The sequence below is a fragment of the Xenopus tropicalis genome, chromosome 3, assembly GCF_000004195.4.
Source record: "Xenopus tropicalis strain Nigerian chromosome 3, UCB_Xtro_10.0, whole genome shotgun sequence".
NCBI lineage: Eukaryota > Metazoa > Chordata > Amphibia > Anura > Pipidae > Xenopus > Xenopus tropicalis.
The window spans coordinates 112,516,910-112,588,998 of NC_030679.2; the positions used below are offsets into that span (position 1 = coordinate 112,516,910).

Here is a 72,089-nt window from a genome sequence, read left to right on the forward strand (position 1 = left end):
TCAGGGATAAATTTGCCCCATGAGGTGCAAGCGTGTTCCTTGCTGGTGGCAGTAAATGGGTAGAGTAATAAGAGTATTAACATGAGCTACCAACTTGCTCTGATCTGTCAACAGAAGTATCTAGTGATCCCTTCCAAAAAAGACAAATCAGTGCGGAGACACAAAATGAGTAAAATATTAGATTTAAAATTTTTAAATGCTCACAATGGAGAGCTGAGTGGGTTAAACTGTGCGCTTGTTAACAGGTTGGCACAAGAGTTTCTGGCATGGAGCAGATGACGCTGAGGTTACATTTGGATTTGGCTTTTTTTTTTTGCCTGTCCTTTTTTTTTTTTTAAGTGTTGTGAGTAGAGCATCATTTCCGCATGTGATTGGATGTACAAGTCTGCCCCTGCCCAGGAACATGAATGTCTTCATACAATAACAAATACTACTACTGATTGATTTCATGGAGCGGAGCTTCTCCCTTTTTATAGAACCTGAATCAAGGGGTTACATTTCTGAATTATATTGGAAATGTTTTCATTATACTATGCAGTTAATTGACTGGAAATGCTGGGTCACAGGAGCGGGTCCTTGTTGGCAGACGATGAAGATCTGTTCGTATTATAGTGGGCAGCTTGGGGCAAGTTATGAAAGGAAAAACATACTGCATTTTGCTTCTGAACTTTGCAATAGACTCAATGTTGTTTTATTGGGGGAAGGAGTAATTGGCATGGGTATATTTTTGGATACACTCTTCAATGTGATTGTGAATTGCTTGATTTGAATTAGGATTGAATCAGCTGATACTACATTGCTTCATGATATATATATGGCCAAGTTCACCCTGCTGTCCAACATCTCAGTTGTTCCTCCTTTTGCTTATATAACAGCCACTACTCCTCTAGGAAAGGGAACATTGTTGGTGGGATTTGCTTCCACAAAAGCATGAGTAAGTCTGGAGAGTGATGTTGAGGATCCGGTCTGGATTGCACTCAGTGTTCCGCATGGGTGTTCACTTGGGTTGAGATCATTGTTCTTTGCAGGCCAGTCAGGTTCTTCCACTCCCAGCTCTACAAGCCCATTCTGTATGGACATCGCTTTGTGCATAAGCACTGGGGGAGAGACATGTCATTCCTGCAATAATCTACGCAATGAACAAATATCTCCAGACTACACCTTGTCTGTGTGGCCCCTATGGAATGTGCACAGGCACAACAGGGGATTCAGACCTGGGGTATAAAGCCCACAGGCATCCCTACAGAAGCGCTAGAGCTGCAGATATATGGGGCCAGTGGCACAGCCTGCTGGCGCACACATATTCTTGCCCTAACTAGGATGCTGGCTGCCCCCTGCCATTAGTATTACTGATACCCCTGAATGAGGCTATGGTGAAAGTGCTGGTGTCAGCAAGCTTACTGATGTGACAGACACTTGCACAGGCCATGTTGGCACTATTTCTGTTGATGAAAAGATTTAGGAATGTTGCCAGTCAATGTGCTGAAAACAGAATATTTTTCTGGAGTTTTTTTTTTTTTACAGTGCGGTGCAAGAGACAATGGAGATCACCAGAGTGCATTGGGGGGGGAATAAATGAAAGACGCAAGGCTCGTTGTTAAAAAATTTTTACTTGAATTTTTTCAATAAATAATTTACATTATCTACACAAGGCAATGTTTCTGTGACTTTAAGAACAGAATTGGTTTCCCTTTGTCCCTTGTACTATACGGATGGGTCTATCTTGGCATTATTTAACCAGGTCCTTTGTTAAATTCCACCAAAATAAAGTGCTTCACTTGACTTTTATAGACAGGGAAAATGCCGGCAATAATCCTTTCCTCGCTAAGCACAACCAATGTAATTCTTGCAAAGTGATGATCGCACATGTACGGAACATTTAGCAGTGATGTCCAATGGGCGACTGTCTGGGATGTGTGATGGGACCCACACTGTGCCCATCTGGTGGGGATGCCGACGCAGGTACAGAGGGGAATACACACCTGTATTCGCCATCGCAGGCACGCTGCTCTGTGCTGCATCTCTATCCACCCACTCAGTGTCATTAGGGATTTAGGAGAAAGATGGAAAAAGCAATGTTCACAGGGCTGAAGACTAGACTTAAATAGGACACAGAAAGAAATGGGTAGCGCTGGAAAATAATGTATAGGGAAATACTTTATATATGTATTTGGGAATGAAATGATTATGTCTCTTTAATGGTAGTAGGACACAATGCTTAATTACTTAATCACTTTGCAATGAAACAGGAGAGAGTGTTGTTCTTTCTCCCAGAATCCACCAGTCCTTTCCCACTCTATGACAGAAATATTACAGATCTTAATAACATTATGGAGTCACAGAAGCCATAGATGCCCAGGCCCAGGCCTACTGTTCCCTCATTCCTGGGAACCATGGCAGCTACATCACTGTACTTTTCTCCAATGTTCCTGCTTCCTATGTTTCTATAGGGATATCAGCAGTGCTTACACATATTTAACTTGGATGAATGCTTCTCTGTCTTGTTAGTGTAAACATTACATTCATTCCAATAAAGGACCGCTGCTCTATTTCTGATCCCGCATGTGGAATCCCCAGCTATAAAACAAGGCAGGGCTGATGTTTGTGGGGAATGTTTAGCAGTCGGATGATTACAAGGAAATAACCAGGAATAAACTGGAGTCAGAAGGATGGAATCGACTATGCAAAGGGGAAATGCTTCTGAAACCAATATGGGTATATGGTATGTGCCAGGTTAGGGCTAAGCAGCCCCCGGCATCCCACAACTACAACTCCCAGAAGTGTTAGGAGGTATTGTTCTGCCTAGGAACCTGGACATACATACAAGAATGGAGTGGGTAAGGTATATGAGCTGCGGTAGATGCCACGTACATGTCCTACAGTACCTTGTGCCTCTCCAGCTATTGTTGTACTACAACTCCCTGCATGGGATTCTGAAAGATGTAGTTTCACAAATACTACAGAGCCCCAGGCTAAGGTTTACAGCCCTGCAGCATTACCTCCGCAGCAACTTGGCTTCTAGGTTTTCATTTTCAGTCAAGGAGTTAAGAAAGAGTTAAAACAGAAGAAAAAAAAAGTAGTAAACACATCTATTTTTTTTACACTGGAACAAATTACACCTTTTCCTATGTACAGCGAGACTAAAAAGAACACGAGAGCTCCATATATTAGAGACAACATAAATTACATACAAATACACGTTGCATTTCTTTTGCTTTACATAGGGATTTCTCTTTTGTTGTATTTACACTATACAGTTGTTCCAGTAATTCACTTGTACCAAAATGCTGCCTGCACTGCTACAGCCACCCACTGGGGGGCGCCCGGTGATGGGACCCCCACACACCTGTCCGATGCTGGGAAGGCTCAATGCAATGCCAACATGACTTCTGGGTGGTTCTATTTTTTAAGGCTTCTGCAGTCCCTAACACTGTCTCGCCTGCAGACAGGGCCTCTTTCACTGGAGTGGGGGCTAACCATAATGAGGTGTAGTCAGTTATCCCCTGGAGGGGGGGGCTGGGAACAAAAGCTGCCATATAGCAGTTTGCCACCCCTTTTAAAGAACTGAATAAATACCAGCACTACACAAGAGAACCTTTACACAAACAACGTTCTGGCATTTCATATGAATATACTTGTCATTCCTTACAAGGCATCTCATTCTGGGCCAGAATCAATAACAGTTCATGCATTAAGAGCTTATTATGAAACACAAAGCCACATTCACAAATGTCACAGCCACCACAATGCCTGCAGTACCATAAGTGAGCTACAGAGGGCACCCACCCCCTCTGCTTTTGCGCTTGTTATCTCCAGTAGATGAGGTATGGTGCTTTTAATGAACTGCCCTAGGTAATGTCGATAGCCATAAAAATACCAGTGCACTAACAGCTATTTCCTTTTGGGCTAGAGAGCCGTGGGATTTGCTTGAGACTGCCTGACAGCTGGGTAACTGCCCTGCTCTACATCACTAAGAACACTCTTGTGGGAAGGGGTTAATACTTGATGCAGTTGCGCAGCAGCTAAACCGATGGCTGCTTTCTCCTGCCAGCAGTCCTTTTTTCATTAGGCACAGTTCCAAATGAGAATTGCACACTGCTGCTGCTTCTGCCTTTTCGGAGTCAATCGCTGGGTGTGTAAGTTAAGGGAAAATGTTTTGACATTTCTGAGTGCTTTTAAAATACCTAATACATCTCGGTAAGGGGAACTGCTCAACTACAGCTGTCTCTCTCTTTTTTTTTTTTCTTTTTTATTTAAATAGTCCTATTCAGTTGGGAATTTACACAGTAAACATAGAATTACAGCAACATTGCACAGCACTGAATCAAACACACCAAAGCCACTAGGAGTTGGGGAACATCCACTCCTGCTGAGGGGGCTGTATTGGAAGGCCCCAAGCCTGTGGTCCTTTCAAACAAATGGACTTTGTTCTTGTTGGAGTGTAATAGTTTCACATCCTCAAAGGCATAATAAGCAGCTAGTGTGAAATTCACATCCCCTGTTGTAAGGAGGTCAAAAACGCAAGACTGGAAGTAGAGGTCCTCCACCGGCAGCTTCTCCTTGCACTTGGCTTCTGCGGTCTGTGGAGTGAAGGAAGCAGCACTGGAGGCGGCACTGGTTAGCCTCTTGAGACCAGTCTCTGGGGCTTGCGAGTGAAAGGTTCGAAAGTCAATCTGCTGGTTTTGAGGGCAACCGTGGAGGCACAAGTAAAGTCCCTGGTTATCCTTGTCCTCCACAGCATTCACCACCTCCTCTGGCATCCGGACAGCGAAGGTCAGGTAGCGACCCACCTGCCGGACCACAATTGTGGTGCCTATGTACTTGGCCTGGATCTCAATGTGCTGCCCTGCCACTTTCTCAATGATTCTCAAGCTGTTGGCTCCGCTCTTGTCCCCACCATTTTTCGAACCATCAACAAAAGCTGCAGGAAGCTCATCCATCTCAGCTTGGTATACTTTCTGGTCCACACACTCCTGGAAATTCTTGAAAATTATTGTCAACTGAAAGACAAAATTAGAACAAATTCTATTAGTTGTGACTGAAGCCATATATATATTATATATATATGCCTGTTGTACAAACTGACAGCTCTTTAGCCTAAAAGCAAAACAGGGTAATGTAATAAAAGTTGAAATATTTTCAACTGGCCTAGTAACCCATAGCAACCAATCAGCTTGTAGCATTACTGGTCACCCATTTGGTTGCTATGAGTTACTAGCCCTAAAGCAATGTTTATGACTTTTACTAAATTTCATGATAAGACTTTTAAAAGCAGGACCCAACCAGGGTGCTGGAAAAGGCCTGAAAAAAGAGACCGTAAAGGCCATTTTGTTCCCATAAGGACGGGCCACACATTCTATCCAGATGTTTAACAATAAAATGCCTCTGGGTAAGTACGCTCTGATTCAGAAGATCTGCAGGGCCACAGGCTGCATTTTCCTGCCTCTTGAAAGGCCTCACTGGCTGGAGGGACAACATAAGGAAAGAGAAATTAGGGATATCTGCTGATGCCCGAGTAGAACAGCCAGGAAAGGCAGAGATAAGGATGCATTTTTGCAAGTTTGGATTTACCAATTCAGTGCCAAAATAGAGCATATACAACATATATATATATTTTTTTTTTTCAAGAGGGAAATTCTCTGCAGAATGCCATATCCAGTGAGACTGACCTCCGGAATAAGGGAAGCATGTCTTGCTGTGCCATTCCTTTCCTATAATATTCTGATTCCTTCATAGCGACACGGAAATGCAATTAAAAGCTGTTACCCCCGCACTGTCTGTTATTCGATCCACTGCTTTCAAACATAAGAGGCTTTTTAATCCCTGGCATTCTTTTATATTGAGGATAACATTCTATCACACACAACATCTCGCTCTGGTACAGTATTACCCTCTCCTATCTCTGCTTGAGGTCAATCCATCAGTCCTGTGTTACTGCTGACTCCCAGACCTCGTATTCTTTCGCTTCCTCCCCTGAAATACTATACTCCCTGCGCCTTCGCTGGCAGCACATTTTTTTCCAGCAATTGCATCACGGTCAGTTCTTTTTGCATAAAGAAACAGACCTCCATGACTATTTTTGCTTCTACTAAAGGCTTAAATATGGGTAATTTGTAATAAATGGGCTATTGCCATGTAGGTGGCATGTCTTGGCAATGTTACATACCTATACTATACTGCGGTCCAGTAGCGTTGATTAACATTATGCCAATTGGTTGAAACAATACGCTACAAACTCCTATGAAAATGAATAGTTATATCAGCACTTCCTCTAGAGGGTGCTGTAACAGAAGGGGAAGCGAAAGCCTGGCCCAACACCATAGGGTGAGGTTGTGTGGATGTGCTGATCTAGTAACACATCAGTATACAAACTCTGTAGCACTTCATTGCTGTGCAAAGCTGGACAAATTACCATTTCCCTTTAAAAACCCTGTTCCAAGTATATAGCTCAGCCTTCTACAATTAAACTCCCTCATATGACGGATAAGATTTTTTAAAAGTAGACACACGATGACTTCAAAACTTAAGGCTAATAAAAGGGCCTGTCCTGGTTGGTATCCAACTGATGGTCCAGAGGACCGAACAGATACCCCACAGCGAGCAATACATGCCATTATTGCCTTTCTGTTGTCCCAATCGTTCTGCCAGACAAGCAGAACACAAGGGAATGCATCACTTTCTCATCTGCTGCTATACCATATACTTGCAGACACCTTCTTCTAACATGCACCATATCTGAACCAACTGATAACCATAGTACAAGGATAACCATTGGGATCAGTGGGCCACCATACACTTTCTGAAAAATGCATGAAAATATTATCAGTAGGAGCACGGGACTCTTAATCTTTGCTTGTAAAGCTGGCACTTATTTCATCTAGGTCGTATCCTATATATAGGATAGTCTTTTTGTTATGGTTGCTGTGATTGCTAACAGTAACAAACCTTTTACTGGAGGATTAATATTATATATATATATATTTATCGTACAAGCAAACTATAAATACAATGCAAGATCAATGCACATTAGCGAAGTATTTTAGTAATATTGGGCTTGGTTAAAAAAAACAACATAACATCAACAACAAAACTGGCATCATTTTTGATGCCACAAATAAATGCCCGTGGGAGAGTCACTGATGCCAACCTATGCCAAGAAGGTGGCTATAATAAAATGGGCAAGTAATTGATAGGTAATGGTAATGCTGGATGTGACAGGAGAATAGGGATAGTTCACAGCACATATATATATGTTTAGCATTTCCTCAGGGCATGACTTACATGAATACAGGCTAGGCCTGTTATTACTAAATCACTGCTCAGCCCAAAGGTCATTAAAAGCTTATGTAAATGATTTGCATTTTCAGTGCTGCACCTTATCTGCCCCTTAGGTGAGTGCTGACAAGAAACCTACTCGCACAATCTGATCTTCCTTAGAAAGTTGCCATAAAGGCTTTGCAGGGACCTTTGTGGCTCAAGCTGCCCTTTCAAGGGGCCTTCCTGAAATCAGATACAGGCGAGGGGACACTGCATTATAATAGTTAATGTGCAGTCTGTTTGTGGAAGGCTGTTATACCATCAGGGAAATTGCTGCTGAAGTCTAAATAGTGAGCTGCTCCAAAGTGAATGACTTAAGGTAGGCCAAACTAATCCATCCCTGTGACAAAGGACAATGAGAGGCAAGTTACTAAAGCCTGGATGTGCCTTGTGGGCTACGGGGAGGCATTATTTCTGCTTCCTTGGTTTGTTGACCCAACAGGAAGCAGCTGGTTGCCTGGGACATGAGTTAAGCCAGACCCAGAAATCATAGATCTATATCTGAATAAAGATCGTAGAAATGGGCACAACTCTGCCCATAGGATATAAGTGTTCTATAAATATCCAGTGCCACTGTCTCTGCTACAGCACTGTACGGCTGTTAAAGAAAGTCAATATATATAACAAAATAGGTCTCAGCACTATAGCAGCTTTATGGGCAGCTGGGAAGACTATTGGTGTGTGAAAAGTACATATTGCAAATGTCACTCAGCGGCTTTACCTGGCAACCCAGGGGCAACCCTTGAAATGAGGTATAATCATGTGCAAATATGTTGTGTTTACCTTGCTGGTGGCTGTGGCAATTGATCCTGGAAGCACGGGAGTGTTGGTAACCTGCACATTCAAGTAATTATTGTCTATGAGGGGCCAAGCACCTTGTATTTTGCAGGTCTGGAAAGTGTCTGAAAACGTCCTAAGGTGTGGGTCTCCAAAGAGGCCACAGTGGGTATAGTTTGGAAGGGCAGAGGGTCTGTGGAAGCTTTTCTCATAATGGCATATTTCGGGGCTGTCGGAGCGCTCTTGGCTGTCCCCTGGAGGCAAGATGCGTATGCGTGGCTGAGAGGTGGGGCCATCCTTGGAGCAGTTATGGTGGCTCATGAGGTCATCAATGCCATGGACAGTTGAATGGTAAGCAAGGTCTCCTCTGCAAGTGCGTGCCGTGCGTCGGCTGCAGTGGGCGTAGGTGCGCAGTGCGGTGCAGATCTCCACTGTGTCCTCAGGTCCTGCGTGATGATGTGGGTTTGAAGTCGCTTGCAAGTAGTCGGCAGTGCACTTCAAAATCTTGCACGATGAGCTCACTATGCGGAGAGAAATACAGAGAGTCAACATCCAGCCGACACACAACATGCTATAGAGCAACTTCACGCCACCCTCATTTACAAACATCAGCACTTCCTGGTTGGTTTCCAGGAATCTTACTTGGTATTTAAAGGATATTATATTTACCATTTAGAGAAAATAAAACACCATTTCTTGCCAAACCCAAGTAAATAACCTATTGCTGAGCCGAGCCAAGCATGCCTGTTACCATTCTATAAGAGAAGTGAATTCATCTGGGTCTGTAAAGGCATTGTCACACATACGTGCTAGAGCAACCAGTGTGGCAGCTCTCACCAAACACATACAGATGTATGTATGATGCTTTATGTACATAGAACGGACACAGTTACCTAGGGTAGTATGACAATGGCACAGAGGGGAACTCCTAGCACTTTGCTCTATGGGATTGGAAGAGTTGCAAAACATTAAAAATTCCCCTTATTCAAAGTGAATGGGAAGACAGGAAAAGCCCAAACCCTGTCCAGAGCAGTATATTATACAGAATCCATACAGCGCTCCTAGCACCATCCTACCATAGTGAGTGACTGGAGGAAAGGGGCTGGCCATGCTATGGTGGAAGGGTCAGCAGTGCAGCGAGGGGCACATGAAACTCATTGCTGTTTTGTTGCACCGCAGACTGTTTCTCAACCACAAATACAATTATTGTGAAGCTGAGGGCTCAGGGAGAGTAAGCAGCTCCAGCACGGACAGCGCCTGTGTATTTAGCACAATCAGCAGCGAGTCAATAAGTCCTTCTTTATTGGGCCAGACCAAGTACAAATGTCAGCCAGTTGCACTCAGCCAGTATAATGCAGCCGGCAATAAAGAGCCATCCCGCCTGGCAGGGCCGTGCTAATCCTGACACCCACCCCCACACACCTTACTGGATGTTTGGAGATATGTTCTTGGGAGGGGGCGGCAGGGCAGCTTTTTGTAACTGAGAGACACTGCTGAACATGGGGGGACCCTCACTGCGGGGTTTCCCTATACAGCAAGGGGCTTGTGAATGCATGCATGCCTGCTTTCCCCCCACCCAATACAGGCCCCTATGGGCAGCCACTATATCTTATAAATGGGAGCAGAGCACCGCTTGAATCTAGGGTGCAGGAATAATACAGCACATTATGGGACTGCTTTCTGTATCCCATTCTAGCAGGGGCTGGCTGTCTGGGAGTTTCAGTTGAATTGCATTTGCAGAACAGCTCATTCTGTATTGCTTGTTTGTGCCTGAAGAAGCATAACCTGAGCAGGCGTTGGTGCCAAAACAAAGAAGCTGCCTCTGTAGTTTAAATATACTGTAAAAGAACTAAAGGGCAACTATAGAGGGAGGTGTAAACTGTTCCGCTGCCCAGCCCAGGGCTTCCTGTTGTGCACTTGGTGATATTGTAGCTTCCCTGTGGCCTCTGTCGCACGTACACACGTGGCCTGCTGAGCCACGGGCCAACCGCTGCCCCACTACAACCCTTGCTGTTCTCACTCAGCACCTTATGGGATCTCAGTAGATATACAACTACAGGGGTCCTATACTTTGGAGCCAGTCTGCCATGCAAGTATTCAAACCGGACATCATTCACAGCCTGTGCAGGCTCCTCTATACTCTTGGGCCCCCAGGAGCCGCTGGTTCTGCTCCCCTAAGAACCTGAAAGGTACATCCCCTTGCACTCTGCTAACATACGCTTTTTTTTTTTTTCACTTTACTCTCAAGAGCATCAATTTGTTCAGTAATTGAATGATTCACAGTAATTATAATAAATGGGTCTCTGTGCCTGGAAGCCATAGATAATGACGAGTGGAAGCAGCAAGCAGTAGGGGTGTAGTTCCCATTCAGTCATACTGACAAATCTTCCACACTTGCACTAACACTCTAGGAAGGTTTCAGAATTAACTAAAACACACCAAAAATTTCCCGAGTGTGGCACCGCAGCCACGGAATTATGCATCAGAGCGAGAATGAGAAGATCAGTGCTGGGGGTCCAGGATTCAATTCCAGCCAGGGCATCTACAAGGTGTCTGTATGTACTCCCTCAGGTGGCGTGGGGTTTATCCCCATATTCCAAAAACAGTCAGGTTAAGTGATTCCTGGTAACATTGCCAATATTATGTGTTAATGTAATAGGGACCTTAAATAGTAAGCTCTACTGGGCCAGAAGTTGATATGAATGACAATCTCTATAAAAGACAATAACCATAATAAAGCAAAAATCACAGTATCTAATAACCTATATGCAAAGGGTAAATATTCCAAAGCCTTTGTTAAACATTGAACATACAACAAGCTATTTTCTCATTAGGTCATATATCTAAATGAGTGGTTTCAGCTGTTGGCACAGGGGCTGCCATGAAGGGGCTCTTTTTACCTTGAGACAGGGATGGCTGCACAGTATACAATGTGTCAATGTATTTATGGAGACTGAGCTGAGAAATTTAACCCCGGGGCGCTGAGGACAGCTGCGTTCCCAGGTGAGGCATTTAAGGCAAAAAACACACCATTTCCTCCCACCTCCCTTTCCAAACATCCACACAATCTGAAAGTGCATACTGGCTGCAGGCGTCAAAAGCTAACACCTGAATGCAGCAAGGATGTGTCCGGATACCTGGCACATATATGGTTAATACATACACAGCTTTATGGCAGACAGGGATGTGCTCATCAAGCACAGATCCCTCATTACTGAGTAAATACATCTGACAGACCCATATACTTGGGAGCTTATACAGCAACAGGATGTAACTTATTCAGTCAGCAAGAACCAATAGCAACCAATCAGCTATTTGCTTTCACTATTCTAACTGCATAAGATCAATAGAAGCTTATCTCTGATTGGTTGCAATTGATTTTTCCTGGAAAGAGTAAAATCCACAAGGGTTAAACTATGGCAGCTCCTACTAAAATAATTATAAACCCTTTTATCTTAGGAGAAAGTTAAAAAAGAATATTTGTACTTTTTTTAGTAATATGAATAACTGAGTTAGACGGCTTCTGGCTCCTCATCTCATACAACAAACATACTGTTTTCCAGGCTGTGGGTGTGTTTACTGGAGGTGCTGCTTATATAACAACCAGGCAATACATGCCAAGCCCAACTCTCCACTCTTTCTATAGGATTGGATAAAACGGTGGAACGGCAACAGGCTCTGCAAAGAACCGACATCTGTGATATGACTGTAAAGATGCACATTATTTATACAGGAACTCTCATCCGACTAATAAGGATAGTGCTGAAGAGGATATGGAAAGGGGCTAAATGCCGAGCAGCAGTGGATGTCCATACAAGTCCCAAGGGAGCTCTCGTGGAACAGGCTGAAAGCCCATCTGAACGTTAGCACAGGTGGCTCATTTAATGGCTCGGGCTTTCTGACTGACCTACCTGTACTCTGGCTCGGCCTGCATGTGCGGCTCCTTGTTTTGCCAGCAGAGAAAAAAAAGAAAGGAGGTTTGTGTGGGAAGAGGTGTTCGCTAAATTAAGGTCAAGGAAAGCTCCATTAAAATCCATGAGTTCAAAAGTAGAGCTTATAGTGCGGCCTAGCATCTATAAGGCAGGGTTTCATGTCAGGCGCCTGCTCAATAGCGCAGTTGTTTGAAACCTGGATGGATCACAAAACCTTCTTGTGTGACTCATGCCTGGCAGTACCCATTGGTATTGTTGGCACCCACTGCTTTAGAACTTTGTTTACTTGGTTTTGACACAGAAAGAAAAAAAAAAAAAAACTACGTGCCAACATATCTTGGCTTGTGGCGGCCACATCTTTCAACAGGGAGACCAGAAGATTGAAAAATTAGCTGATTGAAATGAATGCTAGGAAACCCCCCTCCATTCAAGACTCATTTCCACCCTGAAAGGTGCGACCGTATTTAATAGGGCAGAAATCTTGTTTCTTTTCAATAGAACTAATTGGCTTCATGCATCATTTTTATGCCTGTGGGATTTTCCAACTTTTTTAATTTTTTATTTTATACAAATATCACAGAGTATTTCCAGGAAGATAGAGAAACAAGGGCCACACTATAACCGCCCAGGCAGCATATTAACTGCCAGAAAGTCACTATTAAAAGGGCTGAGGCTGCTGTTTACCCGGTTAACTTGGAACAACGCCTGACCTGTACTTTGTAAGTTCTAATCTCGCAAAAGGAACCGCCATACCTTTCATCTGCCGATACTGATAGCGAGTGTTCCCACTGTAACAACATTAATCACCGTTACTACGTTGTAAAAATGCTGCAGTGAAATTTGTCACACGAAGGACAAAACTTTATAACCTTTTTGTTCATTTAAATGGGGCCAACACATTCACTTGCTCATTTGTAACAGGGAGGGGGAAGGCATTGGGGTCCTTGTCCTGCCCCCCAAAATCTGAACATGTATAGTCATGTTTCTTAAATATACTATACTTTTATCTTCTGCCTACTGCCCTGAAAGTGGTATTATACTGGGTCACTATAAATGCCCAAAACAATCATGTGATCAGTTAAAGGCAAGGAACTTCCCCATTAGATTGCTAGGTAACATTAAGCATTGAGACAAGCATAGCAGCTAAGCTCCCCTCCTGCATTACTAAGCTTTGCTGTATATTCATAGAAAAATAAAGTGAATTAAATCTCTATAAAGTAAACTCTCTGCCTGCATAGGGGTGTGGATCCTGATACGCATAGCTTCCTAATTCCTTCAGCAGGCCTCTAGTTAGCGCTTTCTTTAAACAATGAGTCAGGCAATGAGTCAGGCAAGGTCAGTGATTTTGAAGGACCTAAGCAGGCCATTTGCGTCTAGGTCTACTCTTTGCCCACTTAGCCACCAAAGTGCAGGGCCAAATCAGCTTACACAGGGGACCGTGCAGTCCCAATATGAGAAAAGATAGATGCATTCACAGTCTAAGTGACCCTTGCCTTGCAGTGGGCATGTCGTGGGCTGTATGTAGCTCTCCTAGAGGGCATTTAGACTGCTCAACATCTCCACTGCCTCTTTGGATGGCCTCATTATTTAAGCCAGAACCTGGCCCCTATAATGTAGTATGGTAAATACAGTAACTGGTCCGTTATATGAAAACATTGTACGGCACTGCCTTACAGGATTTTCCAGTCATCCTGATCAATCTGGCTGAGCCCCGTGACATTATTTTAACCCCTATACACAAATCATAACCTGCCGGATCACACTGTCACTAGCAAGCAGGTGGGGAGATTGAGCCATAGTATAAATGGTAAATATGCCTGTAAGTAGCGTCTCCTCTATGTCTTTTATGCATGTCCCAAGTTCATAGGAGGGTCTGACCCCCTTACCCAGTGATCCCCAACCAGTGGTACAGGAGCACATGTTGCTCACTAGCCCTTTGGATGTTGCTCTCCATGCCCCCAAAGCAAGTGATTATTTTTGAATTCCTGACTTGGAGGCAAGTTTTGTTTGCATTAAAAGCCTGGTGTACTGCCAAATAGAGCCTTTTGTAGGCTGCCAACCATACAGGCCAAATATAGCCAATCACTTATTTGGAAGTCTTGGAACTTTCTTCATGTTTGTGTTGCTCCCCAACACTCTTTCAATTTGAATGTGGCTCACATAAATAAAAGGTTGGGGATCCCTGCACTTACCCAACTGCTATTGACAGAACAATGATGAGTGAGCTGAGAGTATGCAATCGGAATCTGTGCACTCCCTGAAAGCCTGTTGGTTAATGACCTTTATGATCATCACATTAATGTGAAAAGCAGATTCAACATGACTGATCGGTTAATAATGAGATTCCAGTGCCAGTTTAATAAAACCAAGGCTTTGCATACATGCGCTGCTAATCTGAAACCACTACAGCAAAGAAATGCCCAGCCTCCCTCATTTGCAACACATTGCCGCTTTAATGAGGATTAAATAAACGGCACATATAAAAGTGAAAGAACCAAAGAAAAGGCTTTCCAAGGTTTATTGTCTAAGGAATTATCTGTGGCCTAAAGTGAAACGTTCAAGGGAAAGGAAAGAAGAATCAGTAAAGCAGAAATAGTGAATATTTGTCTGTGGGCTTTGGGGTCCTTCCAGTGACCTCTTTTGAACTGTTAATGGAGCAATCTTGCGGAATAATGAGCTGATTATTGTTGCCTTGTTTGCATAACAAAGTGTTCCAATAAAACCTATTTGACTGTACTCAGAGGGGTGTGAAAGATCAGCTGAGAACAGAGCCTATGGAATGCACAGGCCTCACAAGAGCCCGGGCCCAGGAATAAAGACAATGCAATGTGCCATTAGGGGAGGCCCAATAGGCCAATAAATTACCCCATGTGCAAAGGGATTAGATCAGGTTTCAGTTACACTCAGGAGGGGGGTGGGGGAAGGAGTGGAAAAAAACAACCTCTCTTTTTCTTAAAGACACAGAGTTTCTTTCATTCAATGCCATCACCACAGGGATCTTGTGAGACATATGGTCTGATGCTTCATGTATTCAGTTGGTAAATAATGCGTTGCTGGGCCCAAGCATTCCTCTGCTACACACTGTATCCCACCATCTCCCACCATCGCTGGGCTGTACAACCCGCCTACAAGTTTAACGCTTATAAAAGCTGCCCACTCTGTACCTCCACATCAGCTCATTGGCTTGTACTTGGGGACCACCGAAGGGCCTGCCCTACTGAGATCTGGCTTAAAATTGGGCAGATATTAATCAGCAGGTGTGAAAATACTATGGGTTGAGGTCTGCATTGACACGTGGCGTAAAAAAATCAGGTAAGCCAGATTTGGCCTAGTGTGTGGGTGGCCAAATAAGGCCAAGATGGCGACAACTTTGCCAAACAAGCAAATCGGGCAGCATCAGGCTAGCTTTATATGGTAAGCTCTCGTGAGCAGGTCCTTCACCCAGTGTCGTTCAAACAATATGCAATTATAACGGAGCATTTATTGTAGTGATATGCACACTGTTATATCTTGTATTTGCAATTCTTACCCTGCAGGAGAAGACGGTGCTATATAAATAGCGTGTGTGTGTGTACAACCTGAACAACTTTAGCTCTTATGAACTACACCTCCCAGAATCCCCTTCCGAACTTGACAGCCAGAATCTGCATTTGGTTACAGCTAGCATTACATTTCTCCATATCCTGCCAGAGACATGAACACACCACCCAAACAATATTAGTGCCTGCCAGAGAAACCTGATCTGGTAACACTACAAGGCCTTTCAACATGGATACCCAACTGCATAGATGGACAACCGGCAACCCCCCCAGCCCCCCAAGAACAGGTTTGCCTGCCGTTTCCCTATTGCATCAGCTACCAAACACATGGAAACATTTTGCTAAGCAAACAAGGCCAGCCTGCCACGGAGTAACACCGACAGCATAAATTGTATAATGCCGCGAGAAAGTAGTTCATCTGGCCCTCAGTCTTTCATAGTCTAACATCACTTCCTACATTAATGAGAGGGAAGGCGGAAGAACAAAAAAAGCCATTGTATGCTAAAAACAAGAATGCACATATAGCAATAAAATCTGCAGTCCCACCTTAGTGGCCTGACTACAAAGAAACACCCAGGGCAGTGCAATAGGCTGCTCAGCTCACTCTATAACTGAACACAGACAGAAAGAAAGAAAAGAGGGGGAAATGCCTTCAGAAATCCCACATGGCGTGGTTTATCTATGAGATAAGAATACATCCCAGAGCTGTCACCAGGCTCTTATTATCTTACAATACTTGCTGTGAATACTTCAGAGCAGTCAGCACACATACTCCCAGCACTCACACACGGCACAAACCCTTTCCCAAGCACTGATAACAAACGATCATTACTTTGCTAACTTCCAAGCTCTCCAAGTTCTTACGGATATAAGTCTTTTAATTTGTTCAACTCTCCAGCGATTCCTAAGACAAGGAAAGTGCAACACATTCCCTGGTATATAAACCAGTGGGATGCTGAGCCTGTGGCCCTGTGAGCGATACAGCTTGGTTGAGAGTAAATGCTGGGAGCTACAGTGCCAATATAGCTAGAAAGCTGCACATTAGAAGCTGCTGGCAAGAGAGAATTCATAGTGCACAGCAATGATGAGCGAGTAATTGGATGAGCTTGGCCAGGTGCATACGCAGCCTTAAATCCGCACACAGGAAGTGAATCAGACACAGCACTGGGCTTACATCGCATATGGAGGGGATTAATAAGCAAAGGTCTTGACTTTACTAACCCCTAACTATTCCTGGGCCTGCTAAATCTAGGCCTCTATGTGCTTTTAAATGGAATAAATAAAGGTTTCTTTTAAATACCATGGCTGTTCCGAGTGCTGATGAAGCCGTTTTTGCAGTGGACTGCTAAATCTTCCAGCAAATTTTGTTTTCTATGACACATATGTATCTATGATACATAACAGTAGAATAAGTTAAGGCTAAAATGGCAGCACGACCGCTGGGGTGGCGATATTGGGGAGGCATGTAGGCGAATTCGATCATTTGGCCCTGGGGCCAAACGATCGAATTCTGCATGCGGCAATGGGGCAGACGGTTCGGGGACCGCATCAACGAGCCGATGCGGTCCCCGAACCGACTGGACTTTCTAACCTGGCCAATCAATATCTGGCCAATTTCAGGCCAGGCCCCTCGGTTCTGCCCCTACATGGGCCGATAAGCTGCCGAATCGGTCCAAGGGATCGATATCGGCAGCTATAATCGGCCCGTGTATGGGGACCTTAAGCCTACAATAAAAGTTCAAGAGCAAAGGTAATGACATATGAAACAGGTAGTTTATAAAACCAACAGACTAGGCAGTTGTGCCATAAGGGCTAATCACACAACAGTGTGAGATTTTGTAAGATCCTACAAAATCTGATCTCTATAGGCTGTAATGTAAAGTCAGATCAGATAAAGGGATCTGCTTCAGCATATTTCAGCATTTTGTAATTATCCATGTACTCTACATGCCTTGCACATCCTCACTGAATGCCTGCCTAGCTGTGGGTCAAACAACTTGAGAAGCACGTGTCGGCTCCCTAGATTCTGGCTATGGAAGATGGGAAAGATAAAACAAGTTCTGGTTTGTCAGTGCACACAATTTTTTTTGCCCTTTAACAAAATATTAATTCTTAAAAAGGAAATTGTTGAATAATGTGCGCCATAAGAGATTCCAAGTACCAAGCACAGTTTCGGATCTCCAAAAACAAAGACAATATTTTCACATCTGCATTTCATCTGCACTTGTGAAAGTCTTGTTGCCTCTTTAAACAAGTTCCAAGGGTGGTGTTTGTGCAGAGCCCAGGGCCTCTCTTGCCTGAGTTTCAGCAGGGCCGAGCAGGCACATCCCCCATGGCTGACAAGGAGAGACACAAAGGTGATTTATCAGCCTCTTTGATAAACCTCCAATAAGCCTGATATTTATCTAAGCCTGATATTTATCTAAACAAACCACACAGACTGGATAGGAGGTGTGCTGCTACTCCTGCAAAGCACTTCAATCAATTAATATATCACCTTCCTTCTCACAGCCAGAGGGGCTCTTGAAGCCCTCCAGGAACAGAAGAGATGCACCAAGCATCACCTAATTTTTATCAGCAAGTGTCCGATTTGCCTCTGCAATGCTATTTTTTAATAGAGTCAGGATCAGATTATACAAGGGCTTGGAGGAAATTAGAGGCATTAATCTTTCACCCAGAGCTACACTGAGATATTATGAGAAAATCCCTTTTGAGCAGGCAGCGTTGGAGCAATTAGAGAGTAATCAGGGTTATACCACCTCGCTTTTTTTTTTTTTTCTCAAAATAGTTTGGCCGTCCTAGACGACAAGGCAGCCTCTGTCCAACTCGCAGATTAATTTCAGTGCACAAACAAAAATAGTATACAGATATGCTAAATTAGTCTCAGCTCTTTTTTTTAGTGGGTGAAACAGAATCCCCTCGGGGCATTTTCCCTTTCAATAAATCACCATGAATAACAGTTTATGCTGTTGTATATTTTTGCATTATATTAAAACAGCTCTTTATTTGCTTTCTTTTTCTCCCTGTGGATTCATGGAGTAAAAAATAACCTTATATTATGCAGTCTATAAAAGCCCATTAAAAAGTGCCACAGTCTCGTCCTTCTTGTTATTTATCAATCTCCGAGGTGTAGCAGTTTTTGAAACCTACAAAACTGGCCTGGCCCTCTGGCCCTCGGTTCAATATACAATGGAAGAACTTTTTGTAAGAACTTTTGCCTAAACCCCATAGAACACGTAGGCAGGGATTTAGGTGGTAGAAGGGAATCTAACCGCACATACATATTGTATCAAGGAGCACTTCATCTGTTTAGAGCCTCAAACAGTACCCTCCCCGATTATTTACAGGACACCAGCACCAAAATCAAGAGGAACAATGCAACAGCATGACATTTGCTTAAAAGTATTGATTAGGGGGGGATTTAATATTTCTACATTTCCAGGTGAATAAAACCTGAGGGATATAGAAATCTGAGAACTTTGGAAAGGAACAAAACCCCCAGTGTGGAGGCTGTCCTCCTCCCCCAACAAAAACAAGGCTCACAGGAATTTAAAGGCAAGGATCAAGCCAGAAAAACAGAGGGATTCATTGGAAACAGATGGCTTCTCCTGCTCTTATTTTATAGGTCTTGTAGCCCTTACCTTGGTGGAGAGGGAAAATGTAAAAAAATCGAAATCTAATAACAGGCAGAAAATATGAGTCTGACAATCAAGAGCGCAGCTAAAATAGTAAAAAGAGGCACCTTGAGAAGCACCGATCAATATGTGAGCAAAAAGCTTTTCAAGGTTTAAGGTGTTGCAGGGCAATCATTTCTAGTGACAAGCAAACAGCTCTGCAGAAAGAGCGGCCAGCGACGGGCAGAACACCTAGCAGTGAAACCATGATGGACAGCAAACGCACAGTGCAATTTTGCAGTCTGAAATGTGCATTAGAAAGGATACCCACGCAAATTAAATGCCTATTCTCAGGTTTCACATTCCACCCATCCCCCATAAATATAAATCTAAGGCAGCAACTGGCAACCTGTGCCCTTCCAGATGTTGCTAAAGTACATTAGCATCCCACTGGCAGCCTCTTGGGACTATCCTTCACTCACCCCATAAATACACACACATATATTTATATACATATATATATATATATAAGATACAAGTAGCCACGCATTTGTAAGAAAGTGGCCCTGGCATGCAAGTCAATAGTTCCAAATCATTCAGAATAAGAAAAAGTACTTGCTTACCTGTATGAAACGTGCACAAGAAGACAGTGAGGATTTTGAAGAATCCCAGGGCTTTGGGTCCTGCCCCTCTCCCCATACCCATCCATCCAGCTTGGGCTTTAACCACAACCCTCGCCCTGCACGAACAGTGAAGAGACAGAAAAAGAGGATGATCAGACTCCTGCAAACAGAAACTTGTGCTAAGAAGCAGCTTCTCCTCGGTCAGCACTGCATTGAAAGATTAGACACACTCTTTTCTTCCCTCCTCCTTCTCCTTCTCCTTCTCCTCCTCCTCCTCCTTTGCACAACAGAGCAGCCATCAATCACCTGGCTTCCCTTCCAATGCCTACCCAGAGCTCCCCTCTCCCCCAGCCCCCATGAATGATCTCAAAGCGTCCCACCCACAGGCTCCTGTTACAGCCGGCAGGGCCCAACTCTAGGAGGAGGGGAGATTCCCTCTCACACATTCAGCAACTGAGAAAACACACAAGCTGTGTGCAGCCAAATATGTAAAGGCTTGGAGGGAAAAATAAACACTGCGCAGGGCCCATGAAGAGCCATTTGTCACCAGATGTCACACTCAGCATTTGGCTGCAGGAGAGAAATGTTTGCTCTTGCTCCACTCATTATTAGAACTTGTGCAGCTTATTATTGTTACTGCTCTGCTACACAAATAAAGGGCTTCTTTCTCTCTCAATGTATCAAAAATGTTGCCTTGTAAGCCCGCTGAGCAGTGAGATATGGTTACATTGTCACTAAAGTTATAAAACTCACAGAAACATCTTCTAGTTTCACTATTGGACTGCTTTTCTGGTTGCTGGGATTGCTGACCCTAGCAACCAAATAGCACTTTCAATTTCAGGTTGAAAAATGCAGAAAAGAAAGGGAACTATGTAAGAATGGCAGGTGAAACAAAAATAACCTCTAATTGCAGTGTTAGTACAACATACTAAAAATAACCCCTGCACACACACAGAGCGATTTGACAAAATTGGAAAACTGGGCAGCAAACTGGAAAATGAGGTTCAATGTTGACAAGTGCAAAGTTATGCACTTTGGTAGAAATAATATAAACGCGAATTATCTACTGAATGGTAATGTGTTGGGGGTATCCTTAATGGAGAAGGATCTAGGGGTTTTTGTAGATCACAAGTTGTCTAATTCCAGGCAGTGTCATTCTGTGGCTACTACAGCAAATAAAGTGCTGTCTTGTATAAAAAAGGGCATTGACTCAAGGGATGAGAACATATTTTTGCCGCTTTATAGGTCCCTGGTAAGGCCTCACCTTGAGTATGCAGTGCAGTTTTGGGCTCCAGTCCTTAAGAAGGATATTAATGAGCTGGAGAGAGTGCAGAGACTGCAACTAAACTGGTAAAGGGGATGGAAGATTTAAGCTATGAGGTTAGACTGTCGAGGTTGGGGTTGTTTTATCTGGAAAAGAGGCGCTTGCGAGGGGACATGATTGCTCTGTACAAGTACATTAGAGGGGATTATAGGCAGTTGGGGGATGTTCTTTTTTCCCATAAAAACAATCAGCGCACCAGAGGTCACCCCTATAGATTAGAGGAACAGAGCTTCCATTTGAAGCAGCGTAGGTGGTTTTTCACGGTGAGGGCAGTGAGGCTGTGGAATGCCCTTCCTAGTGATGTGGTAATGGCAGACTCTGTTAATGCCTTTAAAAGGGGCCTGGATGAGTTTTTGAACAAGCAGAATATCCAAGGCTATTGTGATACTAATATCTACAGTTAGTATTACTGGTTGTATATATAGTTTATGTATGTGAGTGTATAGATTGGTTAGTATAGGTTGTGTGCTGGGTTTACTCGGATGGGTTGAACTTGATGGACAATGGTCTTTTTTCAACCCTATGTAACTATGTAACTATATACACACACATATATAAATATAGCATTTTGCAGCACCCTTACATACGTAACCAGCACAAAAAAAGGCGTAATAGTAGTAGTGACGTATACCAGCTATCTGTTGCTAGACCTACTGCTATATCTTGCCAGTTACCAGTGGTCCAAAGCTCAGTCTCTTGAGCTTTTCGGCACCTTTAGGGCAGTGACACACAGGGAGATTAGTCGCCGCACGACAAATCTTCATTGTCGCGGGCGACTTATCTCCCCACAATGCCATCTCACTGGCTAGAATGTAAATCGCCGGTGGGATGGCATACATGGTGCCGCGATTTGCCTAAGTCGCCCAAAGTTTCCTCTCAAGGCAACTTCGGCAAATTGCGGCGCCGTGTATGCCATCCCACCAGCGATTTACATTCTAGCCGGTGGGATGGCATTGTGGGGAGATTAGTTGCCCACGACAATGAAGATTTGTCACAGCACGACTAATCTCCCCATGTACCCCTGCCCTTAGGTGGGCATATCAGTAGAAGATCTGCTTATTTGTCGACCTTGCCAAATGAACAAATCTTCCCATGTATGGCCACCTTTAAGGTATGATGTTCCAAAGTATGGAAAGACCCCTTATCTGGAAAACCCTGGGTCCTGAGCATTCTGAATAATAATAAGTCCCAGACCTGTACAGTATTAAAACACAAATTTTTGAGAATATCTGTTGCAGTCTTCCCCATAGTAGTTTGTAAGTGTTCAGATGTTAGAGAGCCATTTGTTTTTTTGTACAGTTATTTGTATAGAGCACTTTAATTTAGAATAGTCCAGAGACTTTATCATCACACAGGCATGCACGTTTACTTGCCACGCTGCAATCTAATGATACAGATATAAATATTTATTTAATATCAGGCCCCAGGGTAGAAAAGTGTCTAAGGTTTGGAGTTCACCTGTCCTCCCCACACTATAGACTAGAATCTGATGCAGTAAAGTCAGATGTCAGATGCAAAGCAGCCCAGTGATGTTTAAGAGAAGCAGCAGCCAGGACATACAGACTGCATCGTATGACCATCTGTCTGTGTTTAGGGAACCCAAACAAGTACTTTGAACTGTTACAAGTGTGTTCACATCTGACAATTTGTGCAAAAGCTATCTGATCAGCTCATGAACCTTCAGGTAAAGCCCAAATGTCAGCATACGTGGCCAGCAAAAGAGATGCAATACCTTATGGCCAAAGTCACACACACACGCCAGAAAATTGCCAGTGGAGCGGATATATATCAGCATCAGCAAACCTGTAATATATTAATAGCAAATTCACCTTTCACCAGCTGTATATTTTCTCTTTTTTATTTTGTCAGACCAAGGCCAACAGTGCCTTGGTACCAGTCTCTAAGGGCTATTATACATGGTTCCCTTGCGGTGGGTCCTTCACATGTTTCATGGAAGGGGAATGAGGTAAGAAAAAAGCTGCAAGGGCCTTATGCAGGTGGAATGCAACTTAATATTAAAATGGAAAGTATTTCTTGTAATAAAATCAATTATACTATAGCAGTTTGTCCAGCTGATGAAATGTACCATTTATGGTAGAAGCTTAGCTTAACAGTGATGGTCTTTTATAGTGTCACTTTCCATCATGGCTAGTTGCAAAGCCCTACCATAGAGAGGGACTAAAGAGTTGTTTTTCCTCTTGAAATGAAAAGCCCAGCAGCAAGAGCCATTCCTGGTCCACAGAATTGAAAGTAGGATGTCAAGCACTCCGGACTCAAGGAATCTGCTAAAATGCGAACTTTATTTCTTCATATTTAAAAACAAAAGTGCCTGACGCGTTTCGTGCGTTTAAAGCACTTAATCATAGGGTTTTCCTGGTCCACAAGCTGCTCTCAGTTCTGTTTAAGAAGTTAGCAACAGCTGCATGCTTAGTTGTCCCAGGAAATGGCACTACAATATCTCCTGCAATATCAAGAACGTGACCTTCTAGCTTTTGCAACCTACAAGAAGTTTGAGTTTTCACTACCTAAAAGTTGAGGACTAGGGAACTAACATGCTTCAGCTGCACCATTAAGTGCCATGCCCCACTCATGTATATAAATGGCAACATGAAGATCAAGAGAGCTCTGTAAAGGTGGCCATACAAGTAAAGATCTGCTCGCCTTCTCCCAATATCCCCACCTACGGGTGAGCGATATCGGGGGAATTTAGGCTAATTCGGTCCTGGGGCCAAACAATCGAATTATAACGACTGTTAAGGGTGCAGTCGGTCCGGGTACCGCATCAACGAGCCGATGCAAGGGACCAATATAGGCAGCTACAATAGGCCTGTGTATGGCCACCTTACTAAAATAGACAATGCTGATCATTTACTGATAATTGTGTTTTAGCAGAGGCAATTTCCTGTATTGTCTATGGCAGGGTATTTTGTGGTGTTTAGTAGCCGTAACAAGTAGCTTCTACTAAGTAGCTCTGTGTGTCTTCGCCTTAAAATAAAAGGCTACTCCCCCATACTTTGCTGCCTGTTTCCTGGAAAATACATGGGAGATAAACACTACTTATAAATAGGCTAGATTTTCCAAGCTGAATCTATTTTACCTCCCCCTTTTTCCAGTGCAAGTCTATTATGTCGCAGGTTATGTCAGGTAATGAGACCCAGTGAGTCTCCAAGATCCGGCCTGTGGCACCTCATTTTCCCAGATTTAACAACAGGACCCTATTGCCACTGGAGTCATGGTTCCATTCCAAGTGGAAACAAATCTCACAACGCTGTACAATATAAAACAATGTTTATTGGCAACCAGAAAACAAGAACTCCAGTGCTATGTGTGCAGGAGCAATTCTATATACAGAGCTGAAATACAACAGGCAAACACTTCCTCATGTGCAGAAGAGCCACCCCGAGGATAATATCTGTCGCTTTGCTATACGATTCCTCTCTCTCTTCTCAAGTTAAATAAAAATCAGACTGTTGCTCTTTCCCCACTGACATTAGCAGGATCCCCTCCTGACAAAGTGGTTTAACATGCAGACGTGTCAAATCAAGGTAAGATAGAGCGTTTCTGTGGAACGCTGCGAATAAACATTTATAAATGCGCTGCGCAGAGAGCTGATAAAAGCACATCCATGGTGAGGAAAGATAAGCACAATGTCATCCTATTCCATTAACAAGTATAGGAGTGATTAATCAGAGAGGAAGACATTATTTTGGGGCTAGCTCTGTATACACCCTGACAATTTCAAACCACCATTTCTTCCAGCCCCCTGGCACTTAAGAAGCTAGCAACCAGCTGTATTTCTTATGGTATGTGTTTTACGTGGGCCTTGGATGATCACCAGGGGATTGTAAAGCTAAAGGCCGTAATAGCTCTATATCATAACAGGTCACAGTGGATGCCTGATTCTATAAACAGCAGTTTTACGACCTTAAAGAGAACAAACAGCTCACTATGAGAGATCACTTAGCGTGACACTTGCTTCCTATGTGCACAGAAAGGAGAATTTCTGCCCATTCGGCTCTAATAGAATGCAAACTCCCATTACCCTCAGCCAGTTGCAGGGTGGGATACTGTGTTGGGACCTCATTTATAGAAAGCAACATGTATTTTACTGCTGCAAGACACCAAATGAGACCAACCAAACAGATGGCCACTTGCCTTGTGAAGGAAATTTGAATATAAAAAGCTAAAATATTTCTTAAAATTCACCAACTTTGCAATTTCACAATACAGATTTAAAAAAAAAAAAGACTGATGGAGTGAACCCAAATAAGTCTGAAACTATCTGCACTATAGCTGAAATATCAGCAGTCAGTAAGCTCTGATATCAGTTTTCTTCAGCTGATTTCACGTAGTACTTAGATTAATACTGACCAGGGCCGGACTGAGATTCAAAAATGGCCCTGGCATTTCAAGTACACAGAGACCCAAACAGCCCCCACCAGCACCAGCATCTTACCCACAGGTTGCCAGTCTGGGCCTGACACGGACTTCTGTGCATTGAGAGTATGATTGAACCATAACGGCAAGGTTGGCTGATGACCCTGACAAAAATATGCATGACTTTAAGGAGGAAGAGTGCACACTGGTCATCCATGGTCAGCCAAAAAGTACACTGTGTTTGATGAGCCTGGGTTCAAACGGCTGGACAGCACGAGAACCTGGCAAAGTGTAGCCGGTTTTAGACTGCCTGTGCCACGTATAGACATTTCCCCTGCTCTCACTTTCCCCTTTGCTAACACAGTTTTCCCTCCCTGGCGTGTGATGGAAAGTAATGCAAAGCTCCAACAAGACATATGATTTTGTACGCACACACCCTGCAACACACACTCTTAGTCTCCTGTAAAGAAACCCAGAGCAGAAAACAAGTGCGATGAGCCACCTGGAAAGCTGACAGGATCTCTCTGCTCATAAACTGTAGGTGAGTTTTATGAGGCTTGTAAAAATAAGCCAAATTCTAGGGACATTAGCAGGGGGAAAAACCCTTCATTTTTAGCTAAGAGAAATCCAGGCAATAACACGTAGGCTACAAATGACTTTTGATAACCTCGATTTACAAGCCCCCCCATTCAGCTGCCCCACTTATAAAATTAGAAATGTTTCCATTTAAACCCTCTGGATTAGAGCATGCCATTGCCGAGGTCATATTACAACTGTGTCATCTCACTGCTCCCTCAGTGACTCCCAATGGCCACAGGTACTAGAACAAAAATGACAATGAAAGGAAAACTCAAACACTTTCATGTCATGAAACTTGTTGCTGCTAATTTGCTCTTCTATATATAAAGATCACCTGGTTTAGTGAGGCCACCAAATGAGTGGATCTTTGCATGATATGGCTATATTGGTGGTGGGCTAAGCCAGGCCGATCCACTCATTTGAGACCACCTCACTGTTCCCCACGCATTGCGCAGAACAAGGATTCACTTACACCAAACTTCTTAAAAAATCCTGGCTTAATTTAGATACACAGTGGTTAGATCACAATCTCTTTGCCCTGAGGAAACTGATCGTGAGAAGTCTAGTGAGCTCCACAGGTTTATTTGTTATTTCTATTTTGATACAATCATTTGGCCCCCAGTGGGTTATGAAGACCCGCTTGGAGAGGACAGCATCAATAGCCTGATGTGGGTCTGATCTGATAGGATATTAAGACCTGCCCAATAGATACCTGGTCCATCCCCAGGCAGATACTGGCTTGGGAGGCTGAAGTGAGTGTGTGCAGCAATCACAATCACATTAGAAAAGGACTATGTTGGGATGTAGTTCATACGCTGAGATTAAGGTGCAGCTTAGTTTTTAGATCATAGTTAGCAGTGCCACTTAGTATTAACGGTCTAACTGCAAACTTTACTTTTTCCCTGGAATGTCTAAGTACAGCACATAGAACACTGTTCCTGAAAGCATTCTCCTCTAAGTGTCAGCTGCAGCACCAAGCTCTAATCCCCCAAGGGTAGCATCACACACAATGTCTGTAGCTGTCATATGTGACATTACAGGGAACACGCTCTCTAAAGAGGAAGAAGCATTTGTACACAGCCTGCAACTTGCATCCCTTTTCCCATGTTCTGCCACTTGAAGGCCATTAGGGGTATTTCCTATGCAAGGGCAATAATGCATCATGATGAAACGTTAGTGTTAATGGAATAAACAGGCTGCCCTGTGCGGCACACCCTGGCACGTGCACCATATATCCATGGAGTTCAGTGGATGACAGCGCTGCTGTTCATAACTGACTAATCAACTTGGACACTGCATGGCCAAACACAGACCCTGTGGCTTGAGATTCTGATCCCTGAACTAAGCCCACTTAACTGTGGGGCATTATTAATGGCAACCTGGCAGAAACTTTTTTGTTTTACTCTCAGTAAAACAAGTAGTACCAAAGTCTGAGTCAGATCTTTTAGCCCCTAGCAAATGTACTGATGGATACCCACACAATCCTTTAGCCACAGACCAGCAAATGTGCCTGGTGATTGGTGACTACAGGTTACTAGGCCTGATATTTACCCCACGCCTCATGTTTGTATGACACTTTGTACCAGCTCCATACTTGCATGTTGTATCTTGGCCCATTTCTCTTGGCACTTCATATTCAGTGTGCAATTAGGCTTAAGTTGGCCACACATGTAAAGATCCGCTCGTTTGGTAAGGGCTGTGAGACACGGGGAGATTAGTCGCCACGAAATCGCATACGCGGCGCCGTGATTTGCGGAAGTTTCCTTGAGAGGGCCCAAGATACCCTATGAAACAGCAATAAAAACACTAACAGAGCCTGGGGATAGGAAGGATCCTACATTGCCTCTTAGCTTTTACAGAGAACATTAACTCAGCAAAGCCAGGGCACTATCTAGAGCAAATCTAAATATGCAAATAATATAGGTTAGGCTGGGTTAATATTTTCTGTACATTCCAGAGATAGTCACATAGCCTCATATAATTTTATGGACTTGAACCTGTTTGATGTATTTACAAGTCCCAAGCACTGCAGATAAGTCAGGTACATAACTATATAGAACAAGGAAGGTTTTAACATTATCCTATTGTGCAGCAACAAATAGGCACAAAATGTAAGCTGAAATAAATGCAGCACACAGGCCTCAAAGTTAAAGTACAATGTACCAAAAAAGGGATAAATTGTGGCACAATTTGGATGTCCTTTGCCAAAACCACAGATACTGATGTTGAGTTATTGAAAATTTCCCTATTTATATAGTACAGAGCAGTGATCCCCAACCAGTGGCTTGTGAACAAAATGTTGCTTACAAACCCTTGGATGTTGCTTCCAGAGGCCTTAAAGAAGGTGTATATTTTTGAATTCCAAGTTTGGAGGCAAACTTTGGTTGCATAAAAACCACGTGTACAGCCAGAACCTCCTGTAGGCTACCAATCCACATAGGGGCTACCAAATAGCCAATCATAGCCGTTATTTGGTACTAACTAAACATTTTTCATGCTTTTTTTGCTCCTTAACCCTTTTTACATTAGAAGGTTTTTAGTATAATGTATCCCATATTGTATTGTATAAGGATATTAAAAATCATATACTGATATACAGACTACTCTACAACCATATAATTTAATATAAGGCACAAGGCCACATGCTGAATGCTTGGATATCTTTCTACATTCATCACATGTATGAATCATACAAAAATACAAGCCTTCGAACCTGTAAAATATAAGAAAATGAGTTGCCATGGATATCCATGACCTGTATATAACAATCTACCTGCCTTGTGGCTGTATTTGTTTATAGAATTCCTCTATGACTTGTAATATTTTTATATTTTTCCAGATCATTTGAAAAATCTGAAAGCTACCCAGGTGCTGTGACAGGGTTTAGAACGAGAGCCCCATCCTCATATCTACCTTCTAATCTGCTTGCAGACATGATAGGAGCCTAGGACTAAGTTTGGCCACACAATAAAGTTCCATATATGAACATGCTAGAGGAAGAAACTGTGGGTCTCATATAAAAACACTGGGGAAATTTGCACCTTGGCAATAACCCATAGCAACCAATCATTGATTAGCTTTTGAGCCAGCTGCAAGTAGAACAATTAAACCAAACATCTGATTGGTTGACATGGGTAACTGCCCAGTGTTTATAAATGACCCCCATGAGTCAGACTGGGATAGTACAAATGATACATCTGAGCCATTTAATGCCACAAACCATCACACCAATTAAAGGGATGTCCACCCAAAGAATAAAAATGTTTTCTGCATTAAGAAAGAAAATGTAATTCTAAGCAATAACACACTATTACTATTATATTGCATTGTGGGATTTGCGTATATGTACATAAGAAATGTCAACAAGCTTGGTTTTAAAGGAAAAGTATGTTTTTTTTCATTACAGTTGCTTAAAGGGCACCTGTCCAAGCAAAATTGTTTTCCCTGTCGGAGGTACCTGGCTAATAGAGGGCGCACTTTGGTTGGGGAAACAAATCTTATTTTTGGCAGAATATGCCCCTTGCGAGCTAGGTGCATATTATTTGCTATGCTAGGGCCCTTTAAATATTCTGTATGCTTCTACTAAAGGAAAGTGAAACCAACCTCAAGTCAACTCTGGACATAATCAGACAAATAGCAGATGTATATTAGAGAAGGCTTGGGGCCCCTTCTCTGTCTTCCTTGTTCTACAGTTTAGTTTCCATATAATATCTCATTTTGGCTGACATGACAGGATTGGCTACACAGCACATACTAAATATTCCCAAGCTGTATAGCTCTTTGGATTTAGTAAATCTACAGATACCGGGATGCTCGGCCAGCTGGCTGTACTTTTATATGTTTTACACCAGGGATATGGCTGTTGGGCGATGCTGGGAAATGTAACTGTATGGCTGTGATTGTTACACCATTTTTTTCCAGTACTTTTTTTCTTTTTTGTTTTTGCATACGGATCCTTGAGTATTTGTTGCAGCTTCTGCCCCCTTTTCTTCAGCCTTTGGTTTGATTAAACAACCATTAATATGTATGGAAAAAGATGACAAATCAGTTAAACAATCAGTTGCCTGATCACAAATTAAAGTAGAAACCGCATCTGGAAATTTTCTGTGATTGCAAAATGTGATATAAATGTTTCACCTTGTTTCACAGTCTAGTGCTTGGCAGAACATAGTGCTGCAGATTGCCAAATCCCTGCTTATCACACCCTTATATGAGCATAGAGAAAGGCCCCAACATTATCAAGATGCACTGGATGAGTGTACAAAGAGAATGCCGAATTTTGGCACAGGCTGAAAATGTCTCTTTACGCTAGATGGAGCAGTGGTTGTACTGCCTCAAATACTCAGCCTGCTAAATGTGAGCAGTGTGCTGGCCTAAGAGCAATGCCATTAACTCCTTTGTTGCAAGCATCCTCATTGGAATGGACATTACTTATCCTATATGTAAGCTGAAGAAGAGCTCATTTCATAGCAGCGGGCAAATCTGCACCTGGGTAGTAGCCAATTATAGTTTTGCTTTCATTACTCTTCTTGCAGAAGGCTAAACATAGCTAATCACTAATTGGCTACTGCTTAGGTGACATTTTCCCATTGTTAGTAAACAAGCCCACTTCAATAACTTAAGAAATGTATTATAATAATATATAAATTGTATAATGTAGATGCCATCTGTTACTGATGCAAAAAAAACAACTGAGGAGGGGAACCATGTAGATATATAAAGCCTCATTTACTAACATAAGTGCTAAATTGCACAAGTACAGATCCCAGTTAGCATTTAGCTTTAATCAGGTTGCTACAAGCTATAAAATGAAAGCAAAGATCTCCGATTGGCTGCTAGGGTTAACTCTACTGGCACTGTACCACACCTATGGCCCATAACCCCTACCATTAAAGTATATAAAGATATTCTTGTATCATCAGTATGACAATTACCTAGGGCTGCCTTCCTCAGATGTACAGCTGGACTTTGTAGTTCCAGATCAGGCCGACTGCGGTAAAACTACAAGTCCCAGAATCCCCCCCCCCCCCCCCAGCCAGCAGAGTTGCTTGTATTTAAGCATCTGTTAAAGGGACATAGTTTCTGCATCAATTTATAGTGAGGATTTTGATGACTGCTTACTGCATCACGCCCGGGATTTCAGAAGCCATGTTGGATATTCAAGCACGGCACGCCCTTTAAGCACTGACAGCTGTGCATGAAAATAAAGATAATGTTACAGTTTAACATTCAGCTTTGAAATGATCGCTTAAATCTTGAAACAAATCACTTGTTCTGAAAGACTGATAATGCACACTGCGCAAGTTTCATTGGGTACAAAAATTGCGTTCCTAAGCATTTCCTGTCAGCTCTAATGTGATTTAAGGCTGCTAGTCAATAGCGAATACGCGGTGCTCTTTATACTGTAGGGAAATGGAAAAACTGCAAAACACACAAAAAGGGAGTCAATAGATTTGGGCAGTGTCTTCTAAGGCTCATCCTTCACATTTAGCCAATGAAACCAATGACAAAAAAATAGAGCCAGTCTCTGCATTAAGCTAAAGTGTGATGGATGGGGGCATAGTCTTGCAAGCAAAACAATACTATAAAAAACATTTTCCTTTAATTTCTAAATGTACAGAACAGTAGTAATATAACAACTCTATTTCATGTTTAGAGCTGCAATAGCAGGTACAGGGCACTTGTCACAGTGCAGAAGGGAGACACAGCAAGAAATATTAAAACCACAAACTAATTTTGCCACAGAAATCTAAATTTTCTATGATTTTGGGCAGGGCCCTCTTAACTTGTTGTGTTGGTTACTGGTTGCTTTGTATGTTAATTTGTATGTAATTCTGTATGTATGAACCCTCAGTGTACAGTGCGGCGGAATATATATTGACTTATAAATACACGTTATTATTATTATTATTAATAATAATAATAATAATATTAGTCTACAGGGAAGGATTACTATCCACAGGCATCTACAGTAAATACCAAGAGTGAGCATTTTGCACCTACAGGTGTTACCAGAAGGTGGAGCTGTTAATCCGAGCTCAAGTGAAAATGAGCACAATTCGCAGTGATATGTGTATGCAACACAGAGGGGGCACACACGGCATGCACGCGCTCCCAAACCTTATTGTTGGGATCCTGGTGTATTTGGATGCAAGGTAATTAATCTGCCATGCAAAATCTAATTAACCACACTTAAGCTTTTCCGTGCACCCTTTGCACTGAGGTTAGACCACCTGCCCCTGCATATTTCCTTTGTGCCATAATGAAACAAATTGCAGAGACCAATGTATCACTAGAGCTCGGATATAAAGAATAAAAATAATCGCACAGACCACTGTGAATATAATGACCCCCTGAGGGTTGCAAATCTCAACTGTAACTGTAAATTTCAGTTTATGCACAACCACAACCCCCAGTGTCCTCGGCTAGATGCTGGGAGTTAAAGGATGTCTTTACCTGTTGCTTTAGATTGTTAGCTGTCAAAAACAGCCCCCCCATTTCTGTATAACATGTGACTTGGTAGCTCTGCTCCTCTGATTCTGGTACAGCATATAAGTGCTGGGTTTTACAGCACTACAAAGTCTAAGAATACAGCTAATAAAATTCAATTAATAGACCCTTCTTTTAAAAATCCACTGAGTTTATGGATCATAAAGCCACAACATGATTGGTCTAATTTTTTTTATAAACAGAGAGGCCTAAACCTGGTTTTCTTCCTCAAATTTAAATAAGTATACCAATGTAGCATTGTTGTTTAGTCTGAAATTAATTTAACTTACAGAGCTGTGATGGGAAAAAACAAATAATTAGCACAAGCAATGCCTTTCTTATTCTGGTTTTATTGAATCTCACAGCATGCGTGCAGGTTCCTTTGTCAGACCAAATTCCCTGTGTATTCTTCTATCTTAATTGTGCATTCAAAAGGGACCAGCAGCTCCCACCCTCTGCCCGAGGTTTCAGTGCCCTGCTGTATGTGCTCAAACTAAATTGGTACTACATAAAAATACCATTTCTATATTTCCCTAAGTTAATGAACACAATCCCAGTATGTGTACATACTTATAAACAAATACAACATCATGTAATTAGTTCTGGAATAAACAAATGTCATATGGAAACAAATAGTAAATCTGTTCCATATTGATGGAAGCAATGTATGACCATTATGTTATCAGCTACCAGTCACTGTGCCGTGATACTAGCCCAGACGAAAGCTGCAGGTGCTATGCTTATATATGTACCTCTCTATCAGCAGGCTCATTTGCCCTATACACACACACATATATATATATATATACACATAAAGAGAGGCAAATAAGCCTTGGAGATTTACTTAAAAAAATGTGCCTATACAGCCAAATAATATAATAAAAAATAATATTGTGTATAGTGAATATAAAGCCTACACTGTATGTTATATTTTTGGTGTCAGAAAACCCCAAGCAGTATGTTTATGAAGCATAGAAACAAAAGCCTATGTGGTCTTAATAGCAATGTTCTCACCCCAATTAAGTGGCAAATTACTAGTCACTGGTTTCCAATTTGCCCTGAAACACAGGATTCAGTGAATTATGTTAGTAAAATATTTCGCCAGAAAATTTTCAAATGTTTGTTGACTGGGGGGCGCAGGGTCTGTAATGAAGTACATGAACTACATCTCTCAGGTTCCTTTGGTGTAAAGGGATGCTGAGATTTTAGGTAACCATCTCCTGTTGGATGGAAGGGTGGGTACCTGTTGCATGCCCAGCCCAAGGCAGAGCTGAAAGCAGCAGGATACCCGGGCACTACATAGCGCCGCACACTATGCCAGGGGATACAAGTCAGAAACCCCTAGAGCTGCCCCATGTCCCCAATGGGAGGTACAAGCTACTGCCAAATGGCAGGTGAAAGCCAAAGCAATTACACAGGCTGACAACCCTGATCTGGGTAAAGCTCATGTCACAGGGAGGTAAGTAAAGTGTCCCCATCATCTCAACAACAAGAGACACTGCTAAGGGCAATACCCAGCATTTGGTTAAAAACTGCCCCCCCACTGACTTCAATCGCCTAGACCCTACCTTTGAGTAGCACCATAAGAGTCAATGCAGCACCAATAGCCAGGGGTTTGCCACCCTAGCAACCTGCCCCATTTGCTATTGCCCTGACAGACACAAGCTGCGGGCTGATTTGTAGCAGTTTTGCTGGGCAGAACAATTGCCACAGAGAATACACCATGGGAATAGCAGAGCCGATACGAGGAGCAGTGTGTGGGAATGGGGAAGGTGCTGCCATAGAGAAGGGGGCAATTACACAAGGAGCTGTGCGATAAGTATGAGTTCCATTAGCAGAACCGCCACAGGTTGCCTATGTTATGGCTGACAGGAATAATGTGCCAGGCAGGTGTGCCGGCCACCGAGGGGCAATTGATATAAGTATATAGTGCCCGGCTATGAGCGCACAGTGCCAGGTGTATGAAAGCTTGGCGCTAGGGAACTGTAAGGAAAGAGACTTCGGCTCTACACTCACCTTATCGGCTGCATGAGCCCCTTCCCAGCCCGGGGGGCTACCCTCCCATAGGACTTCCAGCTCCAGCCCAGCTCTCACACGGGGGTCAGTGCTCCTTTCCCCCTCATGCTGCGACGTACAGCCCGGACACTGGCACCGGCTTTCACCGCCACTGAGCGAGCAGCTCCTAGCCCCGCCCACAGCTCCGCCCACTGTATGCGCTGAACAGCTAGGAAGCCGACACAAATAGCCGGGCGGACTAGGGAACTTCACACTTTGTATGTGCGCGGTGGGAGCTGCTGTCATTTATTGCGGGCGCAGCTAGATACGGGGGGGCACCTGCCAACAGCAGCCCGTACCGGGACAGCGCTACACCGCCGCATAGTCACAGGGCAGCTCTTACTCACACAGGCGCAGGGATATCTCCAGTCAGCTACATGACACATTACACACTGCGGAATGACTGACACAAAGAAGGGGGGAAATCACACATCTAGAGAGGCGAACAGATAGGGAGAGAGGCGCACTTGAAGAGTAAAGTGTCACTAACAGAGGGCACATACAGGGCCGCCCTGCAGCCAACACACCAGCAGCAATGTGAACAGAAACGAGCAGAACCCCTATCCATAGCACAATAGCCACAGTGAAAAAAATATAAGAAAGTATATGTTGGGAGCTATGTCACAGCAGAAATGGATTAAGAATATTGCATAAACCCCACATACAATATACATATGGGTGTGTGTAACTGAAACCTCAAGAGATCCTGAGAGTTATAGCTTAAAGATCAAATGCAGAAATTGGCCAATGTCAGCCCCCCACATCATACCTCCCAACATTTGAAAAACAATTTTTTGCCACGCCCACTTTTGTGACCACGCCCCAATCAACACACCCCATTTTTTTCTAAAAATACTCCTTTTATATAGTTGAAATGGTGGGATCAGATGCAAATGTGCTATACCCTCATACTGTACTACCTAAGGAAGCCCACAGAGCCCCCCATACACAGTGCCCTTCATACACAGAGCCCCCCCCATATACAGTACCCCCCATACACAGTACCCTTTATATACAGTACCCTTTATACACAGAGCCCCCCAAACACAGTGCCCCCCCATACACAGAGCCCCCCAAACACAGAGGCCCCCCATACACAGAGCCCCCCCAAACACAGTGCCCCCCATACACAGTGCCCCCCATACACAGTGCCCCCCATACACAGAGCCCCCCATACACAGAGGCCCCCAAACACAGAGCCCCCCATACACAGAGCCCCCCAAACACAGTGGCCCCCCATACACAGAGGCTCCCATACACAGAGCCCCCCATACACAGAGCCCCCCAAACACAGAGGCCCCCCAAACACAGTAGCCCCCCATACACAGAGGCTCCCATACACAGAGCCCCCCATACACAGAGCCCCCCAAACACAGAGGCCCCCCAAACACAGTGGCCCCCCATACACAGAGGCTCCCATACACAGAGCCCCCCATACACAGAGCCCTCCAAACACAGAGGCCCCCCAAACACAAAGGCCCCCATACACAGAGGCCCCCCATACACAGAGGCCCCCAAACACAGAGGCCCCCAAACACAGAGCCCCCATACACAGTTCCCCCCAAACACAGAGCCCCCATACGCGCTCCGACTCCTTCCGCTGCTTCACTCATGTGGCTCCTTTGCCGGCTGTCCCTGGCCCTTTTATAAGGTTGCGCCCCGTGTGTACGTGTGACGTCATTACGCACGGGCGCAACCTTATAAAAGGGCCAGGGACCGCCGGAGAAGGAGCCACATGAGAGAAGCAGCGCAAGGAGTCGGAGCGCTCATCCCGCTGTCAGGGATCCTTCTATGAATGTCTCGCATTTCTGTAATCTATTTCCGTAATCTATCTAGCGGGATGAGCTATAGAAAGCGGGACTGTCCCGCTTAAAGCGGGACAGTTGGGGGGTATGTCCCACATCGCTGTACAAAGTAGTAGTACAATCTCATACCAGATAGAGCACGAAGCAGGTTGTAGTGTAGACAGGTTGAGGCCGAGAGTTTAGAAACAGCCGTAGAAAAGGGAACTTCTTTCTACACCAGCCCCACTGCATGCTGGGTAATGTAGTTTTACGTTAACCTTGGCTGCATGCTGGGTAATGAAGTTTTAAATTAACCTTGGCTAATTGTTCAATTACTAACTACATTACCTGACATGCACTTGGAGAGGCATGTCAGTTACACTACGGGGAAAAATGTGGCTAGTGTTTATAGTACAAGTTCACCAAGGCTCCAAAAAGTAGGCCAAATCCGTACCTTGGCAGATTTGTAAGTTGGTAACCTGCCTAAGCTTTAAATAAGTAGCCCAGTTCACAGGAAAAACCGACAACCTAGCAACCTTGAAGGCAACTGTGGTGCAGTGTATGGAGGCAGTAGTACCAGGGCTCTGGATTGACCTTTCTGTCTCAATTTTTTAAAGGAGATCCATAACCACTGAAAGCAAGGGCCTACTGAGGAAGTTTTATTCTAGAGCAGTGTTTATAGGAATTGTTCAGTTTTAAGCTCTGAGGTACAACCTTTGGGGAGGGCCTTTGAGCTCATAACAGGTTTGAAGATACAGGAATACATAGTTGTAACAGTCATTTCAGAATAGTCCCTCCCAAGTATTTCTAAGTTAGCAAATAAAGGTACCCCAAATATTACCCTAAAAGACTCAAGCTGAGCTCTCAGGTGTACAACAGAACATCAAACTGAGCCCCCTTTCTAGAGGTGCAAAAGAAGAAATAACTGCACTTCTGCAAGTGTTTAGATTTCAACAGGGACATATATAGGGAGCTGAGAATCCATTAAGTTAGTTACTGAGGTTGGAACCTTAATGGGCTCATTCAAAAATTGTAGGAGCTTAGGACCTCTGAGGTGGACATTTTAGGACAACCTGCACATAACTAAGAGTGATAACTGTATTTGAACAGGCAGTCGGAGGCAAAACATTGCTTTATACACACTATACAAATCTATACTCTCTTCATCACTTCAATGCAATCATCAGTTCTGCCTTAACATTCCACAGTTTACTCTCAGAGGTCTTCCATTTGCCCTCAACCCTCTTTCTTTTCCATCCCTACATGGGGGCATCCTCTCTTATCTTCTCTCATCCCTTTTTTAGGACCTTCTTCATCAGCTGTGATGTCTCAATAAAATTACACTGTTTCACTGAGAACATGTGTACTCTCCGGGTTATTTGTACTTGAGTTTGGAAATGTGTACAGCCAGCACGGGGTCTGTTACCTGTTGATGAGTACCTACTGAGAATACTGGAAGCTATGGCAGGACTTTTAATCATTATTTGAGAATACCTTCTTCATCAGCCTTGAATTGAGCAGGCAGTAACTTCAAGGCATTTGCTTATGTGTCAAACCAGTGTGACTTCACTCTGTAAAATAAACTGGTCTTTGAAGGCACATGGTTGAGGGCTAAGGGCAGATTGTAGAAGGCTAATTATTATTATTAACATTGATTTATAAAGCGCTAACATATTCCGCAATGCTGTACAATAGGTGGGTTACATACATTGAACATACAGAATAACACATAAAGCAATCAATAACCGATACAAGAGGTAAAGAGAGTTCTGCTCAAAAGAGCCTACAATCTACGAGGAGAAAGGGTTGAGACACAAGGTGTGGGAATGGTCACCTCATTGAGGTGCAAGAAAGGATTGTGGTGGGTTCAAGGGATGTGGGAGAGAGTGGTGAAATGAAGGGATACTGGGTGAGGTTGGCAATTGATTAGTAAGATTACTTTAAGACACAGAGGGAAATCTTGCTATGTTTGAGAGTGGATTACTGGCTAGGCGCAGGAACCTACGGATAATAACCGAGGATACTTGTCCTAAAATGTACACTGTATTTGATGGCCAACTGGATTTCTCATTGAGACCTTAAAGAGTAAAAATGAAGAAACAATTCAGAGTTCTGTTGGAAATATATACATTTGTGCTCTTCCAGTGTTTGCAAATAGCTTGCCATTTAGTCTTAATCATATTTGATAGTACTGCACAATTTTTGTTAAACCTTTTAATGTGTTTAAGGGACCAGGTAGCTCATTATTAGTCATTAGACTAAAAAAAAAATTATTGGTTTTCAAATAAACAGCTGAAAGCAGGCCCAACCTGTAATATATAAATGTAAATGGTTTAATGAAAAAATTATTTCTAGCTGATAAAAAGAAAGGCTGCCACAAGTTTGAGATAGTTAAATCAAAGATAGTGCATTAGAAAACTAAATTTCTATATCAGCAACTCATCAAAACTTGGCACTCTTCTGTTGCAGCTTGCAACTGATCATCTTTTAACTTACTTTAGGATATGTTCCTGCTTAAATCTGGACATAAGCTTAATCACCCATTCTGGAATCACACTAGCAGTAATAATGGTAGGGAGAGTATCACTCTACAGTTGACTCTTTTTATGAAGATAATAAACCCTAATCACAATTTTCAGTGGCCAGATGTTGGACCATTAACTTTATCTTAAAAAAGGTGAGAGTGATAGATTTTAGAGTTTTCTAGTAGATTCATCCAAGCTAAGCAGGTAGTACAGGGTATATTTAAATCTGTGCCACCCCTCAGGTTACCCAAGGACCCTCTACCAATGTGCATATATCAACACCTATTTCTTCATCATGTCTGGGTTAAGGGCTCCCAAAAGGCTTTTTTTATCATCTTCGCTATAAGAGAAGATGGGTGGAATAATCTGTGGTGTTATAAGGCCATGTTTCCTACATTTTAAAATGTAAACAATATTTTCCTACCACTAAACATGGTCCAGAGACAGCTGAGACCACTTACCAAATATGTAAGGCTGCTTAGAGTTTCAGATTGACAAGGATTCCTTCGCTATAACTAGAAAATGTTCTTTAGATATAGCACGGCTTTGGAAAATACATTCACTGTTGCATTTCTTTATTCTTGTGGAGTCTGCATACTGTATTGGAATGGGCTTAGAGCACAACAGGAAACAAGGAAAAGAATAACTTCCAACAGCTATCATATATCTTAGGCACTAACAAGTTATGGAAACATTTACATACATATGTGAGGATGTTAGGACATACTCTTTCAAATAAAAACAACTTCTATTTTAGGAGCAGGCCAAGCGTGATGTTCTGAGCAGGCCAGCCTTAACTTAAATGGCTCTCTAACCAAAATCTAATTTGGCTTACCTTGTTAATGAAAATGTGTTTTTCCAGTGACTAACATGCATATATATTGTAGTACATATTTATGAGCTGCTTTTCATGGGGAGATTGTAAGTCTGCTGAAACCCTTAAAGCAGAACAAAAGCTGAATAAAGAATCATTACTGTTATGGGGCTGCTGAACCTAAGTACCTATGGGTTTACTCTTGGGTATGTATGTATGTATGTATAACTTTATTTATAAAGCGCCACAAGGGTACACAGCGCTGTACAGTCTTACAGAATATAAAATTACACACAGGGAAGACAAGTGATATAATAAATAAATACAATAAATACATATATGTATATATATATAAGTGCCATGTGGTATGAGACACAGTAGGAAGGAGGTCCCTGCCCCGTAGAGCTTACAATCTGAGTGGTTGGGTAACATACAGGCACAAACTGGAAGGTAAGAGCGCACCAGGTATGGGCATTTGCCCTTAAGCGCAGGACTAGGCAAAATAATGTTTTAGTAACAGCTAAGCTTTTTCTTAAAGAGAGTGGGTGAGTTTTCCCTACGGAGGGATTCAGGGATAGAGTTCCAGAGGTAAGGGGCAGCGAAATAGAAAGGTTTAAGCCGAGAGAGCGCAGTGGGTGTGGATGGTGTAAAAAGACGGAGGCTCTGAGAGGAGCGGAGGAGACGACCAGGAACATGTAGGGAGACCAGTGAAGTAGTGAGGAGCAGAGGAGTGAAGGGCTTTGAATGTCAGCAGAAGGATTTTGTAAGCTATCCTTTGCTTAACAGGCAGCCATGCAAGAGAGCTTAATTGAGGCTGAGCAGGTTCCCTCTTCGGAGAGAGCAGGAGGATCCTGGCAGCAGAGTTTAAAATTGATTGCAGGGGAGAGAGGTGGGAGTCAGGGAGGCCGGTTAACAGGAGATTGCAGTAATTTAAAGGAACAGTAACACCAAAAAATGAAAGTGTATAAAAGTAACTAAAATATAATGTGCTGCTGCCATGCACTGGTAAAAGTTGTGTGTTTACTTCAGAAAGTCTACTATAATTTATATAAATAAGCTGCTATGTAGCCATGGAGGCAGCTATTTAATGGAGAAAAGGCACAGGCACATAGCAGATAACAGATAAAACACTATTGTATTCTACAGAGCTTATCTGTTATCTGCTATGTAACCTGTGCCTTTTCTCCTTTTTTCTAGCTTGAATGGCTGCCCCCCTGGCTACACAGCAGCTTATTATATAAATTATAGTAGTGTTACTGTAGCAAACACACCAGTTTTACCAGTGCAGGGCAACAGTGCATTATATTTGTATTACTTTAAAGCTCTTTCATTTTTTGGTGTTACTGTTCCTTTAAGCGGGAAAGGATAAGGGCATGGATTAGTGTTTTAGCTGTCGCTTGTGAAAGAAAGGGGCGTATCTTGGCAATATTGCGGAGGAAAAAGCGGCAGGTTTTGGCAGTGTTATTAATATGGTTAGAGAAGGAGAGGGACTGGTCCCCCCCCCAAGGCAGCGTGCAGAATTTACAGGGTTGATGGTCATGCCATCAATAGTAATGGTGAAAGGAGGAGGAGGGCCAGGTTTGGGCGGGAAGACCATGGGCTCTGTTTTAGCTAGGTTAAGTTTGAGCTGGCGTCGGTTCATCCAGGAGGAGATAGCCAGGAGGCAGTTACCAATCTGGGTTTGAACGTCAGAGGTTAGTGCAGGGGTGTCTAAATATATATGGATGTCATCTGCATATAAGTGGTATTTAAGACCAAAAGAAGAAATAAGGTCTCCTAGAGAGTGTACAGGGAGAACAGCAGGGGACCAAGCACAGAGCCCTGAGGCACCCCCACACTAAGCGGAACCGGGGTAGAGGATTTGTTAGTAAGAGCGACAGAGAAAGAGCGGTTAGAGAGATAGGAAGAGAACCAGGATGCAGCTTGATACCCAGAGAATAGAGAATTTGCATAAGAATAGAATGGTCGACAGTATCAAAAGCAGAGGAAAGGTCTAGGAGAATGAGGACCGAGTTGTGTCCTTTGGCCTTGGCAGTCTGGAGATCATTTGCCACTCTACATAAAGCCGTCTCAGTGGAGTGCGCAGGCCGAAAACCAGACTGCATAGGGTCCAGCAGATTATGGGTGCAGAGGAAGTTAGTTACACGAGAAAAGACAAGACGTTCCAGGAGTTTAGAGCCTAGGGGCAGGAGAGAGACGGGACGGTAGTTAGAAAGGCAGGACGGGTCCAGTGTAGCCTTTTTAAGAATGGGTTTGACACATGCTTGTTTGAAGAGAGAGGGAAAAGTACCAGAAGCCAGAGAGGAATTGAATATGTGGGTAAGAGCTGGAGTAAGGGCAGGGGCACACTGTTTTAGTAGGGATGAGGGCATAGGATCCAGCGAGCAGGTAGTAGGCGGAGAGGATCGGAGAAGCTGAAAAACTTCAGACTCTGTTACGAGATTGAAGGAGCTGAATATGGAGAGAGGAGATTTAGGAAGGTTGAGATTACTGGTATCTGAGGGTTGGGAAAATTGTTTGCGGATAGAATCAACTTTGCTTTTAAAGAAGTCAGCAAAGTCCTGGGGGGTGTGTTCAGATATGATTGATTGGGTCAGGTGACTTCCACCTAAAAAGACCACATTTTTGAGTGATAACCTCTTGTTCTAGGATTGCACCTGCTTATCCAAATACTGTAATTACCATAGACCGTAATGTAGGTAATAGGGAGCATTTTGTCACCCTTCTAATTCTATACTTGGCATATGATGATCAGGAAGGAAAGGTTGTGGGCAGCTGTTAATACAGCCCTGCTGTTACCCTACATGTATAAAAATACTGAATTATACACAAAAGCATTTGTTAAAGCAGGGATCTTCAACCTTTTTACCCATGAGCCACATTGAAATGTAAAAAGAGTTGGGAAGCAACACAAGCATGATAAATGTTACTGGGAGGTGCTAAACATGGGCTGTGGTTGGCTATTTGGTAGTGGAAAGGTAGCCTACATGAGGCTCTCTTTCGCAGTACATCTGGTTTTTATGCTACTAAAAGTTGCCTCCAAGCAATGAATCCAAAAGCACCTCCTTTAAGGCTGCTGGATTGGTGAGCAACATGTTGCTCAAGAGCTACTGGTTGGGGATCACTGGTTTAGAGTGATAACCATGTTGTCAGTACAAAGAACTGAAAGTGGGCTTGATAGGTTTCTAAAAGCAGCATGTTCATGTTATATTTTCACATTTCTGGGAGGTGTAAAAAAACGTAACCACTACATATACTGTGTGTGATTGTGACTGATGGATGTACATATGTATTACTTTATTTATATAATGCTACTTATATACCCTGCACTCTGTGATTGTATTCATTTGTTACTTATTTAGTATCTAAAGTGTTCTGTTTATAATTAATTATTAATGAGCCCTGCAGCACTAGATTCTATGATATATGTAACATCTCTTTTGACTTTCGAGTTGATGATTTCCAACAATCCCCTAAGCATAGCTTCAATAGCAGCCCAGACCCCAATGTGCAGAGTCACTGACACTCAAAAGATGACTAACAAGATCAGAAAATGGTCTTTTGAAACTCTTGACAGTAACTTTAGTTGGGATCAAGTACAGAGAAAAAGGAAATCATTTTTTAAATTTTGAATTATTTTATTAAAATGGAGTCTATGGGAGATTACCTTCCTGTACTTTGAGCTTTCTGGATTATGGGTTTCTGGATAACGGATTCCATACCTGTATATATAGAACTGAAATTGTACTGTAACTGAGAGACTAGAGACACTCTCTGAAGAATGAGCCGCCTTCTAAAATATTCCCTTTTCAATATTAGTTTAAACGTACGCATTTAAATGTCTTTTTATTGTTTTTCGGATCAGCCCATTCCCAGTGTTACTGTGATCTACAATAAGTTGTAGCTCAATTACAAGACATAATAAAGCAGCAAGCCCTTTCAATTCCTCATACATAAAAATAGTAATGATTCTTATTATGTATCATGCATTTTTAAGTAAAGAGACTTTTAATATTCTTTGGCATGAGTTAAGACAACAATTTTTTTATTTTAATATGACAACAAATTACTTTGTTGCCTTTGGGCTTATCATCAAAGTAATTGCATATTAAAAACTCTCTCTTTATCTCTTGAATGCAGTGAACACATTACATTTCTACTGTGTAAATGAATGCCTCCAGCAAGAAAAGAGGAAAGGCCAGCAGGTGGGATCATCAATTTGGTATGTTTTCCTGCAGTTATGCATAAGGATATATATACGGGCCCTAATTTATGGGGTAGGGAAATCCTTCATGCTTATGATAGACATAGGAAAAGAAAATTTTAATGAAAACTATGGTAACTGTACAAGTACATGGTTGTAGTATAGGATTTCAATTAGACCTGCTGGTTTGCCAAGTTAGCTTTGTCTTACTTAAAGGGTAAGTATACCCAAGCTGAGTTCAATGAATAGGGCTTGTGCTGACTCTGCTTTTTACCAATTTTTTTAAGCACAAACTTAAATTTTTCTTGACCCAAACAGGGAATTATAAGTTTGGCCATGGTTGGTTTAGGTCAAAAACCATAGAGTTTTTGTAAATACAACAACTGGCAAGACGTATGTTCAGCGCCAGCCCTGTTCCGCTCACAAGGAAGGGGTATACTGTCCATTTAGGGGGTGTTGCAAAAAAGTAGAAAGTGAGGTCAATATACCAAAATTTTTAAACACCTTTACAAATCTAACTGTGAGTATAGTGGTGCTAAAATGGGCACATATTGATGCTATTGATTAAAAGTACTTTTGTTCAAACAGACTCCTTGCCAGTGCACCTGCACAGTCTACAATGATGAATTATGTGCTTGTTGACACTTGCAACCATAGAATGACTGCCGTCCTGAACATGACTTGCTGATCAGCAGGATCCACTCAAAATATGTTGTTAATATGCCTACTTGAAGGTAGGTGTTATAGGGCTTGGCCAAACAATCAGATCACAGTGACCATATGCAGACCGTTGGACAAGGGCCACATCAACGAGTCATTGCTATCCTTGTCCTGATGGGATTTTTACACCTGCTTGATCAATTTTTGGCCAGATATAGGTTGGGCAGGCCTATCAGGGGGGCGTTAAATCTGCCTGTGTATGGCCGTAAAGTAGTGATTTGCTTCAGAGTACTTCTGCAAATTCTTATCATAATGCAGTAAGAAGTTTTGCTTGTACAGAACTGAACCCCCTGTAGTAAATATAAGGATATTTGAAGATGCTAAGAAGTTCACTGACCATATAAATTTATGAGGCTATAAATCAAGAAGTTTCATGCAAGTCACGTAGTTTCAAGGTTACTTCTAATATCTTCATATATTACAACAGTTACAAGTCCCAGGTTTCAGTCTTTTAACATATGTGACTTTGCTAAGCTTAAAGGATATATTCAACAGGTTATTCACGGCTGTATTGTATATGTAAAAAAAACCTCTTAGTTAATTCAATTATAATGTGCCAACCAACGTTGACCAATGCGCCACACTGTTCCCACAGAAATATTTCTTTTAATTTAGCATAACCACTGCAGTTGTTTTAAATAAATCAGATGAAAACTACAACCCAGATTCCAAAAAAGTTGGGACACTAAATTCTGAATCAACATATTTTTCCCTTAAAATGGTACATTTTCTCAGTTTAAACTTTTGTTCCGTGATTTATCTTCTATTCTGAATAAAATATTAGAAGTTGGCACCTCCATATCATTGCGTTCAGTTTTTATTCACAATTTGTTTAGTGTCCCAACTTTTTTGGAATCCGGTTTGTATATAACAGGACTTGCCGACCACAAGAACTAACAAAATAATCCATGACATAAGTCCCCAGCACCTGTGCATTCTATATGGAATGTGTCTACCATTAACTGAGCTCTCTCTATGCCTTTCAGATCCACTGGGGCATTTGATAACAATACAGATAATCTGATAGGCGGGCCCTATCTCACTAAACAAAGTGTAGTGCTATCAGTATGTTGAGGCAGCTGCAGTAAACATGTCTTTGTGCTATAAGAATTGCCTGATGTGGAATTAATGACAGTCTTCTAATTGGAGGAGTTGTTCAACAATCAGTCCACTACCCGAAGAGAAAGAAGAGAGATTAAGAGAGAGAGATATAAGATAAAGGATATTGTTGAGGAGAAAAAGGGAAAAGAATTTTAATATTTGTGAAGAAGTCTCCTACAAAGCACACCCTTTCTCCCCCTCAATATAATAAGGTTGTCTAAATCTTTAAAGAACTAAAGTCAGCTGCTTGGCCACCTACCTTTTCTCCATGATGAGGCACGAGGAGTAAAAAGCCTTATATGGCACACACAAGTAATTGCTACCAAATGCTAACAAAAGCATTTCCTCCACTAATGATCTCCATAGATCTACATTCTCGAGGAAAACTTGGGATTCTCAATTGTCATGCACTAAGATACTATAAGAGCTTAGAAAAAAACTAAAGAAAAAGGTGTATTTTTACTAAATTTGGCCAAACAAACTGTGGGCCAAACTGAGGACAACTAATCATTTTCTGACGCAGACCCAGACTGGCATTCAAAATAGGCACAAAATGCCCCCCTACCCACCAGCCCACTAAATAGTTGCTGTTTATGGCATGTTATAGCAGCCCATCTGGCATTTGCCAGAATCCACAGATTGCCATTCCAGGCCTGCTCGGACTTATAATTGAATCACATGTAGGCTCAAATCCATGGCCAAGATGCAGTCCTTGGCCAAGGCCTGTCTAATGCATATCTTGGCCACATATATGGGCCAATGCACCGCTGAATCAAGTCAAGTGTTGCCAAGTTGGTAGCCAATATCTGCAACTTATAGAAGTGACCAGATGTATCTGTATCTAGGTTTTCTATGGGTAAAGTGCAAACTTACATCTCAGTAAGGGAGGACTTACTTTATTAATGCCTTTTCCTGTGTCTGCACAGCTATTTGAGGCTGACACACTGCAGAAACCCATGTGCTATTTATCTATACCTAGTACATCGCAAGTTGTGAGCTACAGTTTAAATGCAGAAAGAGAGCTTTAAGGCTGAAGGTCTCTATTGTAATATGACTTTATTTTTCATGTCTGTGCGAGCACAGTGCATCTGAAAATCTCAGCTCCATCTTCTCTGTAAAATGCCTCTTCATCCTGTAGTGATATAAAAATATTAATTTAGCTTTTACTAAAGGATCACAGTCCACAGAAATATCACAAAACTAATCTACAGCACCCTTTCACCTTCCTTTTCACCTTCCTTTTCATTGCATGATTTTATATTGTGATCTTTGTAAGTTCCCTTTATCTCTGCGAAATTCTAGCACAATATGATGGTGCTATATAAATAAAAGATAATGAGCAGAAAGCAATGTGGGTAGATAGGTAGATATATCTTTCTATCCTTTTATCCATTCATATCCGCTGAGCCATAAGGCTGCTTTTGCATTATTGTAAAAATACCTCAAAAATCTTAAAGTAACCACCAATTTCACACACTGTGTATATCCGCAGAGCACATCTGCTCTAACTGAAACTGGTAAATGGGTGCTAAGCTAAATGTCATGCATCACATTTACGCTCGTATTGCTGGTGGTCACTGCCTATAAATTTGACTGAATACATTCATGTTAACACCACAGTCTGCAGAGAGAACCAGGCATCCTGTAATGGAGTTAAACTGGAGCAGCAACGTCGAAGACCCAGTTATTATTCATCTCACTGCATGGCCTGTCTGCATGAGACTGGGAAAGAAAGAAAGCCATTCCCAGACTGTGCCTGTTATAAGAGAATGTGAACTGAGTAGTCATTTCACAGAAATAAGTGCCTGCTCGAACAAAGTCTATATTGTTAGATGCTCACGGCTGAGCAGTCCAATTTTTTAACAGCAAAATCCAAACACCGCATTAAGTAAGCATCTGCTATTTTTATCAGACCATTTAACACCAAATTAAATAAATACCCAAACAGAGGGTACATGTAGTTTCAGCCAGATACCCCATTAGGACATTAGCAGGAAAGCAGATGCGATGTTGGTGGGGCTCACAAAAAGGCCATTGCATAATTAACAGGTCGTATCTGAGTCATTACTCTGTCTTGGACTTATGAAATAACATGAATAATACTTAGGACCTGGAAAAAGAGCTGCTAATGCCCATCTGATGCAGAGGCTTTATGTATAATGCATCAGTTTGTATTTTCTCATTTTTAGTCATTGAAAAACGTAACGTTGTTGTCACATGGAACAGCTTTATTATCATGAAAGGAAAGCTGATCTTAAAGAGGGACTAGGTTTTTAAAGCAAGGCATTTATATAATTTTTTTATTCATACCTTATTCCAAATACAGAATAATGTGATGTAAGTGGGTGCTGTTATACATTATTGCATATAAACAAAAGATGATGATGAGCCTGTTTATTGAGGACTCAAGGACATTCAGATAGAATAATTATTTGCAAATGGTAGCTTACATTTAGCAACCCTGGATAAGAACAGTATAACGATTAAACACCAGGCCAGACTGGGATTTAAAATAGGCCCTAGTATATCAATTACACAGAGGCCTAAACGGCCTCCCACCAGCCCAATAAATAGTGCCTGTCTATGGCATCTTACAGCAGCCCCTCTGGCATTTGCCAGAACCCACAGACTGCCAGTTTGGGCCTGTTAAAGCAACAGCACACGTTGAGATTCCCAGTGTTGCCCCTCCGTAGACTTTAATGGCAATTGGCTGAGCCCTACACTTACAGGTCAGTTGATTATCACTCAGAAAAGTTAAATGCAGGGAATTTCCCTTTAGAGTTTTCTTGACTTATCCACCATTATGTATTTATCTATAAAATATTTTATTTCAGGTGTCAGTTTTTTTATTCCACCTTTCCATTCCAATTCTAGTACAATACTTGATCCCTGATATGAGAAAAGATTTTTCACAGAGAACGACTCATGTGCCATTACTTTCAACTGTTCATGAAATCAATGAGAAGAATGTGTCCTAGACAGCTATGACAACCCACATAGGTCGATCCTTATACCATATCATTTATCAAGCACTGATACTGGCATTTTAAGAAAAGTCACACATTTGCTTCTGTTTGAAATGGAACACTGAGGAAGAGCACCCTGGCCTAGAATTCATATTACTGGCTCAGAAATGATACATGTGAAGTCATGAGCCTACCGGGATAAATCTTCTATGACACCTGTCTGTCTCTTGCAAGATACCTTCAATGCAATGTGGCCTTTGAGAGTTTGTCATATGATAATATGTGCTAAACTACCTTTTGTATGATGTTAAAGTGCGAATATTTATATTCGTGGTATCATGGACACATTTTCACCACACCTGATTATCATGGCCAGGCAAAACTTGACTCAAGTGGCTACATGATCTCCATTTTGTATAATAAAGAAGTTCATTTTGACTCTTCTCCCTTTTTTAGCTTTTAGTGAATATTGCAAGCTCTGTCCATATCCAGTTGCAATATACAGTAGCTACGTTATCTTGCTATTTGAGATCTGGATACATCTGAACTTTCTATATTCCCTAGAATGTAGATTTACATATAGGTGAGTGATGTAAATGAGGTATAATCTCTGTGCTATGGAAATGTGTGGCGCTATATAACTATGGGAAATTGAAAAAAAAATACACTGACAAGAAAGTAACATCCAGTTGTTTTATCTTAGTGCACAATTGTTAGTTTTTATTCACATATCTGCACTTGTTTTACATTATTAGAGGATACACTTTTTCTCTGTATAATAAAACAATGCCTTGTACTGATCCCAACTAAGGAATAAATTATCCGTATTGGAGGCAAAACAATCCTGTTGGGTTTAATTAATGTTTAAATAATATTTTAGTAGACTTAAGGTATAGAGAGCCAAATTACAAAAAGATTCCTTACCTGGAAAACCCCAGGTCCAGAGAATTCTGCATAACAGGTCCCATACCTGTACTGAGGCATTTAGACAAATAGTGCATATAAGGACAGATATTGCATGATCAAGGATACTATATTTGAGCTATAATTGGTTAAATAGGGTGTAATTATCATTATTTATTTGTGATCAATTAAGTGATGGCATTGGGCTTTGTCAATCCACTTGATATATAATTGGACAGTAATGATGTCGGACAGAGCTTTTACTCTTTAAACATATTGAAGGCCAATTATTTCTATCACTGCATTTTTGAGGACTATATTAAAATAATTATGTCACGTTAAGAAGTGCATGGGCCCATTAAGAAGATTGGGTGCCAATAAAAATTCCTTAGAGGGCCCTAATCTTGGGTGACTATTCATCTAATCTTTCTCTAAAGAAAGTCAGTGCTAGATCCTCTTTTCATAAACTGTTCCCTACACATTGATTGCCAAGGGCTACAAAAATCCTTTGGAATGTGTTACACAATAACATGCTTACAGGAATGAAAGACCCTGCTCTCTGCATTGTGAGACTTGTGACTCACCTACCTAATCTACTTGCTTGTCCCTTTGGGGTCAGAAACAAAAGCAGGAGTCCAGCAGCATTGCATTAAATGTACTAATTATATAATTCTGCTTACTAGTGGAAGAAAGAAAAGGAATTGGTAATGTGCATATGTAATTATATAAACTGTTACTGGGTTTCAAATTAACATTTCAAATTGCACTACAAAGTACATAAAGACCTATAGTGCTTAGGATACTTACAGGTCTTTGATGGTTGCCAAGGATACGTTCATCCTCTCTAAATGGGATGGGACAATGGGCCAGGTGGCTTTTACTTAATAAGCTCATAATGAACAATGCAGAACCATGCTACACAGTACAGCAAAACAAATTCATTATTGGTATAGTCTTGAACATTTCCTATCTTTCTAGGGGACCCAATAGGATTTAGCATTGTTTTAAATTCTCGGAATCTTTATACCTATTTTTTATCAGCCATCTATTAAGAATATATTCCTAAAACAAATAATACATATCTGTAAAGGTTAATTTGTTTCTGATAAAATGGATCATAGTTTGTATGTGTGTGCATGGTGAAGACTTGAGATTGTCTATTAGGGTAGGGACTGATATGAATGATGATCAGTCTCTGGGGCAGATTTATCAAAACACGAGTTAAGGTGGCCATACACGCACCGATATTATCGTACGAAACCTCGTTTCGTACGATAATCGGTGCGTGTATGGCATGTCAGCGAGCCGACCGATATCGCAGGAAGCTGCTGAAATCGGTCGGCTCGCCGATCGGCCAAGTTAGAAAATTTTGATCGGGCGCCATAGAAGGCGCCTGACCAAAATTCTCCCTTCAGAGCTGAATCGGCAGAAGGAGGTAGAAATCCTATTGTTTCTACCTCCTTACCTGCCGATTCAGCCCTGAATGGTGTGTGGCGGATCTGACGATGTTTCGTGCGACCGACGGTCGTACGAAACATCGTGAGATCGCCACGTGTATGGCCAGCTTTAGAATCCCGAATGGGAAAAATTTGGATTGGAAACAAAAATTTCTGAAAATCGCAAATATCACGAAAATGCTTACGAAAAAATTAGTCACGATAATATCATATTGGTGATGCAAAAGTCACAAAATTTTCGTACCGAACTATTGTAAACAGAGGCAAAACAGATCTAATTTTTTCGCACTAAAAATACGAAAATGTCGTGCAAGTGGCGAAAAAGGTGCGAAAGTGCTGAAAAAGTCACGCAAGGTATGAAAAAGTTGCGGAAAATAAGGATCGGACCGATCGAACGAACGAACGAACGTTTGAAGCATTCGTGGATAAGTAAATGTGCCCCTCTGTGTTACATGCCAGCACACTGTAACAAAGGATATATTTTCTTTCAGTAAATGACATGATTTTGTTTAGTATTCAGTACATTTTGAACCCTAGTCAAATTTTAAACCCTTTCAGTATGAGAAATGTTGCCCTACATGTGCCCTATATACACATCACTATTGTAGTGGCTTCCAACACATATGTAGAAGCCATATTGATCTGGATTACTTTTAGTTCAAATGTGAAGGATAATACAATATAAAGTAGCTTTAAATTGCCACATAAGTTCAGTAGATACATTTTAAGAAGTTAATGTCTGTTTTTTTCTAGTTTTAAAGGAAACTATACCTCCAAACAATGTAGGTCTCTAGAAAAATACATCTTCGTCTAAATAAACCATTTTCATATAAATATACTTTTTTAGTAGTAAGTGCTATTGGGTAATTCTAAATAGAAAATTGCCATTTTAAGAATTAAGGACCGCCTCCTGGGATCATAGGATTCACAGTGCACACAAACAAGCCAAGGCACACATACATGTTAGGCCACGTCAGCAATTAATAGACAGAGTTCTGTCTTTTGCTTCCCCACTACTTCCTGTTACAGTTAGAGCTGCATTATTTCTGGTCATGTGATCTCTGAGGGAGCACACACCCCATCACTAAATGGTGGCTCAAGGGAAAGGATGTAAAAGGGCAATATTTACTGAGATATATATTCTAGTTTGGCAAGATACTTTACTAAGTCACTTAATATGGTATAAACTATCTGTTGGTTACATATTAATTCTGGGGGTAGTTTGGTCTGGGAGAAATCCAGAAATGTTGAGTTATTATTGAACTGCTAGACTCTATCTGCTAGCATCTAGAGAGATACTTATTGGATATCTCTAGCATTAATATAAACCTAATCCTGACATTCCTTTATAGTTATACTAGCTATACCAGAGTTAAATGTGCTAATTAAACTTACAGTGGACCAAGAAATGTGGCTTGTGGGACCCGAACAGATAGAGGCAGATGAATAATGAAATCTGCTTGTACTTAAGGATGGCTTAGGCATTTCGCATTCAACTGCCGATAAACTCTGGGAAAGTCTGATTCTTACAGAACGTTGGAATGGAATTTGGCTGTTGTTCAAAATTCCTATCTCTTCTGAACTACCTTTTCTGATTACAGGCAGATGAATACTGGCTATCTGCTGGCTTCCTGTCTACATCTGCTTTTCAAGATAAAAATACAAAAAATATGAAACAGAAAGACAAAGTATTCATATGTTAGAGTCTTACTGTAAAACACTCCAGTAATTAAAAAAAGTTTTCAGCATAAGGAGATGTGCTCCCTTTCATGAAGGCAGCAGGCAAACTACATATTTTTAACAAAATATCACAGTGGTGCACATAACAGGAACTTCACATTTCATATATATATATATATACATTTGGGCTGTGTGTCTCTATACTGTAATGTAGTTTTTCTGTATGTCCATGATCAGTCAAAATATGATTATTAACTGCTATAGTTATCATACAGTACCTGTTCAGAGCTACATATGTGATAGACTTACTGTATATATGTTTGGCAGGCAAGAAAGTGCCCCTGGATTTCTTTTCAAATGTTGGCAGCTACAGAGCTGAAGTTCATTTTAGCTGGAACGCTGTGAATTTGACATCCCTGTCATTAAAATTTCATAAAGCTAAGATGAAAAAAAGCACTTGTGAATAGGTGGGACTGAAAACTTCCACAGGTCCTGGAGGATATTATTCCAGTAAAATGCTGACCCTATGGGGATTCTTTAAGGGCAAGAGTTGCAGAGAAATAAAAACTCTTGTAAATTGAATATTGATAGGGGTGCATAGCATATGCCATGAATAATTGATTAAAGGGAAGAGCTGCTCTTAGGGGGTTGCTACGATCTGTAGTGTAAAGTCAGTGGGAGGGACATCCCTAATGTGAATATATCATGACAAATATCACAAGACTCCATTATGTTATATCTTACACAAAGGATATTTCCAAAGGTGGTTTATGGAAGTCTGGGTCAGAAAATGCTTCACTTTTGCTTTAAAGTAACACACATATTTAGCTACAATTATTATTTGTTTGGCTTCTTAGTGTTAGAGCTGCTTGTTTTGAAAAAGGATCATTCATTCCCAGTGGCACGGAAACAGCAGAATGCCTGCTTGATTTGACATGAGAATGTGATCTACTATGCAAGAAAGACCCTACAGTCTACTTTCAAATCCCATTATCAGTGAGTATGATCTACATTTAATAAATGGTTTTATGTTCTTAAAATAAAATTACAACAGACTGTGTGGGCCACTAAACCACCTGGAGGGCAACCTGGGCATCAGAGGGCACTGTACCTCTAAATTAGTCTAATTATTAATTGCAGGTCATGTTGGCAGATTATGGATGGGAGAAAAGAGGAGATGCCAGTAGGCTAATGGATAGGTATCTCAAAAATGTTCAGTGCAAAATGGCAGTGTTAAATGAAAGGGCCATTATCATATTAAATAAATGATTGTTGTTGTTACAGTTGACAGGAAGTGATTAGACCCATATTCTTGCCTAAGCTAAGATTATATAATGAGACATTTGATACTGGGAATATTACCTTATTCAAGGAATGCACAATGAGGCAAATGTATATTTGCAATTTCAGGTGAGCAGCTGTTTAGTTCTTATATGGTATATACTAGTTAAAGCTTACCAGTGTTCCTGTGTTTCATGTTTAAATGTAAAACACATCTGTTACTTAAAGGCCTATTTATCAAAAGTCATATTTGTGTAATTTCATGGGTTTTTGTCAGGAACCGTCGCCGCTCCCGCTCCCTACCTGCTCCTGGTGTGCGGCGGCGTCTTCCTTCTCAGCGCGGCGAATCCAAGATGGCGGCGCCCAGGACTCCACGTGGGCGCAAGGACGCCGGCGCGATGACGTCACGCGCTATGGCGCCAAATTCAAACTCAAAAAGACGCCAGTGACCCAGGTTCAATGCCCGAGTATAGCTCAACATACCTATTGTGTTCCTGGGTCTCTAATATTCTTATCTGCTTCCTGTTGCTGTTTATTTGCCTGTTTCTGACCTTGAACCTTGCTGCCTGCCTTTAGTGACCTTTGCCTGAACCTGACCTCTCTATTGGATTATCCTGCATCTGTACTTCGCTCGGACTCGCTGGAAGCGGCCTTCCTCCTTGATCCTGACTTCACCTCTCCCGTGGGTGCCGGAGGCCCCCGCTGACATTATACTCGGGCCATGGATCCCGAGGAAGCGGTACCGGACGTCGGAAGAGCCCTTCGCGGGCTGGCGTCCCGTATGGAGGCGTATGAATCCCAGCAAGTCAGAATTGGGCAAGTACTTGATTCCATTTTGTCCCGTTTGCCCGTTACTCCCGCTGTCGCGGAAATTCCTCCTGCTGTGGTGGTTCCTCTGCCAGCGATGCCGCCAGCTCGTGAGCCACGAATACCTCCTCCTCCGCGCTACAGTGGCAATCCGCAGTCCTGCAGGGGATTCGTGACTCAATGCCAGATTCAGTTTGAGTTCCAACCTTCCCAATTCTCCTGTGAACGAGCGAAGGTGGGCTACGTTATGTCTCGTCTGGAGGGCAAACCACTGGAATGGGCAACTTCTCTCTGGGAGAGTCAGTCACCCCTGACATTTGATGTGAAGGAATTTCTACAGATGTTCAGAACCATCTTCGATGCCCCTGGTCGGGTCGCTACTGCCTCTTCACGCCTGCTGCAAATCCGCCAGGGCAGTCTCGGTGCCAGTGAGTATGCCATAGACTTTAGAACCCTCATGGCGGAAACTTCCTGGAATGAGGAGGCTTATAAGGCAGTCTTCTATCAAGGCCTATCGTCCCGTCTGAAGGATGACCTGGTATCCAGAGATCTACCTGACTCCCTTGAAGATTTGATTGCTCTCGCTATTAAGGTAGACACTCGCCTTAAGGAACATCAGGCTGACAAAGAGCGGAGTAAAAAGTCTCATCCAGTCCTGGCTCCGCGCTTCCAGAACCCTATGATACCACCGTCTTCCCCGCAGTTTACCTCTTCCCCTTCGGAGGAACCCATGCAACTTGGGAAGGCTCGACTATCTGCACAAGAGAAGCTTCGGAGACGCCTTTCCGGCCTATGTCTATACTGCGGCGGACAATCCCACTTAGCGGTTTCCTGCCCTGTCAAGCTGGGGAATTCTCCTGCTTCAAGTAAGACTATTGTTTCTTTTGCTGGTAGTATTGTTCCTAAGTCAGCGGAACAATCTCACCAATTTCATGTTCCTGTGCAGATCCGGTTGCCCTCCCAGTCAATTCCAGTCTCAGCCTTCCTTGATTCCGGAGCTGCAGGAAACTTTATGGACTTGGCATTCGCAAGAAAGGTTGGCATTTCCCTCTTTCCAGTGACTCCTCCTATTCGGGTCCTCGCCATCGATGACAGACCTCTCTCCACGGACACCATCACTTTAACCACCGGTGAACTATCTGTGCAGATTGGAGCACTACATCTGGAAAAGATGTCATTTCTGATCATCCCATGTCCTTCGTCTCCTGTTGTGCTGGGGTTGCCATGGCTACGACTCCATAACCCCTCCATTGACTGGTCATCGGGTCAAATCTCCCGTTGGAGTCAGTACTGCCAAAGACATTGTTTAATTCCTCAGCCACTCCAGCGGGTTACAGTCTCCTCTACGAGTCTTTCAGCTCTGCCCTCCGTCTACAGGGACTTCTCTGATGTTTTTTGTAAAAAGTCAGCAGAGTTTCTTCCCCCGCATCGACGGTATGACTGCCCTATTGATCTCCTTCCTGGAATCATGCCACCCCGTGGGCGGACCTATCCCTTATCCCCTGCGGAGACGGCTGCCATGAAGGAGTATGTCTCTGAGAATCTCCAGCGTGGATTTATCCGTCCTTCTACCTCTCCAGCAGGAGCTGGCTTCTTTTTTGTCGAAAAGAAGGACGGTGGACTCCGCCCCTGTATTGACTACCGGGGTCTCAATAAAATAACTGTTAAGAACAGATACCCTTTACCCCTTATTTCAGAACTTTTTGACCAACTAAAAGGGGCCAAGATTTTCTCTAAGTTAGATCTCCGTGGGGCCTATAATCTCATTAGGATCCGAGAGGGCGATGAGTGGAAGACGGCTTTCAATACCCGTGATGGGCATTACGAGTACCTCGTGATGCCCTTCGGCCTCTGCAACGCTCCAGCCGTCTTCCAAGAGTTCGTAAACGATATTTTTCGGGACCTCCTGGGGAGGTCTGTTGTCGTGTACCTGGATGACATCCTTATCTTCTCTCAAGATTTGGAGACCCATCGCTCCCAAGTCAAAGAGGCCCTTTCTCGCCTTAGAGAAAATTCTCTTTTCGCCAAGTTGGAGAAATGCACTTTTGAAGTACCAAAGATCTCCTTCCTGGGCTACATTATCTCGTCTAGGGGCTTCGAAATGGATCCTGCCAAGGTATCTGCTATCCAGAAGTGGCCACTCCCCCAGAGTACTAAAGCAATCCAGAGGTTTATAGGATTTGCGAACTATTACCGCCAGTTCATTGAAGGCTTTTCTTCACGCATTGCTCCTATCCTTTCCCTCATCCGCAAAGGAGGGAGACCCAATTGTTGGCCCCCTGTGGCCCTTGAAGCCTTCCAGTCCCTGAAGGATGCCTTCATTTCAGCCTCTGTTCTTCGACACCCGGAGCCCCATCTACCCTTCTTTATTGAAGTCGACGCCTCTGATGTAGGAGCAGGTGCTATTCTTTCCCAGAGACATTCTGCAGATGGTAAGCTCCATCCATGTGCATACTTCTCCAAGAAGTTTTCCTCCGCCGAGCAGAATTACGACATTGGGAATCGTGAACTCCTGGCTGTCAAACTCGCCCTCGAGGAATGGCGACACCTCTTAGAGGGAGCATCTCATCCGGTCACGATCTATACCGATCATAAGAACCTAGAATTTCTACAGTCTCTAAAGAGACAGAATCCCCGTCAGGCGAGGTGGTCGCTTTTCTTCTCCCGTTTCAATTTTGTCCTGACGTATCGTCCTGGGACCAAGAATCGGAAGGCAGACGCCCTGTCCCGGAGTTTCTCTCCAGAGGATCGTCTACCTATAGAGCAAGAGCCTATCATTCCTCCATCCAGGATCATTGCCTCTGTATTGCCCCAATTCGCTGAACAAATACTGCTAAGCCAGTCTGCCGCTCCTCCAGATACTCCCATAGGGATGGCATTTGTACCTCCTGAGTTACGCCTTCCCATTCTCCAGCAGACTCATAGCTCCAAACAAGCCGGCCACCCTGGTTCTGAAAAAACTCTTGAACTTCTTCGACGCCTAGTTTGGTGGCCGACCATCCGCAAGGATGTCCGAGACTTTGTCGCAGCTTGTACTGTATGTGCCACCACTAAAGCCAGCCACTCTCGACCCTGCGGTCTTCTGCATCCTTTACCAGTACCCTCTCGCCCATGGACGCATTTGGGTATGGACTTTATTGTGGAGTTACCGCCCTCCTGTGGTAACACTGTCATTTGGGTAGTGATAGACCGCTTCAGCAAGATGGCACACTTCGTACCCTTGAGGAAACTCCCCTCGGCTGTAGAACTGGCTCAACTCTTCATACAGCATATCTTTCGTTTGCATGGTTTCCCTGTGGAAATTGTCTCCGATAGGGGGTCTCAGTTTGTGTCCAGATTTTGGCGCTCCTTGTGCAAGTCTCTGGGAGTATCTCTTCAGTTCTCCTCGGCCTATCACCCTCAGACCAATGGGGCAGCAGAGCGTGTCAACCAAGCTCTTGAACAATTTCTGCGAAACCATGTTTCCCTTTGCCAAGACGACTGGTCAGATTTACTCCCGTGGGCAGAATTCGCTCACAACAATGCCAGTCATTCCTCCACTGGAAGATCTCCTTTCTTGTCAGTGTATGGTCAACATCCTTTGGCCTTCCCTCAAGATTTTCTCCTCTCCGAAGTTCCCGCTGCAGATGACCTGGCGGCTCACATGTCTGTTATCTGGGCTGCCACCAAGTCTAATTTGGAGAAAAGTTCCCTGGTACACAAAACCTTCGCTGATCGTCGGAGAAAGCCTTCCCCTCCATACAAGGTTGGTGAAAAAGTCTGGCTTTCTTCCAAGAACATCCGCTTGAAGGTACCATCTCCGAAACTGGGTCCCAAGTTCCTGGGTCCCTTCTCCATCTCTGAGGTGATCAATCCAGTGGCTGTCCGTCTACAACTTCCCCCAGAGATGCGGATTCCTAACGTGTTCCACGTTTCCTTATTGAAGCCAGTAGTGTTCAATCACTTCTCCTCTGCTCAGTCCCCTCCTTCTGCCGTCCTCGTGGATGATCAGCAAGAGTACGAGGTTGAGAAAATTCTAGATTCTAGGCTCTCCAGGGGATCACTCCAATACCTCGTCCAATGGAAGGGATTCGGCCCTGAGGAATGCTCCTGGGAGAAAGACTCTGATGTACATGCTCCTCGTCTTGTGAAGGCGTTCCATGGTCAATTTCCTCAGAAGCCTCGGCCTGGTGGTCCAGTGGCCCCCCGTGGGGGGGGGGGTACTGTCAGGAACCGTCGCCGCTCCCGCTCCCTACCTGCTCCTGGTGTGCGGCGGCGTCTTCCTTCTCAGCGCGGCGAATCCAAGATGGCGGCGCCCAGGACTCCACGTGGGCGCAAGGACGCCGGCGCGATGACGTCACGCGCTATGGCGCCAAATTCAAACTCAAAAAGACGCCAGTGACCCAGGTTCAATGCCCGAGTATAGCTCAACATACCTATTGTGTTCCTGGGTCTCTAATATTCTTATCTGCTTCCTGTTGCTGTTTATTTGCCTGTTTCTGACCTTGAACCTTGCTGCCTGCCTTTAGTGACCTTTGCCTGAACCTGACCTCTCTATTGGATTATCCTGCATCTGTACTTCGCTCGGACTCGCTGGAAGCGGCCTTCCTCCTTGATCCTGACTTCACCTCTCCCGTGGGTGCCGGAGGCCCCCGCTGACAGTTTTTCTAGCGCAAATTAACTCACAAATTAAAAAAAGCACAAATGTTGACTTATTTATTAAAAAAATCTGAATATGAAAAGCACAAACGAATAAAAACGCAGAGCGAATACAACTAAGAAAATGAAAACCTCCAAATCCTTGTTTTTGTAAGAATTTTTTGGTGCAATCACAAATGAAAAAAAATCCCCAAAACCTCTAAAATCTCTAACTAAATATTTTACAGTTTGATAAGGACAGCTCCCATTGACTTCTATGTGACCTCGCCAGCTTTTAGATGGCCAAGTTTTGTATTTGAGTTTTTCATGGATTTTACACTTAATAAATAAGGAAAAATGTGTGTTTTAAAGTAATGATCGAAATATGCGAAATTTAGCTGTAGAAAGTTTGATTCAGGGAAAGGAAAAAAATGAAAGTTAATAAATCAGTCTCTTAGCTTTGCTAAATATTAATATTATGATGTTTTACGAGGAGGACTCCAAATAAAAGTCCAGAATCTTGAAAGAGAGTGATGGAATTTTCTACAACTGTTGGTCACAGCTGCTTCTCCAGTGCTGCCACAGAATCCTCAAACACAGCTGGACAATCCTCACACCAAGCTCTGAACAGAGGGGGAGGAAGCTGGTTCCAGTAATTAGCCGGAGAGGAGGTGCAAGGACGCTGAGGCCAGTGAAGAGGAATTGTTTTGTAATCACAAGTCATCAGTGGCCCCATAAAGCACATCAAAGCACAATGGCCTGTTCAGTTTCCAACCACCTGATGCACAGCAGGAGCTCAGTGTGTGTTTATTATGCTGGGTGTTACAGAAGGGGTGACAGCTAAAGAAAAGAATCTGTCATCCTCAGCTAAGGAAATCCAAAAGGAATTATTTGTACACCAGCACAAGTATGGAAGGCTCAGCTTCCTTGTAGTGATGGTCAATGTATCTCTGCTTGTAGGGCCCCTCAGTGCAGGTGTGAACTTCGAACTTCAATGTTAGGCTTAAAATAACAAAGCAAAGTTAAAAAAGTACATTTTGGAAGCACAAAAATACCTAATTTGTGATGTAATTTCTGTATTTTTTAATAACTGAAGTAAATATAGGAATAGATGAACAAAATAGAAATTCACAGCACAGTCAAAGCTGGTGTTTTTACCTGTATGTTGTAGTGAAGGCTGTGCTGGATGTCTTTTTAACTCTTTTTACTTTTCCCCGTCCGCAGTTTCTAACATATAGGCAGGTAGTCAGAAAATAGATATAAAATGAGTTTCTATGTGTTTCTAGAGAGACTAACTGAAGGTGGACATACACGGGCCTTTACTGTAAAAGCTGCTGAGGGACAGAATGTATGGGGCCCTCAGATGGGCCTGCCTGACTGATATCTAGCCACAAATCAGCCAGTTATTGATCAGAGAGGTTTAAAATCCCATTGGGGTGAGATCGCATCAGCTCGTTGATGTGGTCCTCACCCTGACAGCCTGCATCCTATCAATTTGATCCAATGTTAGCCAAATAGGGGAAACATCCGCTTGTTTGGCAGAAGTTGCACAACATTTATTTTTGCAGATTGGGAGGCGGCAGAGGACACAGGCTCCTGTCAATGGCAGCCACATCTGTACTTCTTTTCCAGGTCACTGCCACCTCTAATCTGCCAAATACAACTGTTACGGAATTGTGTCTTTGTGACATTATAAACCAGAAAATGTATATACAGTATGCATTATGACATTTGATTGGGCCTCTATTAAAAAAAATTACAGATATATGAAAATATTGTTGTAATAGTGACCTGGCTATTGTTTCAGTGGTTTACTAAACTTCAGTGCAATCTGGGGAAGGAGGTTAGCGGGGCAGTTCTGGTGAGGATGATGTCTTGGTTGGGTTTTTTCCCTGTGCCCCAATGGCCCAGTTCAACCCTGCTTGAAACATTTAGAGGTTCCTGATCCACATTTTAGGAGCCTCTGCTGTAAATGCTATAATGAATGAGAATTTCAAAGGCATCAATAGCAGGAGTGGAGAGAATAATCATAAGGCAGACCTATGCTGCACCATACATTTATTCAAATTGAGTGTCAAGGACTTTTATCAAGCACTAGATTACACTGCTTACAGTGGCATGTTATGAGGGAATAGGGGGCATAAAAGTCATATACTTTTAGATTAGGGTATACTCAGGAGCAACTATCTTTGCAAATCAGCCAAACACTCAGGTACACTGAATACACTATTTTATGAGTAACACTCTCTAATTGCTAAGGAACTGCTGATTCTTGATATACAATGCAAACTCTACAGCCAGAGCTATACATCATTCAAATGAGCACTGGTAGTGCTTAGATATTTTGCAGTGCAGAAAATTACTTGGTGCTTTCCCCTAATATCAGCTCCTTTATGTTTCCTGGTCACAGAAAACAAGACCACTTATGTAATTAGTTCTTAACCAAAGCTAGCTACTTCAAATAATGCCTCATGGGGTTGTCAAGATAGAATACAACAGGGATACACCCCTCTTAAGGTGGCCATACTCGGGCAGATTTAAGCTGCTGATTTGAGCCCTTCAGAATGATTTGCCAGCTTATCTGCCTATGCATAAGGATCCCCCGACGGGCTTACCCAGCCGATATCTGACCTAAAATTGGCCAGATATTGATTGGGCAGGTTTGATTTTCCCATTGGATCAGGGACCGCATCAGCTCAATGATGTGGTCCTTGTGCTGAGGGGTCCTATTCCGTCAATGTAATTCGATCATTGGGCCAAACAATCAGATTACTCCAATATTGCCCACCCTAGGTGGGCATATTGGTGAAACAATACACTCATTTGGTGACCTCACCAAATGAGCAGATCTTATAGTGTATGTGTATGTATAGTGTACTGCAGGCTCTTGCCATTATTCTGAATGAGAAACACATGTCCATATGGCACACCAGCATAGTGCTGTGAAAAGAATAATGCTTGACAGTAGAGAAGAAGCAGACTAGGAAGTGACCCTGAGCAAAAGGCTACATATGTGACTGCTCTGATATAAGGACTGGCAGAATTTCATATATATAGCAAAGCTAGATTGCTGCTTTTTATTGATAAATGTATCTGTCTTTGAGCTCCATTTTGCTGGCGAGCTCTCTGATAGACACAGATGACTTAGTTAACAACAGGCACAGTGCAATTACTGATACCCACAGCACCAGAGAGTATAATATGGAGAATGCATGGAGATAAGGGAATCTTCCTCCACTTCTTTTTAACAAAAAGCATTGCTCTGGCAAAAGAAGAAGAGCAACGCCTTTATTATTGTCCAGTTGCATTTACACACCAATGTGAGACAATTGCTGTAATTAGCTTGCAAATAAGATGGAGCTTTCAGCTCACAGAATCTTTTCACCACATAAACCATATTCAACACCTCTAGGTTTTGGTGTGAAACGAGTGCTTTCAACTGAAAAGAGTCACACTGAACAGGGCCACTCACTCTCTCAGCACTTCCAGCTGCCACCCTCATCACAAATCAAAAGGGCAATCACAGCTTCTTTCTTCTTTTTCAAGGACCTATATGTTTCCTAGCTTTATGGTTCTGCTTGTTTTGAAGTCTGTCATATCTTTTAACACACAAACAATCCTAATAAAAAACATTTTGTAGGAAATTCCCACACTACAGCATAGTAGCTCTACATTTTATTTAAACTGGTCATGAAACTATCTGTAACAAGCAATAAATTGCTATATTCATTTAAATTACAATGTAATTTTTACTGTAATGTTTACTGTATATAACCCATGGCAACCAGTCTTAATATTGTTGTCATTATATTTATTGCACATAGTATCAAGTCAGATCAATCAAATATATTGTTAGACCAAATAAAAAACTGTTCAACCAGTTTGGCAGGGATCCCTCATGAACACAAGTGAATAGTTACAATGGTTTTTACCTGTGCCCCTTGTATACATTACACAAAAGATCAATTGGCAGGTACAGAGGTATTGTTAGGAAAACAAGTTGCACTTAATTAATGTGTTTGTTTTTTTTTCAACTGCAGCTAGTATGAGGCAAAGTCACCAGTCATGTTACTGAAAAGCAGGGGGTGTAACAATAGAGGGAACAGAACCTACAACCACTGGGGGGGACAGGGCAGGAGATATAGGGGACCCAGTGGGAGTGATATGTAACTTAATATATGTTAATGGCAAATGTCACATTCCCAGAGTTCAGAGTTTAGGGGCCCATTGATGCTGCTGTGGGGCCTAACAAATTGCCAATCCACTGCTGAAAAATTATTAGAGGAGCTCATATAATTAAGTAAATCAGTCACAATATACACAATATAAATTGAATAAATGTGCTAATAAGTCAGTCAGTTTATTGGGGGTCAAAGGAATTTACCTTAAGTTTTTTAATTCATTGGGGGTCAGTGCAGTTTGCCCTAAGTCTAAACCTACACATCTGCCTGCCCCTGTTGTGCTGTTTTGCATTGTCCTTTCTTGTCATGTTCAAGTTAGGTACACTTTTATACAAATTTGTGGTACCTGGCTAGTCAAAATTTAACCAGGCCTCTGACAACAGTCCCCCCAGTGCCCCCTGCAATTTAGCCACAAACACACTGGACCAAATTGTGAAGTTCAGTTCATTATTGGGGTTTAGAGAGACCTGTAAGGAGAAATCCATAATATAATGCCATTCAGTCCTCATTCAGTGGGATTTTCTAACCTAGCAGGTATTGGTTGGGCAGGCCATTTGATTTAATTGGCCAGTGTTAATCTTAAGTCTAACTGGAAAACATAAACTTAGCTTATGTTTGATGCTATATAATCAAGTCAGCATAGGTTTCATACATATGCTCATCCATTACAATCAAATGTGTTTTTGGTATGTAAAATATGTTTTTGATGATAAAACTTATGATAAAACTTATAATATTAATACTAATAATAAATATGTCCCAAGCTTAAAAAACCTTTGTAGCACAACACCGATATTGGAATTCATTACATTGTTTCCATGACTGCCGAGGAGAACCTGTGGCCCTCAGCAATTTTTACTTTTGATGCTAGCCAATTCATACCTTGTGGGTGGGTAGCCCCTCAACCTTTTTCTTCAGTCACCAGCAACTTACCAGACAGTATATAGGGAACCAAGTGCATTTACATTGGGAGAATATATTTTGGGGGCCTCCCGACACCTTTCTACGTATATAGCTATCCACCAAAGAAATTATGGTGGCCCAAAACATCTGTTTTTTGCTGTTTGCAATACAATGATATTTCAGAGCACCTGAGGAAACAATGAAACAGACCTCTGTGCAGATGCTAATACCATGTATGTGTATTGCAATGTCATGGAATATCTAGAGAAGGAAGAACTCTATAACATATATAATATAATGTTATTGCCAGATGCTGAAATACTTCATAGAAATGACATCATCTATGGCTGAGGTTTCTTGTTCTTGTGTAAGAAGACTGAATACTTTGCAATAAATATCATTGTTTTAACATTTGACATATTTGGGGGGCTCCTTATAAAGTCATTTTTTAACTTCTTTGGCACTTAAGATAAAAAAAAGATGTTTCCATAACTGTGAAGTGAGGAGAAAGAATACAGATAGAGTGAAACTTTTTTTTCTGCTATAGCACCTATCTGCTACTCAGGGCCTTAATGCCTTCTGCAACTGTGTCCAACAGTGTGAGCCAACAAACACACTTGGAAATCACTTGCCTCAAGAAATAACAGAATATGGAAATGTTTTGTTAAGAAGTTTGTAGTATTTAAAGTGGCACCACCATTGACTAAAATACACTGTGAAATGTGCTGCACTATTTATGTATATAAATATATATATATATATATATATATATATATATTGTGACATGCAGACTGCCTGTACACGCAATTTTGGGGGAATTAGCAATGGTAGGCAGGCATGCAGGGGATCTGGAGCATAGAGACAGGGACACCACGTCTTCAGGCAAAACTCAGGTTTATTTAGAGCCAATGCTTCCCAACAGAAACATAAAGACATAAGTTCATAAACAGTTCAGGGTTTTGATATGTCCCTTCTTCAGGGTTCTCACCTTCCAGGGTTATTTCCACACTCTGGAACACTCAGGCTTCACACTAAGCCTTGCCGAGCCCTCCCAGCACTCATCCGTCTGGTCAGAACTCCCTCTGCTTCTGGCAGTGGCAGGTGGCACCCCCAGCTCCTCTGGGAGTTCCTGACACAGGCAACCCTCCTGCTCTGTGCCCTGCTCTGAGAGTGACCTTCACTCAGTCAAGATTCAATTCCAACTCCAACCACTCTGTGTAAATCATACAGCCCTTTTATTGGCTGCTCACCTGCAGCCTAATCAGGCAGCTCCCTACAGCTGGCCAAATCAAAATCTTAAAGGGAGATTTACTCTAACACAGCATTACCTGCTGTAAAACCAGGTGTTTTACCTGGTGCCCTTTGTATTCCACCTTAAACACTGGTGGAAATACACCAAATAATGACCTTTTCCATTGCATCTCTCACAATATATATATATATATATACACCATAATAGGAGTGGGCACACACCAAATTTATATGAATGCCTGAGTGTGAAGTGTGTAATGCACACAAAATGCACAAATGGAGAAAATATATCATACACAGGACAGGTCTAAATATGTGACCGAAACATTGATTTTGCACAAATAAAGGATTATTCTTTATTTCGCCCCCAGCCCAGGGAACTTGACATTCCAACGTGGCTAAAGGCTTCTCCCCAGTTGTGTCAGTCATGCTGAACTGAGGGTGGGGGCAATTCTTCAATAGGCCAGAGAAGTGTTTTCCTTTGTATCTAGCCTATGGAAAGATTGGGCCACCCCCAACCCCTAAGTTTTGTACATTGAAGAAAATTTGTTGTTGTGATCAAGTTGCAGGCCAGTTTACATGAGGGCGTGTATGAACAAGATTTTTCATAGTTTTATATTAGCATACTGCTTGTAAAACCTATGTAGCGAATAAAGAGGTGCAAAGACTACAGAAAGTGACATATCAGGAAGTGCTCAGGTCAGGCACTGCAAATAATCGATCATATGTTTGGTACATTTCATTGTGATCAAATTAAATTAAAGCAGGTAAGTACACAAACTTTGGTATGGGGTATTAGCTATGTCTTATATGACCCATATACTGTAGACTGTAAGCTGTAAATCATTTTCTTGTTTATTTTTCTTGTAAAGGTATAATATAGGTGAAATTTCTCAACCCAGACTTTTTAAAAGAATTTATTAAATTTTATCTTAGTTTTTAAAATCATCACGGTTGTGTTCCCTTAGTTCTTGCAGTTGTGCCATGTGTGAAAGGGTTTCCCTTTTTAAAAGCCATTGTTTGCTCCAGGCTGACCTCTACTTCTTTCTATTTTTCTTTTACAAAGAAAAGACCAGTGCAATTGCAATTGCTGCTCTGTATCTTGGACCAAAGAAAGAGCTCATTTTCTCTCCCTATCCAGAGCTAAGGATGTTTCTACAAAGAATGCACACCAAATTGAGAACAGTCTTCTCAATCTCATACAACTGCACACTAACCCACCCACATATGCACTCACTATGTCACTTCCAGAATTTAAATTAAGTACTTTGCAATCATTGTCTTAAAAGGGTGGTTCACCTTTAATTTAACTTTAAGTATGCTATAGAATGTCCAATTTCTTCAATATTTGTTTCTTATGGTTATTGAATTATTTGCTTTCTTCTTCAAACTCTTTCCAGCTTTCAAATTTTGGTCACTGACCCCAGCAGCTAAAAAACTAATGCTCTGTAAGGTTACAGTGGTATTGTTACTTGTTATAACTTTTTTTTCTATTCAGTCCTTCTCCTATTCATATATCAGTATTTCATTTAATCCACACCTTGGTTGCTAAGGTAATTTGGACCCTAGCAACCAGATAGCTGTTATAACTCCAACTGGAGAGTTGCTGAACCAATACTGAAATAAGTAAAAAACTACAAATAAGAAAAAATGAAGACCAATTGCAAATATTTCTCTCAAAGGTGAGCAACCCCTTTTCACATTAATGTTTATTCTCGACCGCTCATCCTCTGTCAAACAACGGTACCATTAAGATCATGCTCTATGTGTTAATGTTGGATTGGCTATAGGAATGAACGATCGATCTCTGATCGTACAAACTACAATATCTGTATGTGTATAGCCACTATTAGCCTAAGGCAAGTTATCAGTATGGTAATAATCACCGTGCTGACTTGTGTCATAATTGGGCATCAGTGTGCTGGTAGTATGCAACCACCAGGAAGACAGGCTAAGTAACTGAAAGGTATATTGAGAATTCAATTACAAATTGTGCTTTGGGGCTCAGCAAAGTCTTGCTATTTGTCAGATAAAATGGACAAGCTGCTGAATTTCCTTCAGAAACATATGGACAAGCTGCCATTTGCACAAGCAACAGCGCAAGAGGAGAGTCCCCGTGGGCCCATTCATTCTGTCCCCTGCTCCTTCAGTACATTCACTAAATAATGAATAATCCTACACATATCCCTTCACATCACTGCTGATACAGTTGCCCATTCCTGAGTCAGAGGGGCAACTGCCAAGCAGCTAAGATTTTATTTCTGGTTCCTTTCATAAAAGGTGGTAAACAGTCCTATCTGTTCAATATTACCTTAATAACTCCCAGAGATGAAAGGCAACATTCTGCATCCAGATATACATAAAAACATCCTCAAAGAGGAAAATAAGCACAGTCTGAGATTAAAGTGTGATTTGACAGAATGTGTCCATTTGAACTAATCCGTGCCTGTTCCAATGGCCTGCTATTCCCCTTTGTATATCCTGGAGAGATGCTCTTGTAGAAACAATATTTTTTTCACCCTTGTGAGGTTTTCTCTCAGCAACAAATATCAGATGAATGGAAAATAAATACAGAAACGTAATTGTATATATTCTGCGTAAGATACATTGACCACAAATATATTTCTTTGGATTTAACTCATTGTACGGGTATGGGATCCGTTATTTGGAAGCCCATTATCCACAATGATTTGAATTATGGGAAGGCCAGACTCTATTTTAATCAATTAATTGAGATTTTAAAAAAATATTTTTCTCTGTTCTCTGTAATTACAAAACAGCACATTGTACTTCATCCCATCTAACATATGATTAATCCTTATTAGAGCATGTGTACATTTTGTCAAATATTGTGAAACATATTGTTATATTTGCAAACTGACATGTATAGCTTATAGTTATAGGTGAAATAGAAGTAGTACCCTTTAAATAGTGGTTCCATGTTTGTGGAGTTTCAGTTGCCAGAAACTCAAGATCTTAATTGGTGGGGGCTTTCTGCCCTGCAGAGGATTATAACTTGCCCATCAGTAATATAACAACTCAATGCTAGATAATAAAAGACATCTGCCTAAAGACTAGTTTAGAACTAATGCAGGTGCTGATGCTTTTATATATATATATAATTTATAAAGTGTATTTCCAATTTTCAAGCATTTAGTGGTCTACTAGAGACTATAGGGGTTATTTACCATTGCCATCAATACTTGTGCCAGGGCACTGAAGAGAAGAAAATTGCACCCTTGGTGCCCATGCACCTTTGCCAATTGACGGGCAAGCTGTGTTCTGCACCATGTGCCAGATTAAAGATCCAACACAATGTGCAGAGTACAGTAATTTTGATAACACCGGAGCTCTATACATAACTCCTTCTATATTGCACAATCCTTGGGGAAAGGTGCAAAGTGCAAACAAAACTGGTGCAAAATAGGGCCAATGCTTGTGATGTACCAAACAACCACTAGAGTTAAACTGATACAGGTATAAGACCTGTTATCCAGAATGCTTGGGACCTGGGGTTGTACCCGATAAGGGGTCTTTCCATAATTTGGATCTCCATAACTTAAGTCTGCTAAAAATCATTTAAATATTGAATAAACCCAATAGGCTTGTTTTGCCTCCAAGAATGATTAATTATATCTTAGTTGGGATCAAGTACAAGGTACTATTCTATTATTACAGAGAAAAAGGGAATCATTTTTAAAAATTAGAATTATTTGCTTATAATGGAGCCTATGGGAGATGGCCTTTCTGTAATTTGGAAATTTCTAGATAATAGGATTCCAGATAATGGATCCTATACCTGTATTTATAAAAGTCACATTTCCCCTTTAATTAGGTATCTTACTACTGGAAATATTTTTTAGAGGTGCATGCTTTATTTGGCACAGATAAATTACTATTAGAAGTGTTATCCCATACGCTACTCGCTGGTACAATTTACTGAGCTGTCAATTTCCCCACTGTGGATAAGCACTATGGTTACCTAAAACGTACCTAAACAAAAATGTTTTTACAAACAGGAACTTTTATACCTTTTGACTAATGGCAGATAGAAAGGTGCTGTGCTTTTTGCTGGGTTTTTCTGTGCTTAAAATGTAGAGTCAAAATGCCAAAACTGCCATCGATTGCTCCCTGAATCATGTCTTCAGCATAGCTGACGTATCCAGCTTTGGTGACTTTTAGACAAGGTTAGAAGATAAAGAAACTTTGCCGCATATGAATTGAAATATTCCAAAAACAATGTACTTAAGTGTTTACATTTAGTATTAAACAAACTGAGAGCATCACATAAATCCTTGTATCAATTTCCCTTCTGCTATCTGTAAGACACAACCTAAATAAAAGATTACAGAGTCTGGGTAATGATTATGTTCTGTAAAATTAATCTGGAACGGTGGCGCTTCTGTCCCCGTAAACCTGATTTGCTCGACTCAAATCTACAGACGGAGATTTTGTAAAACCAATATAGATAATGACAGTATTGCTTCTTGTACGGAGGTCATTTTCCTTCTTCTCCAGGGAGATTAACTGCAGCAAGAACAAAAGAAGCATGTAAATGTAAATTGCACCTCGGCTGATACAGATTTGGGTTTTCAGTTATGAGATGCCAGGCTGTGTTGTAATATTGGAGCTTCATTTCAGTGGCATCTCCAGAGAGGTTAATATTAGCTTGGAATTTTTACAAACCTCTTTAGTTTGAAAAAAAAAAAAAACTTGTCTCAAAGCTTTGGAGGGATGTGCAATGTTAACTTTGCCTACCCTCCCAGAGCTGGCCATGTACCTGCCCACGATGTTCTTCTGTTTGCATAGAAAAAAACCCAAAAAACTTGTCTCAAAGCTTTGGAGGGACGTGCAATGTTAGATGCAATGTTAGCTTTACCTACCCTCCCAGAGCTGGCCATGTACCTGCCCACGACGTTCTTCTGTTTGCATAGAAATAGCTGCTACTTCAGAAATGATTTCTTAGCTGATTTAGGACTCCTGGACATGACTGCAAGTTTCAAGTTGGGCTTTTAGTGCTACCTGAATGCATTATACACCTATAAAACAAATTGTGCAATTTAAAGGAAATACTTTTCTAGAAGTGTAAGCACATTTTTTAAGCATTTGTATCGTGTTCAGATTAATTGGGATTGTAAAATATTGTGAAATGCATAAAAATACATTGTTATTTTATATGACAAGGATATTGTTAATGGAATTGCATAAATATCCCTTTATACATGTATTTTCAGGGGCACATTTAAAGAATTTGCACCCCCTAGGCCACATGGCTTGATCGCCCCTCCTTCGCCCCAGACCTGACCTCCCCTGCTTGCTTCCCCATTTCCTCCACGACCCCCCCCATGCACACCATCTCAGGCCCCCTCACCCCTGCCACCATCACTGCCCTTCCTTCAGTGTCATCGCCACCACTGGGGACTTGGGGCAGGGTTGCCACCTGTCCGGTTTTGATGTGGACAGCCTGATGTTGTTGGGGCTGTCTAGTTCAAAGCCTCCTACTGTTTGTGTTTGTTAAAAAAATGGTCTCCACCCCGAGCCACGTGGCACATGATATCAGAGCCACACCCCCAAGATCACTGGCCCACCCACAAACGCAACAAGTCTGTCAACCTGCCACTGATGCCACATACCCGCCCCCTTTGTCCTGATTTTTATTCAGACAAAGGTTACAACACTATCTGGATGGTGGGTTGTTCATACAACTGTCAATGTCCCCCTACTCCCCAGTGGAGATACAGCCAGCGGGCAGCATGCCACCCCCATGCTCACAAATCTAGGCCTGTGCAGTTTGTTGTAGAGTATAAGTATAACCACATGTGTACATGCTCCCTGTAGTTGATGTTGCCAGGTTGTTGAGTATGTGCAATAACCAGATTCTAGTAATAAGAAAAAAGGTGTACTTGTAGGGGATACTAAATGATATTACTGCAGTGTTGATTCTGCAAAAGGGCCCTCCTATTGAAATCCAGTCATGACCACAGGTGAGCTAAGCTAAATCAGCATCTCGGCATTCAGTGCAAACATCAGGCACCTACGTAGTGCTACCTTGTGCGTATAAAGGAAAGCAGAAAATGCAGTCTCTTTTATTCTTTGTTGCTTGCTTCAATTTAGGTTGGTATAATTCATTTTATCCCTATTTACTTTTTTGGGCCAAACAACTCAGCCCTACCCTTGTCACTCACTGTTACGGGGGAATATAATGAAATGCAAAAGCTGTCTGAAACATTGGTGAAACATATTGGACACGCATTCACAGACTGCTTTGC

The 72,089-nt window shown here is 42.1% G+C and overlaps 1 protein-coding gene across 2 annotated transcripts; it reads right to left on the minus strand.

Annotated features, from left to right (window-relative positions):
- Nucleotides 1–1,591: 1,591 nt before the first annotated feature.
- rgma (repulsive guidance molecule BMP co-receptor a) lies at nucleotides 1,592–34,700 on the minus strand. 2 transcript variants are annotated; one of them, NM_203725.1, is made up of 4 exons: nucleotides 34,588–34,700; nucleotides 19,803–19,918; nucleotides 8,101–8,615; nucleotides 4,246–5,000 (listed from the first exon to the last, which is right to left on the minus strand). In NM_203725.1, exons 1-4 carry the CDS (start codon nucleotides 34,599–34,601, stop codon nucleotides 4,299–4,301), a joined length of 1,347 nt encoding a protein of 448 aa, NP_989056.1. In that variant the 5' UTR covers nucleotides 34,602–34,700; the 3' UTR covers nucleotides 4,246–4,298. The 2 variants fall into 2 exon arrangements, with proteins under 2 accessions (XP_031753641.1, NP_989056.1); XM_031897781.1 differs by lacking the exons at nucleotides 19,803–19,918; nucleotides 34,588–34,700 and having other exon boundaries at nucleotides 1,592–5,000; nucleotides 8,101–9,493.
- Nucleotides 34,701–72,089: the final 37,389 nt, after the last annotated feature.

What these genes read in the sequence shown, in the direction of transcription:
- rgma (XM_031897781.1), bottom strand. Translation starts at nt 8,766, where the DNA reads ATGGTAAATATAATATCCTTTAAATACCAAGTAAGATTCCTGGAAACC. An exon ending in TTGCCACAGCCACCAGCAAG is followed by an intron (nt 5,001 to 8,100) that starts GTAAACACAACA and finishes TTTGTCTTTCAG; the next exon opens with TTGACAATAATTTTCAAGAA.